General features: G+C 45.9%; 2 protein-coding genes and 1 non-coding gene across 5 annotated transcripts in view; 1 reads left to right on the plus strand and 2 right to left on the minus strand.

The window, feature by feature from the left end:
- The window catches only part of Nsrp1 (nuclear speckle splicing regulatory protein 1), a 32,195-nt gene extending 15,527 nt beyond the window's left edge, over positions 1-16,668 (plus strand). For 2 of the 3 annotated variants that reach the window (XM_041665792.1, XM_041665791.1), the window contains exons 3-7: positions 8,338-8,394; positions 12,415-12,543; positions 13,333-13,540; positions 14,210-14,318; positions 15,416-16,668. In XM_041665792.1, coding sequence (XP_041521726.1) covers positions 8,338-8,394; positions 12,415-12,543; positions 13,333-13,540; positions 14,210-14,318; positions 15,416-16,367 — 1,455 coding nt within the window. In that variant the 3' untranslated portion in view covers positions 16,368-16,668. Of the gene's footprint in view, positions 1-8,337; positions 8,395-12,194; positions 12,229-12,414; positions 12,544-13,332; positions 13,541-14,209; positions 14,319-15,415 lie in introns of those variants that run through there. The other variant, XM_041665793.1, reaches the window with a different exon arrangement.
- On the minus strand, positions 9,988-10,117 carry LOC121457205. Its single transcript, XR_005975704.1, has one exon. It is a non-coding gene; the product is annotated as a small nucleolar RNA SNORA33 (small nucleolar RNA).
- A 9,743-nt stretch (positions 16,669-26,411) lies between the features above and the next one.
- On the minus strand, positions 26,412-59,241 carry Slc6a4 (solute carrier family 6 member 4). Its single transcript, XM_041665059.1, has 14 exons — positions 59,172-59,241; positions 47,570-48,017; positions 44,522-44,656; positions 44,189-44,408; positions 43,273-43,411; positions 42,155-42,289; positions 41,696-41,799; positions 41,045-41,172; positions 39,964-40,076; positions 39,181-39,312; positions 37,742-37,841; positions 35,611-35,711; positions 30,958-31,125; positions 26,412-27,128 (listed from the first exon to the last, which is right to left on the minus strand). Exons 2-14 carry the CDS (start codon positions 47,907-47,909, stop codon positions 27,054-27,056), a joined length of 1,890 nt encoding a protein of 629 aa, XP_041520993.1. The 5' UTR covers positions 47,910-48,017; positions 59,172-59,241; the 3' UTR covers positions 26,412-27,053.
- Between the last annotated feature and the right edge of the window lie 2,468 nt (positions 59,242-61,709).

The raw sequence follows: 61,709 nt of genomic DNA on the forward strand, positions 1-61,709 counted from the left end.
TTATAGTCAGACAAAAAGTAATAATCCCACATCTCACTCTTGGACTTATCAAAGGCACAAAATAAAATAGATCAGATCACTTTCTGAAACAAAATTACTTTATTAGTTTAGTAATAATTTGAGGTTACTTTAAAGATAAGAAGCAGCATTTGGGAGGAGATTCATTTCCTGCCTCCCGGCTTTATCTGCAAGAACTACATCTTTAGTGTCAAGAGACTGTGTATTTATAACAAAACTCTAATAAAGTTTGTCCTGGGCACATTGCACACCTGACTTGGTCATTGCTATCATCTATGGGGTCCCAAACTATTTCTTGTCTTTAAAAAGAGAAATACATTGTCAAGTCTATTTCATTAAAATTGCACTCTCAGAGGGAGGATAATAAGACCTTTGACTCTTCTTCTGAGTGTGCTAGCTGTTGCCAGCATGGTTTATATTGATGCTTTTGAAAATAAGTTTGTGTTTCTAACTGAAAAAACATACAGAATTTTTATCTTATTGGTAAGTTAAAGAAAGGGGGAAGAGATACCATTCTATATACGTATGTTTTCATTAAAATTTTTAAGATACTGGTTGGGAGGGGATGGGTTTCGAGGCAGGGCTTTTCGGTGTAACAGCCCTACCTGGCCTCAAACTCACAGAGATTGCCTGCCTCAGCCTCCCAAGTACTGGGATTAAAGGCGTGTACCACTACCGCCAGCCCCTAAAATACTTGTTTTTCTGTCACTAAATTTGGTTGTTATAACATGAGATATAGAAAATATGTTGAGTTTTTTTTTCCTTTAATCAGGATCTTACACTGTGTGTGTTAGGGAACTGTACTGTTTTCATTATGAGCAATCCAAAACTGACCTTATACATTACCTTTATGCTACTCACACGTTTTAACTTTTTATCTCAGAGAAATTATCATACAAAGCAGGTCAGGTAGTAATTTCAGAACTGCATTCTTCATGACATTAGCACATGCAATATGTAGAGCAGCTATCTGGTTTCTGGAACTATACTATTGCTTCAGCAAAGGCAAGAGCCATTGGACACACAGCAGACTTCTGAGTAGTTGCTAGCAGCTGTCATTTCAAGGCACACTACATCATTAGCCTGCACGTGACTCTGTCCTGCGGGATCTACTAGTTCCCTGTCTACCACATCCTCATCCTCTCTTACTATCCTCTTTAAGCATACCATGATGTGACGAGCTAATATATTATTTTTCTCTAGGTAACTTTTGTTTTGGTTTTTGTTTCTTTTTTTCAAGACAGAGCCTCTCTATGTAGCCCTGAACTCAGAGATTCACCTGCTTCTGCCACCCTAGTACTGGGTTAAAGGCATGTGCCACCATGTCAAGCTGGTAGTCTTTAAATTTCATTTCATTTGTTGTATTAGAGATTAAACCCAGAACCTCATGCATGTTTGGCAAGTCTTCTACCACTTAGCTATATCCCAGACACTATGTGATATTTGAGAGTTTGAGTTAATAGATCTCATCTTTTTTTTTTCAGTTAAGACTGTATCTAACTACACCATATATATTGACTATTTTACCCATTTAAGAGTAAAAACTTAAATCACCTTCAGCTTCCTGCTATTATAATGGTGCTCTAAGTGTGTGGGGGGGGGTGAGAATCATGTAAATTTCCCAGTATAATGTCTACAAAAGTTTCTTTAGGGGTATGTATCCCGGTGTAGGAGCTTCTAATGTTTTCGTTGGGGTTTTTTTGTCTCTTAGTACATAAACTTTAACAAATTAGAGATTTTTTTATATTTAGAATTTACTGACTTTTTTATTTTTTTAAATCTTTTGTATGTGTATGAGTGTTCTGCCTGCGTGCATGTTTGTATACCATGTGCATACAGTGCCTGCAGAGGCCAGAAAATGGCATCAGATCCCCGAGGACTGGAGTCTTAGACAGTTGTGAGCCACTATGTGGATGCTGAGAATTGAATCCAGGTCCTCTAGAGTAACAGCCAGTGATCTTAACTGCTGAGCCATCTTTCAAGCCCATGTCAAAACTTTTTAAAAGATTTTATTTATTTTTTTATTTTGTATATATGGATATTTGCCTATGTGTGTGTTGTGTGTGTGCCTGGTGCCTGAGGAGGCCAGAAGAGAATCAGATACCCAAAATTGGAGTCAATGATGGTTGCGAGCCACCATGTAGACACTAGAAACTAAACCCAGGTCTTATGGAAGAGCAGCAAGTGTGCTTAATTGCTGAGCCATTTCTCCAGTCCCTTTTAGTAATTGATCGCTGACATATTTATTTTGTGTTGTGTGTGTGGGTACATGCAATGCCGTGGTTGTGAAGGTCAGAGAAAAACTTTTAGGAGTCAGTTTTCTCCTACATTGTGGGCCCCAGGAATCAAACTCAGATTGCAAAGCTTGGTGGCAAGTGCCTTAACCTTCAACCTATTGAAGTATCTCGCTATCCCCACACTTTTCTATAAATCAAATAGATATCAAATGCATTCCTGAAACCTATTGAAAGAAAAGTGATGCTATTTTTCTTCTGTTCATGTGATTTTTTTTTAAATATTTATTTATTTATTATGTATACAATAGTCTGTGTGTATGTCTGCAGGCCAGAAGGGGGCACCAGACCTTATTACAGATGGTTGTGAGCCACCATGTGGTTGCCGGGAATTGAACTCAGGACCTTTGGAAGAGCAGGCAATGCTCTTAACCACTGAGCCATCTCTCCAGCCCCTGTTCATGTGATTTTTTAAATTACATATTTAAACACCAAACCACTCATTTCTTACCTAAATCCTATTTGAGGAAGACTTAATTTTTTTTTAATTAATTTTTATTTTTAATTATGTGTCTGCATGTGGATACATGGGGGTATGTGCACATGCGTGCAGGTGCTTTAGTTCAGAAGAGTGTGTAAAACCCCCGGGAGTTGGAGTTCAGGTAGTTTTGAATTACCCAGTGTGGGTTCTAGGGCCTGAACTGGAATCCTTTGTAACACCAGTATGCACTCCTGATATTCCTGAGCTATCTCTGCTGCCCCAAATGGATTATTTTTAATATATGAATAGAATTCATTCCGATACATATATGCACATGCACACATAGGGATTATAATCTCTAAATGTACCTGTGGGTTTTAATTTATAGAGGTCATTGGTGACATGAAGTTGATACTATTGACAGATTATTATTAGTTATATACTAAGAGGTGAGGGCACACCACTCCATGTAGAGCCACATGTGAAAAGGTTGAGTTTATTTATTTTTTTTAAACACACACTTTATTTATTTATTTATTTATTATGTATACAATGTTCTGTTTGTGCGTATGCCTGCAAGCCAGAAGAGGGCACCAGACCTCATTACAGATGGTTGTGAGCCACCATGTGGTTGCTGGGAATTGAACTCAGGACCTTTGGAAGAACAGGCAATGCTCTTAACCGCTGAGCCATCTCTCCAGCCCCTTGAGTTTATTTTTGAGACAAAGTCTTTAGGTTAGTGATTCTCAGTTTTCCTAATGCAACCCTTAATATAGTTCCTCTTGTGGTGACTCCCAACCATACAAATTATTTTCATTACTACTTCATAACTAATTTTTCAGCTGTTATAAAGTATAATGTAAATATTTGATATGCAACTATAGAGAACCACTACTTTAGGTAGTCCGGGTTGACCTTGAAACCAGTGAGTCCCTTCTACATCTGACTGAACCATCAGTTTTGAAAGAGCTAGGAGAAAGTGTGGTCCAGAGTCTTTTGTTTGTTTGATTTGAGACAGGGTTTCTCTGTGTAGCCTTTGCTGTTTTGGATCTGTAACTCTATAGACCAGGCTGACCTTGAACTCACAGAGATCCACCTGCCTCTGCCTCCTGAGTGCTGGGATTAAAGGCAAGTACCACCACTGCACAATAATTGTTCAGAGTCTTTAATTGTGCTTTACTTGAAAAATGCAAGACTGGCTGGTGGAAATAGTCTGCAGCTAGCAAATTTGAACATAGGGGGCTCTGGGCAGTTGGTGTGCTCTATCTAGCTATAGCAATTAGCTCTGGGCAGTTGGTGTGCTCTATCTAGCTATAGCAGTTACTGCTTCCTGGAATATAAGAGCCTGCTGAAGAAGGTGCTTCAGAGTTTGGGTTGTGGTTTGGTAGTTGATACCAAAGATATGCTCATGGGCAATCCTTTACTTTGAGAATTCACTAGCTCTGAGAGGAGCAATCCTCTTAGAACATCAGATATACAGAAAGTAAGAAAATAGAGTTAGCCGGGCGGTGGTGGTGCACGCCTGTAATCCCAGCACTCGGGAGGCAGAGACAGGCGGATCTCTGTGAGTTCGAGGCCAGCCTGGTCTACAAGAGCTAGTTCCAGGACAGGAACCAAAAGCTACGGAGAAACCCTGTCTCGAAAAATCAAAAAAAAAAAAAAAAAGAAAAGAAAAGAAAATAGAGTTAATGCTCTTGGTCCGGGGATGGACTGATGGCGTATAGATGTCGGCCATAAGGAAATGCACTTATCTGTTCTTAGCCCTTTTCTTAGGTTTTAGTTTTTGTTGGTTTTTTGTTTTGTTTTGGGTTTTTGTTTGTTTGTTTGTTTGTTTTTTGTGATCTCACAAAAAGCTAGGTGTTATCCTGCCCCTTGCTTTCTGATATATTTGTGTATGTCTGGCCTGGAAAGAGGCTTGGTGGTTTAGCTGGCTGGCTGTTCTTCACAGATTTCCACACCCACACGGCAGCTCATAGCTGCCTATAATTTCAGCTCCAAGGACATCGGGGCACCAAGCACACTCTAGGTACACAGACATTCCATTCAGACAAACACCCATAAACATAAACTAAAAAACAAATCTAAGAAAAATAGAGAGGGCTGAAGACAAGGCTCGGTCAGTAAAGTGCCTGCTTCAGGTAATATTCAGAAACAGAAACCAGAGCTAAAACATGTAAAGTCAAGTTAATAGGGTGCAAAATCAGAAATGTAATCTACAAATAAAAGGCAAATTATAGTACAGCACCTGAGTCTAAACTTCATGTTATGTCTAGAATAAAGATGTACTGCAGTGTAAGATTGATTTTTAAGAACAGAAAGCAGGTAACCAAAAATAGGTGAATCCAGAGTGTGTAGCCAGAAATAGGTCAAAGTCAAGTTTGTGTACTCAGTGAACAAAAGAAACAGAACTGCACAGGATAGGAGCTCATACAAAACTCCTCTCCGAGAAAGCTGGGTGGCTTTTGTTGTTTCTATTCTTGGCGTCTCGGTGAGAAATGGCCTTAGTCCTATCAAAGCACTCCTGATATATTGTGGGGAAAACGACATATTTTTGTGACAGGGTTTCCTTATATAGTTCTTTTTGGCCTGGGACTCAACGCCATAGGCCAAGCTAGCCCTGAACACACAGAGATCTGCCCGCCAATACCTTTCCAGTGCTAGGCTGGCAACAAAGGTAGGCAGTTTCTGAAATTTTAATTGTATAATTTCTGAAATTTTAATTTATTGGGAGTGACTCATATATATATTCATGATATAAACATTTTCATGATATAAGCATGTTTGAGCAGAGTTTTATTAGGTGTCTCTTTACTGGCACTAGTACGTAGGGTGGTGTCTTCTACACAGCAAAATCCTCAGGTGATGGTTTAAAATAATAAAACCATTTTAAAAATTAAGTTGAAATCTTAATTCTCAACTTCTGAAATATTATAGTATTAAATCAAAGTAAATTTTTGTGCTTGACCTCCTCATGCACTTAAAAGCATGACAATTTTAAGTCCCAATAAGATATTAAGCCAAATTTTTTCCTCTTTTGGTGTTCTGTAGATAAGTACAATTGGTTTTATCTTTAGTCTGAGCTCATAATAAAAATATCACACACTCCTCTGTTAAGCAGGTTTTGTAATTTTTAGATTTTATTTATTATGTATACGATGTTCTGCCTGCATATCCTCCTACAGGCCAGCAGAGGGAACCATGTTTCATTACAGATGGTTGTGAGCTACCATGTGGTTGCTGGGAATTGAACTCAGGACCACTGGAAGAGCAGACGAATGCTCTTAATCGCTAAACCATCTCTCCAGCCCAGGTTTTGCATTTTTAATTAGTATAAATATGAGTAAATTAAGCCCATAACAGATTGCTGCTGAGTTACAGAACCATGAGTAAATGGTCTAAAAATTAAAAGAACAGGGGAAAACAGACATGGTGGTGTACGCCTTTAATCCCACCCAGCACTAGGGAGGCAGAGGTAGGTTAAGGCCAGCCTCGTCTACAGAGCAAGTTCCAGGACAGCCAGAGCTACACAGTGAAACAAAACACACACACACACTAACAAGGAGTTTTGATCTCATAAATTTCCAACACAACAGATCATAGCTATGAGCCATTTGAAAAGAAGCATCGGTTCTTGAACTGTTTTTCTTTAAGAGCTATCTTGGGCAGTGGATAAGTAAACTCTTGTTTCAGAAAAAAAAGGAAATAGATGCCTCTCCCCCCCATACTTAATGATAGGTTAATTTCTATAAAAATGAAAAACATTGGTTCAGTTAAAGATTATGACTAGAAAAAGTTAATATAGTGACCTAGTATCTAAGTTTTTCAGATAGTTCCAGAGCCTCTTAGTGAAGTATGCCAGCAACATTTGCAGAGCTGCTTCTCGTTAATCACCACAGCCCAGGAGGCAGTTCAGCCAAATGGTGCCCAAAAAGTCTCCCGTTTAGGCTAGATCTCACTAAATTCAATGTAGCAAACACTGGGTCGGTTGGAGCATTTTTATTCTCATAGAATAAATGAGGAGTGCAAAGACTCATTTGTGCAATTTACAATGCCCATACTTGACTACATCTTTTATCTTTAACCCTTAGAATTTTGTGAGGGGTACCTGTAGAATAAGTAATAATTTTTTTTTTTTAGTTGAAACTAAAATAGACCGAAACTTACTTACTTAGGTGCTAAGTGTTGGTGAATTAAAACATTTGCAAGGTTTCAGGTTTCGTAGGCTTCTTTCCCTGAAATTTTTTGGCAGAAAATGTATTTTTAAGTATCTTTATGGGTTTTTGTTTTTCACTTTTAGGATGATTCAAATGTTTATATTTTATCTTACTTTAATCAACTAATGAGTATATTTTGTAGTTTTAAGCACATTTATCCAGTCTTTTTCCCCCTTTGAACCAGTCGTGTGTATATTGTGAGGTGGGAATTGTTAAATGGTAGGGATATTGAAGCAGGGGAATTTGACATATTTGTGAAAACTGGAACTCACATCCCTGAGCTGCTTTGTGAACATTATTTTCAACTTCTTCCTTATTATCTAAGGCTAATAATTAAGTGTTGGCAGTAGCTATATATCAAGGTTTTGTTTTCTGTATGTATGTTATTGCTTTCTCTGATTTGTGAAAGGAAGATAAAAATCCATTTAATTTGCACTAATTAGAAGGATAGACATAAAATACATTGGAAGTATATATTGTTCCTATAAATGTTTTAAATTGATAATCTGATAGGATATAGTGTTGCACACCTTAAATCCCAGCACTTAGGAGGCAGAGGCAGGCTGATCTGTATGATTTAAGGCCAGCCTGGTCTACGTGGCAAGATCCAGGACAGCCAGGGCTACAGTCGTGAGACTCTGTTTCATAAGACAAACAAAAATTTTATTGAAAGTACTGCTTACTGGGGAAATTTGGGTTCAGTGACTAATACATTTGACCACACTGATAGTGTTGTAACATGTTGGTTCCATTCTCTGTGACTGAATATCCAATAGTAGGATTACTGGGTTACTTTGTAGTTCTGTTTCTGATTCATTCTGAAACCTCCACCCTGTTTTCCCAAGTGACTACAGGACTCTCTGTTCCCCAGTCCTTGTAGCACTGGTCTTGTTGATAGTAGCTATTTCAACAGGAATGAGGCAGTGTCTTGTAGCTCCAGTTCATTCACACTTTCTTGCTATTTGTGATGCTGAGTGTGCCTTTTCATATGCCTGTTAGCCATTTATTTGCATGTCCTTTGGGGGTGATGTTTATTTATTTATTTGTTTGTTTTTGAGGCAGGGTTTCTCTGTGTAACAGCTCTGGCTGTCCTGAACTTTGTAGACCAGGCTGGCCTCAAACTCCCATATATGTCCATAGCTCATTATTTTGTATTACCCACTTCAGATGTATAGTGTACAAAATTCACAACCTCCTTTTTTTTGTTTTTGTTTTTAGTGCCTTAGAACCTGTTCTGATGCATTACAATGGAAGTTAATTTGTCCCTTAACATAAATTTAATTAATATTACCTTTCTATTTTTAACTCTTAAATAAGGAACCCTTTGCCAACCAGAATACTGGAAAGGAAATTTGAATTAGGTAAACAGTGACATTTTTCTGTCTTGCAGACCTCCGTGAGTGAAAGCCTTCAGAGGGAAGCTGCTAAGAAGCAGGCCATGAAACAGGTAGGGGTGAAAGAGTTTTGGTACCTACTACTGGAAGTTAAACAGAACAAATGTGTGTAATGAAGTCATTTTATCTCTTAAAATGTGTAAAGTGTTTCCCAGTTTATACGATTGCAGACTTTATGAATTCTAAAGGAAGATAGAGTTAGCTCTTTATCCCAGGCTGTAGATTAAGCCACCTTTGCTTCCAACTGACTCAGCAGCCATCTGGTAATGGGTTGTTAGGGTTTGTTTCTTTATTAAATTTTGCTTGGAACTCACTTGTCAGAAGAAAAAAGTCTAGCCACAGCCAAAGTGATTTCACAATTACTTCGAATTCATCTGCCAAGAAGTGGGGAGTAGCCAGGTCCTGTGTAACAGTGATTCTATTGGGAGCACCCTAGTGACGGAAGCACTTCTTCCTGTGCATTCAGTATCTTTTAAAGGTGCACCTGCTCAGCTGCCGTTGCTGTGCCTTCCCATCGGGATCCCTCTGCTTCCTTTGTTCCCCCTTTACCTCTTCTGCTTTAAATCCAAACCAGCTTACCATGAAGTTTGGTTGCATTTATCAAATTGTCAAGCAAATAGGAACTAGGAAATGGATGATCCTTTAATGGTCCTTCTTCTTCCTTGTCCTTATTTATTTGGACATGAATTATCCAGAACTGATGGTGACATTTTTATATTTTACCTGTTTCACTGGAAGAGTACTGTTTGTCATGAGGGAATAGCATTTAGTGTGATTACCCAGATTGGAAATAGTCTAATGCCAAGATGGCTAGCATTTACAGAATGAGCTAGTAATATGTACACTTTGTAAGTTTATTTCTACTCTAAGGCTTGTGTGTGAGTGAGTGAGTGAGTGAGTGAGTGAGTGTTTGTGTGTGTGTGTGTGTGTGTGTGTGTGTGTGAGAGAGAGAGAGAGAGAGAGAGAGAGAGAGAGAGAGAGAGAGAGAATATGCATGTGTGAAGTCAGGAGTCGGTCCTCCCTTGCCTGGTTGGATGGGCTTTCTAGTCATTACTGCTTCTGGCCTGCTTTCCTGTGTCTGCCTCCCACCCTGTTGCAGTAGTGCTGGGATTATAGATGTGTGCCACCACCTCCTGCTCCTGTACACGCTTCCAGGGATTGAACACGAGGGTCAGTTTTGCTCATCAAGTGCTTTTAGCTGCTGAGCCATTTGTCCTGCCCTACGTTGTGTTTGTTTGTTTTAGTGTATTTATTTATATATGGTCTTATCACCTAGACTGGCTAGAATTTGTAATGCTTCTGCCTCCGCCTACCAAGTGTGGGGATAATAGGCTTATATCACTATGCATTGCTTCATGATACTTTTTTTCAGGTTTATTTTGTTTTAATTAGTTTTTTAGTTTAGAAATATTACATTTATTTTTTAAATTGTAGGTGGCTATGAGCCTGTGTGTGAAGGTCTGAGGCTAGCTTCAGGACTGCTCGCTCCTGTCATCGTAGTTACTGAGCCCTCTCACCAGCTCCTATTCAGAGACTTTTTTGCTGGTGTTTTTTTGGAAGTAATTTACCAGCTTTTTAAGTTCTTAGAATTAGTTACAGTGAAATTTTAATTAAAAACCCTACAAAAATGTTTCCCAATGTTACAATATTGTAGCCACTTTAGGGACCTTAATGTCTGGCATTGTCCTAGGGCTTATAATATGGCATTATTACTATTGCCAGCTTTTTCTAAATTTCTACAGAAACTTTGTAAGAGACAAATTAATTGGCTGGCTTTAGTTTTTATTATTTTTAATTATGTGTAACTATGGGTGTCTTTATGTGGATATATGCATATCCTTGGGTATTTACACTAGCCAGGGCCATTGGATCCTCTGGAGCTGGAGTCACAGGTGGTTGTGAGCTGCCAAATGTAGGATCTGGGAACTAAGCTGGGGTCTTCTGCAAGAACAGTGTATACCCTTGACCACTGGGCCATCCGTCCAGCCCTTCCTTCCCCTTAGATTTTTAGATGAGCCCATGAATCTGTTGTTGATGCCCTGTCTGATATTTCTGAAAGCTGCATATTTACCTCAGAGCATTCTTATGTTTTGGTTTTGTCTTCTGAGACAGGATCTCATTCTGGAGCCCTGGCTGGCTTGGAGCTCACTATGTAGCCATCCCTGTTCTTGAACTCCTAATCCTCCTGCCTCTACCTCCCAGGTGCTGTAATTACATGTGCCACCACTTCCAGATGCTTTGTTGTTGGTTTTGGAGATGGCTGTATATTATTTCTTAGATGCATTTTTCTCTCTTTGGATTCTCCCAGCTAGTTGTGGAGGGAGCAGCAGTTTACTGTGATTCATTTTCTGAATATTGAGAAATCCAGAATGTGGGATTCTTGGTATTTTTAACAATATTCCAGTCAAATTTATTCATTTATATGTGCATTATTCTAGACTGTGAAGGTTTAGTTTAGACACCTAGGACAGACTGAGGCTGTAGCTCAGTGGTAGTGGATTTGTTTACCATGTACATGGCCTTGGGTTCAACCCTTAGCACTGCAAAGAAACCTGAAGATAACCAGGTAGATTGTTTTGAATAATCATATCACTTTTCCTTAAAAAGAACCACTCTTCATATCTGTATTAAACAAGTCAGTACAGCAGTTCAAGAAAAAATAAGTATGTATAGCATATTTTATTCATGGAGCAGTAAAAAGGTGATAACATTAAACATAGGCATTCAGAGGCAGATCAAAGTACTGGCTGTTCTTGGAGAAGACCAGGTTCAGGTCCAGCACCCTCATGGCGGCTCACAACCACATTTAATTCTTGTTCCAGGGTATTAGACTCCGTCTTCTGGTCTCCTAGTAACCATATAGTACACAGATATACATGCAGACAAAACACACATAAAATACACATAAAATAAATCTCAAAAGAAAAACATGAATACTGCAGTTTACATGTTTATCAGACTCAAAAGAAATACAGTGTTGGTAGTTAAATTTCTCAGAGATGGCCTCATTTAAGATGCAGGGGTCGTGGTAGCTCTGAAACTCATAGGTAAGTTTTTTCTTTTTAAGATTTATTTTATAGGGGCTGGAGAGATGGCTCAGTGGTTAAGAGCATTGACTGCTCTTCCAGAGGTCCTGAGTTCAATTCCCAGCAACCATATGTGGCTCACAACCACCGGTAATGGGATCTGGTGCCAACTTCTGTCTGCAGGGATACATGCAGGCAGACCTTTGTATACATAATAAATAAATAAATATTTAAAAAAAAGATTTATTTTATAAGTTTTTTTGCCTACTTGTATGTATATGTGCATGTATGTACACCACTTGCATACCTGATGTTCTCAAGCCAGAAGAGAGCATCAGATCTTCTGAACTAGAGTTAATGTATGCTTATGAGCCAGCATGTGGCATATGCTGGGAATCGACCCCAGGTCCTCTGCAAGAGCAGCCAGTGCACTTAACCCCTGAACCATCTTTCCAGCCTCTAGGTAAGATTTTGAAATTTTGTAAGAAGAAAGAACAAAGATAGGAACATGATAAAAGCAGAGGACATTATATAATTGTTAATGTAAAAATTAATAGTAATATGGCTCCCATTTAATGCTGTTTTTGGATTTTTTTTTTAGGAGCTTTAATGTATTTCCTATGATCATACTTTTGAAAACTAAACAATTTATTAGGAAACCTAATTTATTAAATGTAACATAAAAATTAAGCCAAGGCTGCATGTTGCTCATTTGTGCCTTTGACTTTTTAAATTTTTGATGTGGATAATTATGTATAATTCAGAATGTCATAGCTTATTGTAAACACTTACTAGAAGGTAGATATAATAGTCATTTTTTTTTTTAGGTGAGGTGAAATTAAAGCACACAAATTTCTCAAAGTAAGTGGAGCTAGGATTCACCCAGGTGGTCTGCTGTAGAGTTTGTATTCGTGTTTCCTGTCGTGAAATGTGATTGGTATGGTTTTTAAGATATATCTCTAACTTATGAGCCTTTGTGAAAAAGGAAGACTTTCAGTGGTGTCTTTTGACTGGTGCATAGTTTTTAAACATCTGCTTCTTTTAAAGACCAAACTGGAGATTCAGAAAGCTCTTGCAGAAGATTCCACTGTGTATGAGTATGACAGCATTTATGATGAAATGCAGAAAAAAAAGGAAGAAAGTAATCCCAAATTGCTTTTGGGGAAAGATCGAAAGGTTAGTAGCTGAAATACAACTTTTGTTGGTCTTGACCTGTTTGTTTGTTTGGTATTATTTTAAAATGACTTCAGTAAAAATTTAGGTATTAAAATGAATTTTTGATTCTAAACTATAGATTTAATGTTTAGAATCTAGATCCTAGCAGATGTCAAGTGAATTATCCAGAATTTTTGAATTTTTTTTTACCTTGAAACCTTATAATTTTTTGAAAATTTTTCTATACTCATTCTGTATACTAGATTTATACTGCTCCTGGCTTGTTTTCTGATTCATTCATTTGTTGAATTAAGACTGTCATGTAGCCAGGTGCAGTGGCACACCCTTTAGATCCCAGTACTTTAGAGCCAGGCATGGTGATAAGCCATTGGAGACGTAGGTGGGAAGGTCAGAAGATGAGAGCCATCCTTGGATATGTAGCAAGTTCGAGATCAGCTCGGACTGTGTCATATGTTATCTCGGTAAAACAAACTAAAGAGAAAACCAGAAGTGAGGAAGCTGAGGCTGGGCAGGTCTCTCCAGCCATCACCTGCCTTGACCTGGGTATTAGACTGAGCTGGCCTTGAACTTGGTGTGACTAGCCTGCCTTTGACTCCCACAGGCCAGGAGTCCAAGTGTGTGCTACTGCTCCTTCTGCTACACTCAGGTTTCTAGTGGAAATATCTCAGTAGCAGTTTCACTAGCAGATTTATTCTGAGTTTTGAAAAGACAGATTACTTAGACTAAACATTTCTATATTAATGGGTGTAAATTTTTTCCTCTTTCTGAAATAATTTTATTTTTCCCTAGCCAAAATACATTCACAATTTGCTAAAAGCAGTGGAGATCAGAAAAAAGGAACAGGAAAAAAGAATGGAAAAGAAAATACAGAGAGAGCGAGAGATGGAAAAGGGAGAATTTGATGATAAAGAGGCATTCGTGACATCTGCTTATAAAAAAAAACTTGAAGAGAGAGCTGAGGAGGAGGAAAGAGAGAAGAAGGCTGCTGCCCTGGAAGGTGAGGGGTGGGGGAGACCGGTTGTTGCTGTGACTGCAGGGCTGTGTCCGTGTTGGTGGTAGAGGCAGGACTGCGCCTTTAAGTCACTGTTACTCCTGTTGGGCTTTTCATTTAGTCCTTATTTTATTACATTGTCTTAGATACTCGCAATGTAAAAACATTTACAGGGCATAACAACATTACATTTGCCAGAACATAAATAAACTTTAAACTCTAGTAACATTCTGAGATGAGAAAATGTTTAACACCACTCAAGGAACATTAACTGGGCAGTTAGAAAAAGAATATCATTAGTAATCGGCAGCTAAGGAATATCTTAGCCATTGAATTGAGTACTTACCAGTAATTTAATTACAAATGCTCTCCAACTTTAAGTGAACGAAAACTAACTAATCTGTGAAGTTGTATCTGGAGGCTCAGCAGGTAAAGGAGCTTGCCACCGAGCCTGAGTTTGATCCCTCGAACTTACACAGTGGCAGGAGAGAACCAACTACCACAGGTGTGTGCGTGGACAGAAAAATCAATTAAGCACTAAGAGCATACTCCTGACTCCTGGACTAGAGGATGTTTACACATCTTTGTATGATATGTGCTCTGCGTGTGTAAAGTGCAGCTGCACTGTGCTTCGCTGAATCCATATTCTCAGTTTGTCTTTGCTTTCCTTCACAGCACGACTGGATGTGACCAAGCAGAAAGATCTCAGTGGATTTTATAGACACCTGCTAAATCAAGCAGTTGGTGAAGAGGCAGTTCCTAAGTCCAGCTTCCGTGAAGCCAGGTAAGAGGTGGCAAGTGGAATGTTTACTAGAAAGATACCCTTGACAGTCTGTGGTTATGCGATTTAGGAGTCGTTGTAAACTCTTGAGTGGACAGCTCAACCAACACGACCTAATTGAGTGAGTGAGTGGAGTTTACAGTTTCTTAACTTCAAAACCTAAAGATTTTGTTCAGCCTGGTTTTTATTCTACAATTCACAAAACAATTGCTAGTTGATATTAAAACATTTTAGTGTACAAAATTTCTGTTTAAGTGCTCTTTGGGTCTTATGTATGGCCTTAAAGGAGAAACAAAACCAAAGTGTACTCTTTCTTAAAGGAAAAATATTTAAGACCCTGGTGCCTGAGAACAATTACTACAAGAAGAGATTGGCATAGGACTGGGTTGTGCAGCATGTAATTGTACGTGATCATTAGATGGCATTTAATACAAAAATGGTTTATTTTATTGAGCAGAACCCAGCCTCCATAGAGGTCATATTTACAACTCAGAGAGTAAAACAACCCTGTCTGATATCAGCAGGAGTGAGGTGTTGGGTATTCGAGTAACTTAAATCTAAAATTTTAATCTTAGTTACATTTCGGGTACTATGCTGCTATTTTTGGCTGATGACTGCCCTATCAGACAAATATCTATTTGTACAAATATCTATTTGTAGATATTACCATTTCTGTAGACAGTTCCATTACGCATCTCTGATCTGGAAAAGTAAAGGATTGGGAGACTTCAGATAAAATTTTAAGCTATTATAGAATTAGTAAGTAATTATATCATGTGTACAGACTAGCTGAATGTAAAAGGGAGAATCTGAGAGGACACATGGATTTTTTATATATATAATTTATTTATTTTTATTTTATTTGCATTGGTGTTTTACCTGCATGTATGTCTATCTGAGGGTGTCAGATCTTGGAGTTACAGACAGCTGTTTGAAAGTCCTAATTTAAAAGACAAATAGGCATCAGTCTTGTGCATCAGACAGTAAATATGATTTAGTTGTTGTGAGTTTTGTGAGAATTTACATGAGCGTTCCTTTGCTTTCTACAACTAAGAAAGTAGCATTTTGTATTTATATGATGTTTTTAAATTTTATTTTAGGACTGGAATAAAAGAAGAGAAGCCCAGGGGTTACTCTGATGAAATAAATTCAGAGGAGAGACCACAACAGAACTGTGCTCTTCAAACTGGTGAAGAGGAGGCAAACCCAGATGCTGACAGCGATTTTGACACTAAGAGCAGTGATGACGATGAAAGGGGGGGAAATAAAGTAAACTACAGACGGGAAGAAGACACAGAAGCCTCCAAGAAACACCCCAAGAATCACAAGAATCATACCCACTCACGATCATCTAGTGAAGAGAGAGGGCATGGTACCAAGTACCACTCCAGAAGCCCCAAGTCAAGAGGTCATCACCAGGACAGGCAGGCCAAAGAGCAGGAGAGCCGGCACATGGACCACGGCCACCGCAAAGAAAAGAGTTCCCACAGGCACAGAGAAGCCGATCACAAAGATGACTACTACAAGAGGCATGAGCATGAAGATAAACTGAGGAGACGAGAACAGCGAGAGAGAGAGGACAGAGAGTGGAAAAGGGAGACACACTCCTCTAGAGAACTAGAAAGAGACAGACACCGTCATGACCAGGACCGATACAGTGAGAAAGGAAGAAAGGAGAGATATGAGATCAACGGTAGGCACAGAGAGATGGAAAAACAGGAACGAAGTCGAGACAGAAGGGAAAGCAGTCCAAGGTCTAGACCAAAGGACGAATTTCTTGAGCAGGAAAAATCCAGCAGAATAAGAAATGTGGAAAAGGACAAAGGGGATCAAGAGAAGCCCTCTCGTTCTGAAACCTCACCAACAGCAAAGCACAGACTGGCAGAGGAGAGGCAGGAGAAGGGCAGTGAGCAGGAGAAGCCCTCTGAGGCCCTGAGCAAGTTTGCAAAGCGGAGCAGTGAGGAGACTGTGCTGTCAGCTAGAGACAGGTACTTGGCCAGGCAGATGGCGCGGATTAATGCAAAGACTTACATTGAGAAAGAAGATGACTAATGGCTGCCAGGGTCTGGAGTTCCTGAGCATAGAACATTGTGACCCCTGGAACTTGCTTTAAGAAAGCAGACAAGTATGTGAACAGTGACTGGAGGGTATTTTTTAAGGTATATTTTCAAAATTTGTGAAGTCAGAAGTCAGTTCTTTCAGGTTCAGTGCACGGCTGGACTTGTGAGATATTTCCTAGTCTGTAACACTTTGTTGATTGTACTCAAGAATCATAGTGTTAAATCTTCCAGTAGATCCGTTGTGAGGAAAATTGGCTTCCTTAAAACCATTAAAATAAGTCTTTAATAATGTTGCTTTTGAGATTTTTCTTTTGGTTTTGTGTTAACTATTCATTTTACATGAATGGGTGTTTTGCCTTCTTGTAAGAAGTGCACCAAGTGAGTGCCCAGTACCCATAGAGAAGGCCAGAAGAAAGCATTGGATCCCCTGGAACTGAAGTTACGGGTGGTTGTGAGCCACCATGTGAGTTCTGGGAATCAAACCTGGATCTTCTATAAGAGCAGCGAGCACTCTGAAACACTGAGCTGTCTCTCCAGCTTCAAATTTTTAAATTTTATTTTGTTCTGCTTTTAAGGGGCTGAATTTTTCAGGGGGTGAGGTGGGATGGGGTGGGGTGGGGTGGGGAGGGGAGAGGCTGTGTTGTTACTGGGACAAAGTCCTGCTCGTTATCCATGCTTCTGGAACTCCAGTGCTCAGATGATTCTCCTGTCTCAGCCTCCCAAGTGCTAGAACTGCAGGCACGTGACTGACCCATTCCCAGTGTGTCATGTTTCTCTTGTTGCAGAAAATATTTTGTGAATACTGTCTTTCAAGTTAAAATACATAAATTTTAGAAGTAGAAAAAATGGTGTATGTTCTGAAATTTGTGTTAAAGCATAGATAATGTATGTTGTCTAAATAGCGTTTTGATCCACAGCATACTTGACTTAAAGAAAGTGATGTGCTTCTGCATTTGAGCCACCTTTCACTTGTCAACGTAATTACCAGGTTAGGGACAAGGCTTAGTAGAGCTCTTGCCTGACATGCACAAGGCCCTGGGACTGACGGCCAGGATTGAAAAAGGCAGGAATTTCATTCATGTTTAAACCTTGTTGTTTAGAAGATAACATTCTATTTTGTAATTTTGTATTTTGCAAATTACTAAATTGGTCTGTAAGTAAGTCTGTCGGCTGAGAGTGAGAAGATGTTTCATATACTCCAACAGGGAGACAGAAGCCTATTAAAGCCCCGTTTCTTCGTTCAAATAAAACCACACTTTCTGAACTAAGACCCTGAAACCTGACCGTGGCCTTTGCATGCTATGAGTTTATCCGTGGGTACAGAAAGGATGACCACTAGGGAAGATGTTCTCTGGCAAGTTTTCCCATGCCAGGAAGTCCATTTATTTCGTGGTACTTCATCGTGAAGAGTTTACTGTTTCAGAAGGACAAACTTGGTCTAGTGGCAGGTTTACTTAGATGAAAAACTATTGTATATTGAGAGACATACTTAATATTTATTATTTTACCATATTCTTAGGTCCTAAAAAGGAACGTAACAAAGTGAATGTCTAGATCCCTGACTGACCTAGTAAATGAGTTCTTGTAGATTCTTGGCAAGCCCTAAAAAGCCCCGATTTACACAGGGGAAGCAGCCTAAGTGGAAAGATGAGACCTTAGGAGAGCAGGAGTGATCACAAACTTTGAGTCTCAAGAGAGGACATCATTCCTTCCTTAGGATTAGTCCCTGTGCTTGGAAAAGTTAATTTGGTTATGGTGTGCAAGATAGTCTAAGGAGAGAGAGATCATATCAGAGAAATCAGATAGTTTCCCTCTCCCAGAAGTTCAAATACTTTCAGAAAGCACATTGGCTATCAGAAAGCACATTGGCTACTCCAAATAGGAAAAGACACCAATTGATTATGATACACAGGTTTTACCCAGATAAGCAGTTCTCATCTCTCTGTCCTTCATTCTCCTTTTCTGGGAACAGTATCCCGATTTTCCCTTGGGTCGCATCCAGCATCCTTTAATTTTGTTTTCTCTCTGTGTTTGTTTGTGTTCTGTATACTGTGTGTATGAGAGTACCCATGGAGACCAAGAGGGTGTTGGACCCCTGAAGTGGGAGTGACAGTAGCTGAGCCACAGGCTGTGGGTGCTGGAGACCAGCCTCTGCGAGAGCTGCCAGCACACTCAACCACTGGGCCATCCCTCCAGCCACCTTTTCCTTCTTGAGTCTGAGCTTCAGAGAGGACAGAGTGGTCTCAAGGGTGTGACTCAAGCAGGCAGTTGTGAAATTAGATGTTCCCTGCTAGCATTGCTGCCTTGAAAATGGGGCAAGCCTGAAATTCCATGGCTGAGTGCCCAGCTGCCTGCAGCCCACTGGGGCCAAAGCAATGGTGGGAGGTGGGAAGGTCCCCACCTGGTGGCTTTTCAGTCTCTTGGTCTGGGGTAGGAGCTAGTCATTTGTTCTGTAAAATATTTAGGCCAGTACTTTTTCTCTTAAATTAGTTTGAATTAGACGTCTTCCTGTACAACCTGAAAAGATCTTTCTTTCACATTATTTCATTTACAATAATCCCTTGCTAAAACTTAGCTGGAACACTTTTTTTTTCTTTTAAGGAAGGCTCTCAAGCCCTGAGTGCCTGGAGCTTCTGTGTAGACCAGGGTGGCCTTAAACTCTCAAAGATCCATCTAGCTCTGCTGGAATTAAAGGCATGTGCTGCGACACAGACTTTTATTATAACATGTATGGTATGCATGTACAACTTAGCAGATTTACAGAAAATAGATATTTGAGAAAGAACATGGCCTGTTCCGTAGAAGACCTCCCTAGTGCACTCCCTCTGGCTTCTGACACCAGGTCAGGTTTGCTGATCACTGGTATCCATGCATCCTTGGTGGGTCCTGGCTGACTTCTCATTTGCACCTACAAGGTACATGTGTCTGTGCGCATTTCAGTGGTGATTGCCAGGAGTGGAAGTGCTGGTTGACACAAGGTGTCCAACACTCATTAGGAGGTAATACCAAAGTGGCTGTATTAAAATCCATTCCCTGGCTGGGGAAATCACTTAGTGATGGAGCTGTTGTCTAGCATGCTTGGACTCTGGTACCACAAAATGAGCAAACAAAGCATTCCTTCCGTCAGTGGAGATTTCCAACACTTATTAACAGATGGGTAGCTCATTTTTGTAGGGGGATATTCTTATATTTATTTCTGAAAAAGCATGAGTGAAGGTCGGAAGACAGTTTTCAGAAGTCCACTGTCCCCTTCCACTAGGGATCCTAAGGACAGAACTCGTGTCAAGATCAGTGGCAAGTGCCTTGGTCTGCAGGCCAGTTCCTCACCAGCCCAGTGTTTGCCTTGTGACCTTGGCTAGCCTTGTGCTCCTAGTAGTCCTCATGGCTCAGCCTGCGATGCTGAGATTACACACACGCACTGCTACCCCCGGCAAAGGCTCCTTGTGGACAGTTCCTTCTGCCTCCCTGCCCTTAACGCCCGTTTAGGTTCTTCATATATTGTAAAAGTCTTTTGGCTATGGCTTGTCTTCTCTCTTAGTGGGATCTATTGATGAACAGACATCTCTTAATTTTTATAAAGTTAATTAAATTTAACATCTACAGTTACACGAGATAATATTTCAAGTACTCAGTAGCCACATGTAGTTTGTGGTTGCCATGTGAGATGGAGTTTATTGGGCATTTCTGTTGCAGTTCAATACTAGACATTACTCTTCCAAAAACATTGCCCACCTTAGGATCTACAGTACACCTGGAATTAATTTTCACATGCTGTGTAAGGGTTAAGGAGATTTTTTTCAGTAGTGCTGGGAATTGAACCTAGGCCCTTCCATGTGCTAAGCGAGGGAACTACTACTAAGCTACATCCTAGGTCCAAGACTTTTTTTCCATGTATGGATAGCAGACTCAGCAGTGAATGAATGTGTTGAAAGTCATCCAGGGAAGTTGGGGGAAGGAACCTGGAGGCAGGAGCCTGATTGGGGGGTGGGGCTTTGAGGAGTCTGCTTACTGGCTTGATCCTCATACACTCCCAGGAGTTGGTACCCTTAGGTGGTACCACTCACAATGATTGGGGCCCTCCCACATTATCCACCAAGAAAAGGACCACAGGCTTCCAAGAGGCCTATCTGGTGGGGCTTTGTTTCAATTGGAAAAAAAGAAGTTCTAAAATGATTCTAGCTTGTGTCAAGTTGATATAAACTAGCCAGCACAGATATGTAGGAAAAGTAAAAACAAGGAAATGATGGTTGTTAATGTCAAGGCGCCATTTATATCTGGAGAAGTGCCCACAGGACTTCTAGATGCAGGCAGTGTTCTTTCTTAACTTGGGTAGAGATTTCACTGTCAATTTTTTCAACTGGAAACATGTTTATATTTTATACTGTATGCATAATGTGTCCCACAAATATTTTTAAAGTTTATTTCTCATAGTTAAAAGATTTTTGGGGCTGGCGAGATGGCTCAGTGGTTAAGAGCATTGCCTGCTCTTCCAAAGGTCCTGAGTTCAATTCCCAGCAACCACATGGTGGCTCACAACCATCTGTAGTGAGATCATACGCAGACAGAATATTGTATACTTAATAAATAAATAAATATTTTTAAAAAAAGATTTTAGTGTGTGTGCATGTCTGTGTGTTCATGTATCTGTGACATGTGTGTAGCATGCCCATAGATAGAGGGCAGATAACAATTTTCCAGAGTTGGTCCTTCCACCATGGGATCAAAAGATCAAAGTCAGCACACCAGGTTTTCAGGGTAGCATTCTGGCCTACTAAGCCGTCTCACTATTGCTACAAATGTTTTAACCTTAAAAATTTTTAAGTGTAAATTGAAAGAACTGTTGGCCATTCTGAGCATCTAAATGCCGGATTATATTTCATAGGATAAGATAGAAATCTATTTTTTAAAATGAACTGTGGGACTGGAGAGATGGCCCAGCTCCTCCTGAGGCTGAGTTTAGTTCCCTTTGCTTACGTGGCCGCTCACAGCCACCTGTGACTCCACCTCCAGGTCGTCTGACGTCCTCTTCTGATTTCCAAGGGCACCGCGTGCACATGGGGCACAGACATGCATGCAGGTAGAACAACCATACACACAAAAACAAGTTTTAAAAAATAAAGCTGCAATTTTGATTAGTGTTTGTAATCTCCGAAGTCCCCTTATAGATATTAATAAGACAGAAAGAGAAGAGCCTTTCGAAATCTTAGTAAACTAGAAAGACTTAGTGAAGATTGAAGCTGGCATTGACGCTGAGGGGACAAATGAAAAGACCCGTGCTCCATCTGGTAAGATGTGACAGGAACAACATAGCACAGGTCCTGAGATGCCAGCAGAAACAGCGAGGCTTGGCTGTAGGATCAATCAAGTCAGCCCACCAAGTATTAAGTCGATTATCCAAAATAATTGCTCATAATCTCCCAAAGCACCAAGGTCATGAAGGAAGGAAACTTCTCGACTGGAGACAAAAGAGCTCTGACACGAAGTGAAAAGTGTCGTCCGGGTGAATCTATACAGAGTTCATCAACAAAGTCAGGACGAGGTGGCGGAAAGTCGGCGAACTTGTCTGATCTGATGGTTGTGCTGTGGTCAAGGGAATGTCCTTGTTTGCAGGAAGCCTGTCCCTCGCCATCCTTACTTTTTCTAGTTAGGATCTATGTTTTAAGAATTATTATTTTTTTTAATCCAAACCCTTTCAGATCTCAGCATTATCCTCTCCATTTTCTCAATTGAAATGTTAGAAACACCGAATACAGGCAATCATTTTAAGAGCCTTAGAGATCCTTATTGCAGATCCTATTGCAGATGACAGGTCTGGCTTGTGACGTCTCAGAGGAAAAGGAAGACTCCACCAGGATATTTGCATTAAGAATCTGTAGTTCTAGAGCTGGGCAGGGTGGTGCACACCTTTAATCCTAGTACGTGGGAGGCAGAGGCAGGTGGGTCTCTCAGTTCAAGACCAGATTGGTCTGCAGAGAGTTCCAGGACAGCCAGCTGGAGCCACACAGAGAAACCGTGTTTTGAAACGTCCCTCTCTACCCTCCAAAATCTGTGGTTCTGGTTAGCTAGGACTGAAGAATTGTCTGTGATTAAGAAGAGCGCAGTATCACTGAGGTGAAGTCCTCTGGGAAGTGTTTCCTCAGGGTCAGCACACGGAAGCTGTGTTCCAGAAGTGGCCAAGGTTGTATCTCCTGCTGGCAGCTGAACTTGGTAGTGTAAGCGTCACCCAGGTGCTGCTGGTTTTGACGGCATGAAGGGTCATGGAGAGCAGCTGAGGCCTGGCACTGTGTGGCAGGACTGGAGTCTCTGAAAAGAGCCCAGGAGACACTGTTGGTGAAAGTGAGGCCCCGCTGCGGTAGAGGAGCCCAGCATTTTGGAGAAGCCAGTAGCATGGGGTGACCGCCAAGAACTGCAGGAGTGTGGAGTGGAGACGGCTGAGCCTGGAAGACAGCTGTGTGTGCTGCAGAGGGCAGAGCGGAGAAGCAGCCCAAGCCCTTTGGAAGAGGCCAGAATAGTGGGTCCCAGATAATCTGACATTATTTAGTTAGAATTCGGTTTTGCTTTGTTCAAATTGTGACTGTTATTCTTTCCTGAAATAAGGAATTGCTTGCTTTATTTATTTATTTATTTATTTATTTATTTATTTTGGTTTTTTGAGACAGGGTTTCTCTGTAGCTTTGGAGCCTGTCCTGGAACTAGCTCTTGTAGACCAGGCTGGCCTCAAACTCACAGAGATCCGCCTGCCTCTGCCTCTCGAGTGCTGGGATTAAGCGTGCACCACCACCGCCCAGCTATTTTTTGTTTTTATAGGAGCCCACAGTTGAAAGATTTTTTTTTGTTTGTTTGTTTTTTTGTTTTTTCAAGACAGGGTTTCTCTGTAGCTAGCTCTTGTAGACCAGGTGAAAGATTTTTTAAACTGAAAAAAAAAAAAAAAGAAGGTATTTTGGAATTTTACAGAGAATTTGGGTTGTATTTTTAAAGTATTGGAATTGTACTTTTGTAAAAGGCATTATATGCAATGTTTTTATTAATGTGTAACCTTGGCGATGAACAAGAAAGTAAAGGTTGTGGCTTTAAATTGATGTGTTTGTGTGTCAAGGAAAACAAGCCAGTTCTGGGATTCCCAGCTGTATGAACTCAGGAAATCCGCTTCCCCAGCCCCAGGCTCCTCCTGCGCAGACCTGGGAGAGTGTCTGCTACACCAATGGTGACCAAATGAAATGGCTGACGCTGGTCACAGACTACCAGGGATTGTAATGACCCGCTTAGCTTTTCTAAAATGTGTTGTTCATAGTTCAAGGTCTGTTTGTTTGTTTCTCAAGACAGGGTTTCTCTGTGTAGCCCTGGCTGTCCTGGAACTCACCCTTAAGACCAGGCTGTCTCGAACTCACCAAGATCCACCTGCCTCTGCCTCCCAAGGGATTAAAGGAATACCTCACCATTGCCTGAATCAAGGTGGTTTTCATATTAAATATTTGTAAATGATATGCTTGAGGGACTATTTAAATGTTTGACAATATACAGTTAAGATTTTTATCTTAACCTTAAGCGTTTGACTTTTTAAATGAAAGTTTTAATATAAAAAGTCACATCATGATGAATTATTGATAAAGTAATAAAATTTCCTTTTCTGGAATCAATCAGCCTTTGCAGTCTTTCCTATTCTGATTTATCTTGTTATTCTCCTCCTCTCCCGGGGTTTCTATTACTTTCCTGTCCAAGATTGCATTGACAAGATTCTTTCCTGCACTCTGAAGGCTGCATGGTTCAAGTTTGTAAATATACCCTTTTTATGACTTTTCTTGTTGCTCTTACCAAGTAGCTTACAAAGCACCTTAAAGGAGGGAGGCTTTATTTTGGCTTGTAGTGTGAAAGTGCAGTCCTATGTAGTGAGAGAGGCCCGGCAGAGGGGCTGGGGGGAGCAGTCCCTCAGAGCGGGGGAGGCGTGGCCAGAGGGGGAGGGCGTGGCCAGAGAGAGCAGTCCATCAGAGCAGGGGAGGCGTGGCCAGAGAGAGCAAACCATCACAGCAGGGGAGGCGTGGCCAGAGAGCAGTCCTTCAGAGACGAGGCTTGGCGGTGCCAACAGCTTCTGAAGTGAAGGAACGATGAGATAGACAGGCTCTCTCCTTTTTATTCAGTCTGACTCCCAAGCGAAAGGAACGGTGCTGCCCATGCTGAGAGTGGCTCTTCCTCACTGCCACTGCCAAGTGTTTGTCTCCATGACTATTCTAAATCTTATCCAGTTGAGCCGCGCCGTGACTAGTGTTCGGGTACTGTTCCCTTCGACACATCCTCTCAATGTGAGATATGAAGTTCGTTTTCCGATTTTACTTTTTTTCCCCCCAATATCAAAACTTACCTTGTTTTATTCACAAAATTAAATGTCATTTTGGCTGGATACAGGATTCTAGGCCGAAAGCCTTTCTTTGCTGAGTGTCGTGTTTCTCTGTGTCCCTTAAAATCAGGATGGCGTATGGGAATACCTGAATTTGTACATGAGAGGTTTTTAGGATCTCCATTCCATGTTGCTAGCGATTTCGAGAGAGAAGCCAGGTTAGGGTGGGCACTTCAGTGTCTGTTTTTTCTTCCTCCTGTGTTCCGTGTTCCTTTTTTCTTCCTCCTGTGTTCCGTGTTCCTTCTGTCGCTTTGCCAACTTTTTCTTCTCAGAGTCACAAACCAAATAACTAGAGGGAATTTCTTTAAATTCATGTAAGGTCACCTTATTCTTAGTCTGAGAAATAGCCTCTCCCGTTCTACCTCTTCCCCCATCTCCCTCCTCCCCCACTTCTGTGCCCTCCTCCCCCTTCTTTCTTTCTCTTTTTCTTCCTTCCTCCCCTCTTCCTCCTGCCTCTCCTTCCACTAACTCAGAATTCACTACCAAATCAATCAGTCTTCAAGCCATGCCTGGTTATTTCTGTTTCCTGCTTTGTGTCTTCCACAGTAAGAGGCTGAGAAGCTGAGTCCTGTTTCATGTAACACTGAGACTCCCTTCCCCCCTCTCCCTCTTTCCCATAGATCTCTCTGTCCTCCTGCCTATTTTCCTCACTTCATCTTGAACTATCTGAGATTTCTTTTTTTTTCTTTTTTTCTTTCTTTTCTTTTCTTTTTTTTTTTTTTTTATTTTCGCGACAGGGTTTCTCCGTAGCTTTTTTGGTTCCTGTCCTGGCACTAGCTCTTGTAGACCAGGCTGGCCTCGAACTCACAGAGATCCGCCTGCCTCTGCCTCCCGAGTGCTGGGATTAAAGGCCTGCGCCACCACCGCCTGGCCTATCTGAGATTTCTTATCCTTGTCCTTGAATTTTCTTTTCCTCCCTCCTCTAGCTCTGAGACCCTTTGGTCCTCTAACTTGGTGGCTTCTTTTTCTTCCATCTAAAAGATAACTTAATTCCTTACTTAATCTCCGAGTTCTTCACTTCTAGCCCAGCAATTACCTTCCAGGAATAGGAAGCTCAAGTCATCATATTTTGGTTCCTCCAGGTTGATGTTTGAGTCTGAGTTTTACTTTTTCTTGAATCCCATTTTTTCTTCTTGCTTGATTTGCCGTTTCATTCTATGGGGAGCGTCTCTTTGTAATTATTTATAATGTGTGTGTGTGTATGATGGGAAAGCCATGTGTGCAGTGCATGTGAGGAGGTCAGAGGACAAGTTGGTGGCATTGGTTCTCTCCTCCCACCTTTATGCAGGTCTCAGGGATTGAGCTCAAGTCACCAGGCTTATGTACCATGTGACTCCCTGCTGAGCCATCCCACTGTCTTCTTCATAATGGTTTAATGAAGAGGTTTGGATGCGGTTTCCTGAGGCTTTTAAAGCTAACTCAGATTCTCCAGTTGTTCCTGGACAGGCCAGGATTGTCCACGGAACGTTAGCCTTAATGTTTAACCGTGTGTGTGTGTGTGTGTGTGTGTGTGTGTGTGTGTATGCGTGTGTAGGAGATGGTGAAAAGACCAGGTGGCCAAACACTGGATTGTCACTGGAGAAGATGGTAGCAGAACACGCTTCTAAAAACACATACACAACGGTACACATAAAGTAGGTAGAATTTGTTTAATGTAAGAAAAATTAGAGAAGGCGGATATAGTTTGTAATGAGCCCGGGTGTCGGGTGTAAGCACACAGACACAACAGTGTACAGGCACAACAGTTCACACATATACATCCTTTGTTCAGTCAGCATCCTTCCATCTCCTTCCTTGGTTTCACAGCAGCACGTGGGTCAGAAGGTTCTAGTAGAGTCCAGCTATAGCATTCTACGCTACTGAGAAAATATGGCTAACACGATACCCTGTATTCTCTTAGATGGTTTCTGCATTCCTGGACAATGAAGGCTTGAGAAGCACACAGATGTGAGATAATAGGATCTTACCGAAAGAAATGATACAGGAGACTTTCACAGACTCAATTCTAAACCTAACACTAACTGAAGACTTCATCACCTCCTACGCTCCCTCACATGTCCCAGAGAGGCCAGTTCAGCTGGGTCGCGTCCATGAGGCGGTATGTCCAAGAGATTTCATGGAAAGAAGTGGCTGGAATCCACAAGAGTCTGGGCACCGTAGTCTTTAAGACTGTGTCTCCAGGAAGAAAGATCTTACATCATCAGGCTTGGCTGAGAGGGGAGAAGTCGAGGTGGGGTTTGTCAGAGCTGAGGGAGGTGACTGGGAAGCCATTTCCTCTCTGGTGTGTTACACAGCATTCAAGCGGATGTCCCCACAGGGAATTTCCGTTGGTGTCTCAGGAGTGATACTTTTAATAATGCGCTGTTGGGAAGGAAATGCAAGGGTTATAAAATCTTGTTTGAAAAGATATTCCAGCATTAATATTAAAACAATGAATAGTATTTTAATGACATTTCATAGTAAGTTGGAATAGCATCACTGGCCTTTAAAAGAGAAATTCCCAACTTCTCTAACGCGGATAAAAATGGCAAAGTGGAGCCGGGCGATGGTGGCGCACGCCTTTAATCCCAGCACTCGGGAGGCAGAGGCAGGCGGATCTCTGTGAGTTCGAGACCAGCCTGGTCTACAGAGCTAGTTCCAGGACAGGCTCCACAACCACAGAGAAACCCTGTCTCGAAAAACCAAAAAAAAAAAAAAAAAAATGGCAAAGTGGAGAACTTTGCATGTGTAGTGCCAGCAGAAAGATCATCACCGTGATGCTAACGGGAGGAAATAATCCTTCAGTAGCACCTGGCTGGCCATAGCGCCACAGACTTTAAAGAGACGAGACTTGTCAGAACCACACTGAGCTTGGGGACAGACAGACTGGATTTCAGTTCACTGTCCTCTTGGCCATAATGCCCAGGGCCATGAGCCACGGAAACCCACCCCTTACCTTGTTGTAAGCTATTGTTGACTAGATAAAAATATAATTAGGATTAGTCTTAAGTGGAGTTATGATACACAGGAAAGAGTTAATTAAAGGGTGTGTGAGAGGCAAGCCCAGCAAATGACACTATAAAGAAAACTGGCTCGTTTGCCCCACCCCTTTGCTCTGTGGACGGCCACTCTTTCGGCTGACTCCCCCACGTCACCAGGCTTAGATACTACTTAGTTGTGTGTAACTGTGTGTAGGCGCATGTACGCCAGGGCGTACGTGGAAGTCGGAAGATGACTTCCAGACATCAGTTCCCGGCTGTGGAGGCTCCTCCAGTTGAACTCGTCTACCTTGGTGGTAAGAGCCAGACCACCAGACTATTATTGATCTCAAACTTTGCCAGACCCCAGCCTTCTGCAAAATGGTAACCAGCTAACCTAAGAATGGAGCATTGCTGACATCTTCATAACATATGCTCATTAGAGACCACCTCCCGTTACCATGGTGTCACCTCCCGTTACCATGGTGTCACCTCCCATTACCATGGTGTCACCTCCCGTTGCCATGGTGTGGCCAAAGGCTTTCTCCAACGATGACTTTAGTCAGTGAATGACCCCAGCCTTGAGCCTTCCTGGCTACTAGTGCCTGTGATGTTTTCCCAAATCAGCCCAGTAAATAGAGCTGCTTCCACTCTATTTTACTATTCTACAGGTGGTCCCCAGCTGACGGTGGGTCACTACAGGTGGTCCCCAGCTGACGGTGGGTCACTACAGGCGGTCCCCAGCTGACGGTGGGTCACTACAAACCATTTTTCCTTTATGATGATGCAAAAGGGATATCCATTCAGGAGACACTCTGGTCCGAATTCTGATCTTTTCTGAAGCTAGTGACATTGCTCTCTCCTGATGCCAGGTAGTGGCAGCCAGCCACAGCTCCCTGCCAGCCAAGTGGTCATGAGAGAAACAGTACTGTGCTGTGTTGCTAGGTTATGATGTTCAGGAGGTTAGGCATATTCATTGTATTTTTCACTTAATGATATTTTCAATTTCTGATGGGTTTATCAGGATCTAATCTCATAATGCCCGGAGCATCTGGATGTGACCAGCAGAGTTCAGACATTTACTTTTCTCATGAATTTACCTGTTGGTCTTTTTTTTTTTTAACCAAACCAAAATTTTATACAGAAACTCCCTTCCTCCCAGAATGCTTCTGACTGTCAAATCTGGCAATTAACAAATAATTACTTAAAAACTCCTACATAGGTAGGTATGGTGGCTAGCCTGAGCTACATAGTAAGATTTTGTTTTAAAATAAAAATCCTCCCTCTTAAGAATAAAAGCAGATTTCTATTTTCCTAGGGGTACTTGGGAAAACAATCATGGCATGCTTGACCACTTGCATTAAGCACACACAAGGACAGAAAAGGTGTCAGAGATGGCCCATGTAAAGGAGAGCGATGTGTTCTCTAGTTTTTCTGCCCAGCGGGGGTCACTGTTGCTGCTCCATGGACTCCCTCCCCTCAGAACACACGTTCTGCTGCTGGGAAGCCAATGCCCGGAGGGGAGTGCTTTCATGGCTGACTAAATCCTCTCCTTAGCATTCCTCGGCCTTTCTCAGCTGCTTCCTGGAAACCTACTGTCTCCCATCTGGTGGTGAAGATGGCCCTGTCATCTCACCTACTGCCAAGGGGGTTGAGCTCCATCACACATTTTGGGTGACATTTCCTTGTAACTGAAAATTGGCAAAAAAGACAGCCAGGATTTGGGGTGCAGCCTGTGACAAAATACTGACATTTGTTAGCCTGGAGCTCCTGCTGCTGACCCAGGCCTCCGTGTGAAGCAACAGAGGTCTTGGATCTTCTAAAGAGTCGCCTGGAGGAAGGAACTTAGTGACTGCGGACGGGAATGGAGCACAGGAAGCAACTGTCTGGTCCTCTCTGGGAGGGAAGGTCATGGGGGGCTTTGGTTTCCATTGTAGAAATTTGCAAAAACTGAGTTTTCTTCACTTTGAGTTTAGTTTTCCTACTTAGAAGAAGAAAGGAATCGGTTGTTCTCAGAAAAAGATGTCTGTCTTGTGCTCTCTCATGAAATGTCTGAGCGTGCTGCTGTGATGGCCGATTCAGTAGAGAAGTTTTGCTCATCAGAACCCACAGTCTAGTTCACCTGGGTTCTCAAGAGCCTCCCGCTTTCCCCTGGTGGGTCCCCTTCACCTCTGAGCTCTGCCCCTGCAAACACAACAGTGGACCTAAGGCTCTCCTGGTGTGACACTCGTCCCTGTGTACAATAAATACACAGTATTCTGTGGCAGACACACAGCTGAACAAATAACATCTCAGACATTTGAGTTCTGAGGAAGTGAAGACACACTGCCATAAATCTTAGTAGTTGACCACTAACGCCGGCAGCGTGGCGTGAGAACGGCCACTATTCTGTCCCTAACCTTTAACACTGATTTCTACACTAGCAAACGGTCTGCTCAGAAAAAAGAAACTGCACCTAAAAATACAAAAAACACTGGCCAAAGAGTCAGAAGATCTGGAGAGTCCCTGAGCTGCGTTGTCTTCGGACAAGTCACCGAAACAATGGCTTAGACAAGGTTATTCCCACCGTCGCTGTTCTCCTCCGTCTATAGCACCTGTGCCCGTCTGCCTCCCAAGGTCTCTGGAGAGCAAAATGAGACGACCTATAGGCAGACACTTAGGCAAGTTTGCATCTTATAGAAATTGTTAGGTACTTGATATTCAGACAGAAATAATCATTTCTAATATGGTGGAAAATGGCTCCAATGGCCTGAGCCACAACTTTGATATTCAACTTCATTGGGGGGGGGTGACAGTTTTTTAGGCTAAAATTGTTACTGTAACATTCTTATTTTGTGATGTTCTTCAAAATAGTACTTGGCACACTGATGTGAGAAAAATGGCTATGGCACCAGGCATGGTGGCCACACCTTCAATCCCAACACTCAGGAGGCAGAGGCAGGCAGATCTGTGAAGTTGAGGCCAGCTGGTCTACAAGAGTTAGTTCCAGGACAGTTCCAAAGCTACAGAGAGACAGGGGCTCACTATGTAGGCCCGGTGAAACTTTATAAATATATAAGACAAAGAGCCTTTGGTAAGTTTTATCTTTTGAATAAGACAGAACAAGAAAATTCCTTTCTTCCCAATTATCCTGCTAAACACACACACACACACACACACACACACACACACACACATACATACACACACACACACACACACACACACACACACACACATTAGTGGGGACATACCTCCTTCAGCGTCCCCGGAGTGCTGACCAGCCGATAAATGATGTACGTAGGGATGCAGATAATAGAAGACGTCCCTAAGCAGTAGCCCAAGACGATGCTCCAATGAGGGTAATTGTATTGGAAAAGCCGCAGCTGGGGTGGACTCATCAAAAAGCTGCAAAGGATGAACTAAGACAAATTCCAAGAGACAGTGAAAATCCTGAGACCACAAACACCAAAGACCAAATCTGACCTTCTACTGGGGGTATATCCTAGATTGAATTTCTCCCCACTAAACAGAAAAACAGGTATCCTCCTTGCTTGGGTTTCTTCACCTCAGGGGCTACTGTGGAAATTACAGCATCCCTACAGTTATCCCCGAAGTCAGGGAGATGGAGCGTCTCCTTCTGCCGAGGAGAAGAGCCTGGCACCCACTGGCACTGGACAGCAAAGAGACAGACAACCTGGGCAGCCTCTCTGCTTGTCTCTGCATTGTTGCTGCAGCTGACATTTGCTGACTGTTTTAGGTCAGAGGGCAGTGTCTTCTGTCTGGGAGAGAGAACCAAGGCGTGCTCTGCTCAGGGCCATGCTCCTTCCCACCTTAGCTCTCTGTGCGGCTCTGCAGCCTGGGGTTTCAGTAAGAATGAATCAGCAAGGATTCGTCCGGACACTAGCGACCATCCGCTACAGGCCCTCCTTGAAAGGAGCAGTGGAAGTGGGAGAGCAGCTTCATACATTTTTCACTTGAGAAAAATTTGAAATTTTTGATGAGAATTTCAAATCTCCTTTAACACCCAACTTATAATTTTTGTATTTTCAGTTTGGTTTCCAGAGCGAGCATCAGTGTTGGCTTTTACCTAGAAACCGCTGTGCTGAAATCACTATTGTTCTTGATTTAATTTTATTTTAGTGCTTCAAGCTCATAAAGAAGACACTAATGTAAATTACTCGTGTGGTTAAACATCTATTTATATCTGTTTTTCCTTTGTCTGCAGGTAATAAAATGGGAAATTGTAAAGCACACATCCTTCTGCGGAGCCTGTGTACAGGAGGAGGGCTTCAAAAACAGAGCCCCCTCAATCACAAACCTAACACAGGCTCCTCAGCCCCGGCCCTGGCTACTGAGGAAAGTAACTGGGGACTGGGGAGGAGACAATCCATTCAGGAGCCATCTTTGACAGAACTGGGCTATCTTGCCGTCAGGTTTGTGAATCGAGCTCACCAGGGCCCAAGCTCGTTATTTGGCTCCCTCATTAACCCAACTTCTTTTCTCAAGCAATCTACTCTTTCTTTCTTCCTTCCTTCCTTCCTTCCTTCCTTTCCTTCTTTCTTTCTTTTTTTCTTTCCTTTCTTCCTTTTATTCTTTCTTTTTTTTTGTAACTTGGTTTCAGTGAAAAAAAGAATGTTTTACTAAATTTGCTTGTTTACCTAAAGCATCTCTATAAAGCTCTGAGCAGGAGACCTGTTTATTCCACATAGACTTGGAAGGCAGATTTGCCACCTCTCCCTGGGGCACGAAGGCACCAACCTTTGGAGGAGAGACATGAACATCCCTGAGTTGGTGCAGTATGCCTGCCCTGGTCTCTACATGAGTGCTGACCATGAGCCTCCAGAAACAAACAAACCCAAGGTCTCTAGACCCAGACAAGAATGAAGCAGATGAAGAGACCTCATATCTAAGGGGGAGCCCAAATATTTTAATGTAATCTGTCAGATACACGACCCAGTGGGGACAGGCTGGGATTAGGCGAGTGAGGTGAGTCACACAGGCTCAGGGACCGGGGCCAGAGTCTGATAAAATATTTTTATACAGATTTTCTGCATTAATGTGGCATTGCATTGAAATAGTATTTATCTTGCATACTGATTGTTTTATGTTCCCTGGTGTGTCTCACTCGCCTCACCCCAGGCTGGGCCTGGGCACTGCTTCCTTGTTGGGTGGGGAATAAGAAGGCACATAAGAAAAAATGTCTCTGCCCTATGACATTCATCTAACGTGACTTCTTCCTCTGAGAAACAAATGAAAGAGTTTAAGTAGATTATCAAGAAGCAAAGGTATTAATTCAGGCTAATTATGTATGTCAGGGCCGTAGCTTCTGCTCACAGTGAACCCAGAGACTCAGTCCAAACCTCTTCCTAGAAAAGCAACTGAAACTTTGCCAGGTGTATGAGCACTTGCCTTCAACCCCAGCACTGCAGAGGCAGGGGGATTGATGTGAGTTTGAGGCTAACCTGGGTCTGCATGATGAGTTCCAGGCCAGCTAGGACTAGAAAGTGAGACCCTGTGCATACAAACAAAGACAGATGGATTTAAAGGAACGGACAGACAGCCTGGTGGTGCACAGCTGCAGCCCCCACGACTTGAAAAGCTGAGGCGAGAGGATTTCCTGGGCTAAGTTCAAGACCAGCAAACTTTGTTTAAAAAAAAAATAAAGTTTTGATTTGGGCTAAAAGCATCAAATGAGCAAAGAGCTGACAAAGTAATATGGGACCAAAACCTAAGAAAGTGCACAAGCCAGGGTCGGCACAAGGGTCTCCGCGTGTCTGCTCTAGAGCGTGGGCCGGCACTGGAGCCGCTGGGCTGGGAAGTTTGCTGCTAGGGACGAATGTTTATGGAAACTCGTGGAATCTAGAGCAGTCAGGAAGGCTTCTGGGAACAGAGACACATGCAGTGCCACAGAAGCAAAGCAAAGATAGCAACAACTGGACCATCATACAAAACTTAATCCTGCCAGGCACGGTGGTGCACACCTTAAATCCCAGTACTTGGGAGACAGGCAGGCCTGGTCTACAAAGCAAGATCCAGGATAGTCAGGACTGTTACACAGAGAAACTCTGTCTAGAAAACAACAAAAACAACAACAACAACAAAACAAAACAAACAAAAAAAACCCCTCTTAGTCCTGAGATGTGTTAGCGGTTGGGAGCAGCAAAGACTCTTTCTCAAGAATGTCAGCACAGAGAGATGAAGAGAGGCTGTGTGCTGAAGGCCCGAGACCTCTGGGATGGCCCGGATGCCCTCTGGGATGGCCCGGATGCCCTCTGGGATGGCCCGGATGCCCTCAATGAGCTGAGCTGGTTAATGGAATCATATAACCTTGTTTTTTTTTTTCTCCAAAGAATTAAAAAAATGACCCCTCCCAATAAAGTTATATATAAATGAAAAAACTGAGAAGCAGTCCCCAGTGATTTAGCCCAGGCTGCCTCACTCAGCATGCACCTGGGAGGTTACTAGGGGATGATCTATCTCTGAGCAGTAGAGACACTTGGAGAGGAGGTGGCGAGGACACATAACAAGGTGCAGTGACAATTAAACACGTCACGAGCCACCCTTAGAACTCAACTTTCTATTCCAGGTCCTTCGGCAACAAATGAATTCTACTTTTTTTTCTTTTTTTTTTTAAATCACTTTTTTTTTAAGATTTATTTATTTATTATGTATACAACATTTCTTCCCTGTATGCTTGCATGCCAGAAGAGGGCACCAGATCTCATTATAGATGGCTGTGAGCCACCATGTGGTTGCTGGGAATTGAACTCAGGACCTCTGGAAGAGCAGTCAGTGCTCTTATCCTCTGAGCCATCTCACCAGCCCAGGAATTCTACTTTTGACTCGTCCTGAACTTGGGGACCTTTATGTGTGCCCCCTTCAAGGTGCATATAAAATTGGTATGAAATTGCTAGCAACCCCTCTCAGGGCTTTTCTGAGCAATAAATACAGTATGTCTTTCCATGGTCTTGAATAATGCTTGTCACCTGACTTTAATGACATTAAGCCTCAATTTCCTTAAATGCTGATCAGAAGCAACAAGCCAGTGGCTCATGCCTGTGGTAGCAGCTCTTGAGAAGCAGGAGGAGCTCACATATGAGGCCAGCCTAGCCTATGTATAGAGTTCCAGGCCAAATCAATCTACATTTGATTTGGAGGCTGTCTTTAAAAACAAACAAAATACCCCAACGCCTTTCAGAGTGATCATAAAGATTCAAAGGGCAGCCGCTGTAAGTCTGGTGCAGTTGGCCTACCGCTCAGTAAATGCTGTCCTTCTTGTTAGATCCTGCTGCACGGCTTGATCCCTCGTGGTCAAACGTCAAGCAGGTGAGCAGGGGTGGGCACGACCCCTGGGAGACCCCCCACAGAGGGGCTTCTTGGGGTACTAGTTTATTTTTGTCTCTCGGTAGGATTTTGTCCTCAAAGAAGTACTGGGTTTATAAAACTCTGAGGTGCAAAACCTCAGTCAGTACGCCCTCCTCGGCCAGTACGCCCTCCTCGGTCAGTTCGCCCTCCTCGGTCAGTTCGCCCTCCTCGGTCAGTACGCTCTCCTCGGTCAGTTCGCCCTCCTCGGTCAGTACGCCCTCCTCGGTCAGTACGCCCTCCTCGGTCAGTACGCCCTCCTCGGTCAGTATGCCCTCCTCAGCCAGGTCGCCCTCCTCGGTCAGTTCGCCCTCCTCGGCCAGTACGCCCTCCTGTCTCTGTGTTACATTTCAGCACTTTTTATTTTGTTTTTCAAGGTGGGGTTTCTCTGTAGTCCTTGCTGTCCTAGAGACCAGGCTGGCCTCGAACTCAGAGATGCTCCTGCCTCCCGAGTGCTGGAATTAAACACGTGCACCATCTTTGCCTGGCCTTATTTCTTATAAATAAATATATGGAACCACAAGGCAGAAGTGACAACTCACCAGGAGAAACAGAGGACTGATGGCTACCCAGCAGATCCTCCAGAACCATCCCGGGCTGAAGCCAAGCATTTCCTTCACGTCGCTGCAGAACTGACTGATACCTAGAACCGCCCAAAGGAGAATGTGACTGAGGCCAGATCAGCACTGGCGACGGCAAGAATGGGAGTGGGGTTCCCCCTGAGCTGGTGGAGTTGCTCTGCACTTCTCCACAGGAGGGGCTCCAGGGAGATGGAACAGTGGGAGGAGGGGTGCATTACAAAGCTGAATAATTTTTATAGCAAGCAAAATTCACAGAACCAGGAAGTTGATGGGCACCTAGGAAGAGAGCCAAGATCCCCACTGGTGCCCATACTGCCCTTCTAAGATCTCAGCCTGGATTTGATTGTAGTGTTAATTGTAGGAAGGAAGACATTTTATTTAGGAATGATAAGCCTGCCTTGCAGGGACCAACTTGAACTATCCATTGGCAACTTTCAAGGAGATTTTTTTTTTTAAGATTTATTTTAGGTGTATGCATGTTTGCCCCCACCCCCATATGTCTGTGCACCATTGTGTATGTATGGTGTCCACAGAAGAGGGTGTCTGGTCCCCTGGAATTGGAGTTAACAATTGTGAGCCACCATGTGGGTGCTGGGAATCAAATCCAGGTCCTCTGTGAGAGCAACCAGGGCTCTTAACCAATAAGCCATCTCTCCAGCTCTTCAAGGGAATGTTTTAATTACGGTATTGCTCATTAGTAGGCCAGGTCAAGATCCAGGTTCTTCTGTAAGAGATTACTGGCACTAATGACAACGCCCGCTGACGGCTGAAGCATGAGGCGGGCGAGTGCTTCCAGCTGCTCTCTCCAGAAGTCTCTGGTTCCTAGGGCAGGTCTACACCATGACTTTGAACTCTGTCCTCTGAATTAGCCCTGAATTCAGTCCCCAGAACCCACAACAGGTGACTCACAACCTCCTACAAGTTCACCTTCAGGGAATCCAATACTCCTGCTGCCTCTGCAGGCTGCTGTACGCACGCACACACACACATATGCACACACACATATGCACACGCACGCACACACACACACATATGCACACGCACACACACATACGCACACACACATATGCACACACACACATATGCACACGCACACACATACGCACACACACACACATGCACACACATGCACATGCACGCACACACACACGCACGCACACACACATATGCACACACACATATGCACATGCACGCACACACACACGCACGCACACACACACGCACACACACACATTTGCACACACACACATATGCACGCGCACGCATATGCACACGCACGCACACACACACACGCACACACACACATATGCACATGCACGCACTTAAATGCTTTGTGTGCTAGCCCCTCTTCCTCTAAATGTGCCTGATGACTATAGCAATAAAGCCATTGATCTTAGAAATTGGAAGGCAAACTATTTCTTTTTTTGCTTCTTGATCATACAGACACATGAAGAACTTGTGTTCTTCAGGTCAGTTGCCTGTACCCTCCCCTACCCCTATGTCAGCACTGATGGAATCTCTGCCAACAGACCTCAGCTCACTTCCTGCACCTCCTCTCTCCCTCATCAAAGTTTCTTCCAGGACCAGAGGGAGTGAGCTGGGGATTTACCAATGCAGAGGCAGCAAGAACATTCTTGCCTGGTTAGGGGACAAGGGCCGAAGCTCGCTCTGTCTCCGTGCTCTGGAAAGGGGTCTCTCTTGGGAAACTGAAATCTGGGCACTCACAGCAATGCACTGTACATCAGGCCTTCAATTGCCACTGTGGGCGAACTGACTGACTCTAGCTTCTCTCTTCTGGGTAAATGTTAAAAGAAAAAAATCAGGGTAGTAGCCATGTTCTCCCTCAAGGGTATGAAAACTGTGGTACAGGGTAGTAGCCATGTTCTCCCTCAAGGGCTTGAAAACTGTGGTACAGCACGGGAGTGCGGGGGAGACCATGGGCTGCTCTAGAAAGCCCTCCCTGAGATTAGTTTACACTCAGGAGCTCACACCTGCCAGCTGCCCCTCCCTGTCCTCCTCTGATGAAATCGCTGCCCTCTCCCTGCAGACTGAGGGAAATAGCAAAGAATTCTCCCTGGAAGGGCCCTCTTACCGTAGAACCAAGACACGGCAATGGCTTCTATGAGTGCCACAGTGAGCACGGCGGGCCCGGTGGCGTACTCCTCCAACAGGGTCACCACGTATGCCCCTCCCTGGGGACGAGATTGTACATGTGGTTAACAGTCTTCTGAGGTACAACCGCTCATTACAACAGCCTGCAGCAACTTCTGAATAGAGATGATGAGTGGGTGATTCTCCCCCTTTGCTCCGTCTAAGAACCCCAGGGCTGTCAGGTGGAGTGGCCTTGGAATGTGTGCCTATCTGACACCTACATACCGCGGAGCACAAAACGGAACCCACAGCCTGGGGCATGCTAGGCTCTACCACTGAGCCTCCAGCCCCCTAGCTCATCCTTGTTTTCCCCACCACACTGTAAGAGACAAACTCTAAAGGGCCTCTCTATCCACTTTCAACTTACCGAATACTTTCTAGACTCGACCTTGGAGAACCCACAACTGTAAAGACTGAACCTGGAAGCTGGGCATGGTGGTGCTCACCCTTAATCATAACACTTGGGAGGCTGAGAAAGCCTGGTCTAGAGAGAGAGAGAGAGAGAGAGAGAGAGAGAGAGAGAGAGAGAGAGAGAGAAAGTCTGATCTAGAGAGAGAGAGAGAGAGAGAGAGAGAGAGAGAGAGAGAGAGAGAGGAAGAGGGGGGAGGGAGAGAGGGAGAAAGAGAAAGTCTGGTCTAGAGACACACACACACAGAGAGAGAGAGAGAGAGAGAGAGAGAGAGAGAGAGAGAGAGGAAGAGAGGGGAGGGAGAGAGGGAGAAAGAGAAAGTCTGGTCTAGACACACAGAGAGAGAGAGAGAGAGAGAGAGAGAGAGAGAGAGAGAGAGGAAGAGGGAGGAGGGAGAGAGGGAGAAAGAGAAAGTCTGGCGGTGGTGGCACACACCTTTAATCCTAGCACCTGGGAAGCAGAAGCAGGTGGATCTCTGACTTCAAGACCAGCCTGGTCTAACTTCTGACCCCTCTGAAATCTCTACAGCCCCTTAACCTGACCTGGCAAATGCTGGAATCATTGAAGTCCTGGCTTAAGCCAGGAGGATACAAGTCCATGATGTCACATTATCTGATGTGCACTTTACTATATTAGTCTTGGCTGCCAAGTCCTAACTTCTATTTTTGCCCAGCCTGAAACACAGTTGGATCTGTTGTGAAACATTAAGTCCGGCTCCAAGCCACCCCCAAAGCTATACACAGATCTCCCAACAGGTAACACAGAAATAGTTTGTTGGTGACAAATTTTCTGAGGCTGAAAATTGAACCCAGGGCATCACAATATTCTAGGCAAGCAGCCTAACACTAAGCCTCATCCTCAGCCCATGATAAGATTTTAATAAATAGTGCTAGCAACACCCCTGGAGGCCGGGAAATGGAAGGAAAGAATTCGTTCTGCTTGTGGAGCAAGCCAGAGGCCCTGGTACTCACAGAAGTTAGCGTGAGCAGGGATCCCAAGACACAAATAATGACCACGATGAGCACAAACCACTCCCGGCGCTTGGCCCAGATGTGTGGAAACTCATCCAGCACCGCTGTTATCACGCCTTCCAGGCCTGCAAACTAAAAGATGCATGCAGATGGTCACAGTGGTGGCTTGGGACAAGCCTGTGCCTTAAGGACAGAGGACAGGAAGAGAGAGAAGACTACCAAGTGAACATTCAAGCCCATCAAGACTAGTTCACCCGCTCACTGGCCCGTGAACATGGTCCGTGAAGCCCATTTCCATCCGATACCGGTACCAGAACCCATCATTTAGGATGTGCAGGCAAGGAAACGCAGCATCTGGAACTTCAGCATTTGGTGTGTCTGGGAGAGACTGGTTGTCCTAAGGTCAGCTCAACGCCCATACCCTCTTGACACTAACAGTTAAGTGTCAAGTCTCTGAGCTGAGCCTTTAGGTGCCATCAGTAGAGAGGAAAACAAATAAGGAATTTACACACGCTGAGCACTTTGTGCCAGGCGCTTTCCCTACATTACGCCAATTATAACTCTACTGTACGTACTGCAAAAGGTGCCATTGAGAGGAGTGGACGGGGGGGGGGCAGAATGGGGAGGAGCGGAGGAGGAAGAAGGGAAGAGGAGCGGGAGAGGGAATTACCAGGAGGCAGCAAACAGTAGCATGGAGGGTTTGGGTGGGAGGAAGTGAGTCTAGCCACTTCCTGCTCCCTTTTCCTCTCGTCCGCCCAGAGCACTTTTTCTGTTTCTACTCACCGTGCTGTCCAAACCCAGTGTGATCAGCATGAGGAAGAAGATGATGGCGAAGAAGGTGGCTGCTGGCATGTTGGCTATGGCCTCCGCGTACGTGATGAAGAGGAGGCTGGGGCCTGAAACAGGGAGACAGGAGGAGGTGACGCTGAGACCCAGCCTACCAAGCTATTGCCAAGTAGAACTGGGCTAAGGCCGACGGTTACCGTTCTCACACTCCCCAGTGAATACAGTGAATCGGGTTTTTTCAGTACCAAAGGCTTCTTCACCCACTGCGCCTGACAGTTTGCAAAGCCAGGGGGAAGATTATCCACCTTGAAAACTGGGTGTCTTCAATTCGGGAGATAGAAGGGGCTTAAGACTGGGACTACTCAAACTCCAGCCTGTGACAATTCTGTGTTTTATTGTCAGGGCCAGGGCTGTTACATCCAAGGTACCTTGTGATGTCCTCAGCTCCAGAATAGCAGGAGAGGGAATAAGGACCTCCCAATATTTTTAACTCACCCTTCTTTTTCCATTTGGGGGTGCTACTCCAGCATCTGAACACCATAGGCAAGTGCTATACCACGGACCTACATATTCCCGGCCCTTAAATTCCTTTTGACAGTGTGGCAGACATGTTCTTAAACCCTCATGGTTAGCCAGGGAGGCTGTCATTTGGTCAAAGCACTGCATTGGGCCAAAATACAAACATTTCTCAAGGCCCTGGTGCTCTACCTACTTGGTCTCATTGCCTTAAATGTCTGCTAAGTTATTTCCAATGAAAACAAACATCATGGCCCCATCAGTTAAGTCTTATCACTCCACAAGGGAAGTCTTAAGGACCAGTCGATTTCTGCCTACAAGACAGGACCGTACCACGAGAACATGCCAGTGCCCACACCCACTGGCTTTAAAGCTCTCATACAAGCCACGGTTTTAAGCCCCCCCCATGCACTGGGCACCGAGAGAAGTGACTGCATGGCTGAGCTGAAACCACCGACGCAATTAAGTTTCTTTCAAATCTCTGAAAAGTTTCTCTGAAAAGTTTGCTTATGTCTAGAGTTTCCAAGTGTATTGGAGCCATAAACAGAACCCTGGATCCTACCTGCATCTTTGGCCACCTCGGACACCTCTTCATTCCTCATTTCGGCCATGTAGCCAAGCACCGTGAAGATGACAAAACCAGAGACGAAGCTTGTCATGCAGTTTACCACACTGGTCACCAGGGCGTCTCTGGAATGAAAACCCCAGGCTGCCTGTGCCTCTTCCGTTGCGACAGGCCTCCGCGCCCAACCTACCCCCACATCTCCCAGTGCCCTATCTGCAGATACCATGGCAACCACATGCAGCGTGGGGAAGGCATGTCAAAGATGTCTTAAGACACGGCCATAAACTGGGTACTGTAGCACAAGCCTTAATTCCATCCTGTGGAGGGCTGAGTAAGGCAGGAACAGAGCTATAAGCTACAGAGCAAGGTGGCGAGGGGGAGAGCCTGACCTGCTGTGAGGCATCACAGCATAGACTTCTCCACTTCAACAGAAGTACCCTGGAGACTCTCTCAGCCTCTGACTAGCCTGGGTGAAGATACAGCAGGAGTGGGCACTATGGTTATGGATGAATGGCCAAGGCCTTGTGATGCCCCTGAGGGGCAATGCCCTCATGGTGTGGGTCCAGACAGGCTTGAGACCATTGCCTCCCCTGGACTGTCTGTCCATCACTCCATCCCTAAGCTCGGCTCAGCATCCCACGTACTCACTGGTAGCAGTTGTTACTGAACTTGTTGTAGCTAGCAAAAGCCAGGAGAACCCCAAAGCCCGGGCCGAGAGAGAAGAAGATTTGAGCAGCAGCATCCACCCATACCTGAAACACAGCAGGTGAGGGCCCAGGGTGAGGGTGAGACCTGGGCTACTGCCAAGCAAACATCACCCGCTCAGGCCTCCGTGTGGCTATGCACTGGGCAGAAGCCAGCGTTTCCGGGTCTGTCATGGGGATAGCCACTTCTCTGGTGACCTACATGTGATTTTTCTTCCTATCATTTAAATTTAGCGACTTGAGGCCACTGAACGGGAACGTGTTATTAGTGCTTGCATTTCTGATCTAGAGTATCATTGCAGGCTTGCACATTCAATTTGAGTTGTCCCTATTGTCCTACTTGAGAGAATTGGCTTTCCCTAGTGAAAACCTGGCGAGTGCACACTTTCCCTCCATTTCTCACCCCCGTCTCCAAGAGTTTCTGCCAGTTGGGTTTCAGGTAGAAGACGACCCCTCTCCAGGCTCCAGGAAGGGTGGCCCCCCTCACCAGCAGGACAGACAGGACGATGTAAGGGAAGGTGGCTGTCACCCACACCACCTGGAATGAACAACAGAGAAGCACAGGTTACTACCACACTGTCCCAGAGACAGCAAGGAAGGGAGACAAGTCATGGTGTCTTTTACTAATGAAGACCTCTGGGGGGAGGGGGCATTTTTCTGTCACTTTAAGAGGCAGCAAGGCCTGGCAGAAGGATCAGTATCTTCAAGCCCAAAGCTGGGTGTAACATACTACTGTAATTCTGCCGTTTGAGACGCTGAGGTAGGAGGGTTCCTATGAGTTCCTGGCCAACATGAGCTGCGTAGTGAGATGCTGTTCTAAGAAGCAAACAGACAGCAGCAGCAGCAATAGCAAAACCCCGCTGACTTCAGAGTTGGCCGACAGCAATTTGACTGCTTGCCAGGACTCCCTACCCCTAAGCCTGCTCCACATCTGTCCAGTAGGGACAGAAGCAAACAGTAGGTTTAGCCACAAATATGTGCGGAGGCCCGAGGTTGACACTGGATGCCTTTCTCAGTTGGTCTCCATCTGACTTTTTGAGCTCTCACTGAACCTGAAGCTCACCCATTGGGTTAAACTGACTGGCCAGCAAGTCCAGGGGTCCTCCTAACTCTGCCTCCTGACCCCACCCCCACCCCTCCGCCATGCTGGGATTACAGCCACACACTCGTGTACTGCTATGCACAGCTCTTTACACAAGTGTTGGTGACACACACTCAAGTCGCCATGCTTCTGTGGGAAGAACATCACCTACTGAGCCCCCTCTCCACAGCCCCTATGTATTTCCCAATATAAAGGGCTGAATTCTGCCTCCATTTAATTAGATGAGCTTACATGTAAATGATACTGGCTAATTTCTAGAACCTTCTAACAGATGTGATGAAGAAAGTGTCATAGAATGTTTTTGGACTTCCTCCTGCTCAGTAGCTGTCCGGGGTAATGCTCTTGAGTCTTGGTGACACTGGGGAGGAGGGGGCGGGTCCTGGGCAGTCCAGGACAAGCAGCAGCAGGGTCCTCCTCACCTTGCCAGATGATTTGACTCCTTTCCAGATGCTAAAGTAGATAACAGTGAAGATGAGTAGGATGCAGAGAGCAAGCTGCCAGCTGATGGTCCCCAGGTCCTGGAGGCCCTTAGACTGGTGGATCTGCAGGACGTGGCGCCTGGAGTGACAGAAGGAGCCTGTGAGAGTCCCCTGAGCACATGATCATGACTCTTCCAGAGAATTGCGGACACCAGCAGGAGCCTCGCAGGGGAGGGGGGGGCTGGAATGGGCCTTGATCATCCGGAAAGAGCCCTGGGTGGCAGGAGCATTCAGCCCACTGCTAGACCTCCTGTCTCTCCACTTCACTGTCTATAACCAGAACCTCCCAACTGGCATGAGCAGGCGGTCAGCGTTTGCTGGGATAAGACATTTTCTTCAATGGTGTAGCACTTGCAAGTTGCTCATTCTTCTCACAGCAACATTCATTAAACTCATTTGTCACCAGAAAGAATAAAGAAAAAACATGGCCGTAGAAGGGGAGCAAGGCAGAAAGGGGATAAGTGTGAGTTAATAACGATACGGACAAATATAATCAAAATGCATTCTATCCACGTGTGCAAATGTCACAATGGAACCTGTTCTGTATGATTAATACATGCTAATGAAGCACTTTAAAAGGAGTCTGAGCCGGGCGGTGGTGGCGCACGCCTTTAATCCCAGCACTTGGGAGGCAGAGGCAGGTGGATCTTTGTGAGTTCGAGACCAGCCTGGTCTACAAGAGCTAGTTCCAGGACAGGCTCCAAAACCACAGAGAAACCCTGTCTCGAAAAACCAAGAAAAAAAAAAAAAGGAGTCTGCCAAGAGAGGGGTGAAGAGTTTCTGGCCCCTAAGATGCCAAGCTCCAGGGAAATATGGCTGTCCTTAACAGACCATGCCCTCCCTCCCAGGTACCTACAGGTAAAACTCCTCAGCAGGTGACGTGGAATGGAGTGTCCAGGTGACATTGTCCTGGGAGAAGTAGTCGGTGCAGTTGCCAGTGTTCCAGGAGTTCTTGCAGCTGGTCCAGGGCAGCTGGTCCGTGAAGGAGGAGATGAGGTAGTAGAGCGCCCAGGCGATGATGGTGTTGTAGTAGGAGGCGATATAGAAGGCTATGATGCAGATGGCATAGCCAATCCCTGGACAGCGGGCGAGAAAGGCCAGGCTCACAGGGCAGCTCAGACCCAAGTCCCAGGCCCCAGTCCTTTAGGTGCCTTCTCCAGCACCTCCCCCATCCCCGCCCCTCAGTTACCTTTGAAAATGGGGCAGATTTTCCTCCATACAGAAATGCACCCGTTTCGGTGGTACTGGCCCAGCGCAAGCTCCATGTAAAAGAGTGGGATCCCCCCAAAGATGGCCATGATGGTGTAAGGAAGGAGGAAGGCCCCTGAGGCAGAAGGGAGACAGTTTTACTTCCTGCCCACAGCTGTCCCCAGATCAGCCCACGGATGTGGAGATGTGCTCACAGTAGGCTGCCTGGTCTTAGTGCTTTGTGAGAGGAGACAGCTGACAGAGTCGTGGGGTACCATCCAGTGTGAGCCTGTCCGGGTTGGTGAGCATGATTATTGACATTGTAGAGTCACCTGGGACGGGAGTCTTTCATTTGCTTTGTTTTGAGTTTTGTTTTTTGAGACAAGGTTTCTCTGTGTAGCAGCCCTGGCTGTCCTGGAACTCACATAGTAGCCCAGGCTAGCCTCAAACTCACAGAAATCTTCCGGCCTCTCCTTCACGAGTGCTGGGATTAAAGACCTGGGCCACCACACCAGGAAGTCTTGATTGGGTTGACCTTGAGACACTTTCTTAACGGAGGTTACAGAGGTCAGAAGCCCCACCCTGAAGGTAGGCAGCACCGCTTTGCTTCAAGGGTTGCGCCCTGGACTGAGGAGACACTTGAGCCAGCCAGCACACAAGCTCCTGACTAGCTGCTTCAAGTTCCTGCCATCTAGAAGTCTCAGCGGTAATGGACCGTAACCTGGCACCTTGAGCCAAACAGACCCTTTCTCTTTAAACTGTCTTTTTCTTGGTGTTTCACTGAAGCAACAAGAAATGAAACTCAGATACTGTCTCAGGGTAAATCGAAGCAAAAACAAGCCAGCAAAAGACAAACCAAGCAAACAATACAGAAAGAGGAGCCCGGGAGAGTAAGTGGAAAGAGGCTGGCTGGAGTCAACGGAGCAGGTGCCAGGAGTGTTGTGGGTTTGGGGCCCGTTTAGAGAGTCACCAATCTGACTCAAGTGTGGGTTTTAGTAAATTAGAGGCTTTCTATTAAAAAGAATCTGACCAGGATCAAACCAGAGAGAGTTCTCCAGGTAAGACCACAGCTACTGTTAGCCAAAGAATTATAAAGGCAAAACCTACACAGTTATAATTTTGGGGAGCCAAATTAGCTCATATCCTGTTTGGGTGCTGGCAAGGCTTGGTTTTATAACAAACATCCAAGCAGTTGCCTTAGCTATCCAAGCAAGCAAGCGTTTCATACAAGGCAGAACTTAGTAGTTAGCCTGTTCAATTTTGTGACCCATTACGTTATAAGAATAGCAGAGGGAGGAAGTGAAATATTTTGCAACAATCAGCAATTTTTTTTTTTTAATAGCTTAACTGCACCAGAAATCAGTCCATCTCGGGGCCAGCTGACAGGGTACTTTCAAGGTATGAACAACGTACTCATGGCGTATACAAGTTAAAAACAGCCTAGATTTTTACCAGCCTAGCACAGTAAATGTATCCGCTAGACATAACGTTTACCATGGCAAGGGCCACCTCCATTTTTGTCTGAGCTCTGATTTCCTCTCCCATCAGATAATGGTGCCATCAGAGTCACACATCAGAGTCACGGGGGCCTCTGGAAACTGACCTCCAAATTCGAGGATCCACCCCAGGTCCCGATGTGGGGACAGTGCTGAACTGCCCAGTGATCCACACGGATGCAACCGTCTATGACTCGAGGAACCAGATCCTTTACCAGTATCACCTATGACTCCAGACTCTTGACCCCTGATATTTTGACTGCATGTCCCTAATTCCACGGAGCCAGACTAACTCCTCGCAAACCATCACTGTTTGAGAGCCTGGCTGAAAACAGTTGTTTCTCATGGGACAATAAGGTCGCTCATCTGCAGCTCGAGATTTAGCCTGATAACCTTCCCGTCTAAAGAGTGCTTCACCTCTAAAAAGCTAAAGTCAGCGTGACTCAGAAAGGTCCGTGTAATTACAGTCACTTTGACAAACCCATCTTGAGGATCAAAACCACGTTGTGTTTTTATGGTGGCCCTCGACTCATCCAAAGGATTTACCCAGTTGGCCTTACAGTAGGAAATGCCACCAAGGATCCAGCTCTCATATAAGGTTCAGGCTAAAGATCCTGCCAAACGGGGGAGAAGGAGAATATGACTTCCAGTCCTCCAGGCAAGAGCTCTGCAACCTCCCACTGCCCGAGGAACTGCCTTCGTAGCCACAGATGAAGAAGCTTCGTGTTAGGTCCCAGAAGTCTGGGTGACATAGATGACCCACCTCCAGATCTCACTGTACTTGCCTCTCAAACAGCTTGTCAAAACATGTCCACTGATTTGACACTATTTCTTTTTGCCCAGTACCTGCTCACCCATCCCCCCAGTCTGCTCTGCGCTCTCTCAGGCTCCCCAGCTCACGCATACAGTCACCAATGAAACTACTCTTAGCGTCTTAGGCTCACTAAGACGGGCAGGACAAGGCATCTACGACACACAGGAGACGTAACTGTAGCTGCTCACACTCTAGGTTGGCAGTATTGCCATACTGAGTCTGGGCTCAGCCTTGGATCACATCAAGTCTGATAACTTAAGACTTTGGACCTAAACTAGTGCCGTTCTCTGATTTCATGCAAACCCAAAGTCCCAGCAGGTCTGGAGCCTTACAGCCACTCCCCATGTTTCCTCCCATAGGCCTTACACCTTCAGACTCTGCCAGCAGGACTTGAGCACACAGTGCACTGAGTGTTCTCTTGCTTCTGACTCCCTAACAGGAGCTTGACTAACACAGGATGAGAATGAAAGCCCTTCAACAAGTGAAGCCCAGTGATGCTATAAACCCAAGGCCATGTGGGAGAGCTCAGGTCCGGCTTCACCACCTGACGGCCCCACACAAGCTACCACAGGCTTTTGGCTGACTGGAGACTTGACCAGCATGAAAGCCTAGGTTTCACATTCCCAGACTCCTGGCAGTCACACAGGACAGTAAAGACACGACTTGTCTTACAGCCTCCCCTGAGGACCAACAACCTACCCCTGGGTCGGAGCCTCTGCTGGTGGTCCATGGTACTAACCTCCGCCATTCTGGTAGCATATGTAGGGAAAACGCCAGATGTTGCCCAGGTCTACAGCATAGCCGATGACAGACAGGAGAAAATCCATCTTCTTGCCCCAGGTCTCCCGTTCCCCTTGGCGAATCTCCGCCACCAGGGTGGTGGTGGCTGTTGGGATAGAGTGTGTAGCTTCATCTGCACTGGTGCTGGGATCTGCAGAGTGCCCATTGGACATTTGGCCAGGCTCTGGCCTGTCCCCCGGGGTGGGGACACCCTTTTGGAGAACACCGTTTCCTTGGCAGTCCTCTCTGTCTTTGCATGCTGACAGGACTTTCTGAGAATTCAAGGGTGTGGTCTCCATCCTGTTGGTCAGTAAATGATACCGATGCCCATCTGCCAAGGGCCCAGACTAGTTCTCGTGCTTGGCTTCGGATCTCCTTCCAGTGTTATGGTGACAAAATTGAGAGCTCTGTTGGAAAAACATACGGAGAAAGGAGAGAGAAATTCGGATTTATTTGTTTGGGGTATTAACCATTCATGGTTTTATTTTTGTTGGTTAAGAAAGGTCTCACTCTGTAGGCCAGGTCGGCCTTGAACTTGCAGCCTCCTCTCTCAGCTTCCTGAGTGCTGGGATTACAGGCTTGAGCCATCACAACAGTTCTATGTATAGCTTAAATGATCTTAGTTACAGGGTTACACATGCTCTTATCTGTAAGCCAGCCCATTCACTCAGAGCAATAAAATCTTCTAAACTTTTCGACAAATGGAGGGTGTCAGAACACCATCAAGCAATTTGAAAAGGAAACAAAACAAAAATAGCAAATCACCAAGATTACGCACGGGCTTTACTTAAGATCCAGCGCTTGCGTCATCTAGAGGGACGCAGACGCCCCCTGTAGTTTATCAGTAACCCGGAGGAATGTCAGGAGCGGTTTCCTGCAGAGCCAGAGAGCCCTGTCCTGGGTGCCATGCCTAGAAACAGCAGCACAGCCACAGCTTCTGTCTGTCTACCTGCCAGAGGACACAGCCCTCGCCATTTAAACTGGGCACCTGAGGTTAGATTTTACATGTGCTACCAACGTGGCTCAAAAAGGGAGAGAGTCAAAGTACCAGTGCCCAGAGCTCCATATATCTGGGCCCTTTCTCACCCTTTCCGACTGGCTCCAGGAAGATTCCAGCTGCCTGCAGCTGTGTCCGCCCGTGCTCCACTTTTCAACCTTCCCATTGAGCCTCTGCAGGTCCCAGTGGGCCATGTCTGTCACTGCTCCTCACCGTTCATGCTTCCTGCCACTTGCCAGCAGCTTCTGGGGCTAAAGCCACTTGTCACTGCAGACATTAGCACGCCTGCCGGTGTGCTCCTCCAGAGGGTCAAAGAGAAAAGTGTGGGGGCCGCTGACCTCAGACTTGCCTGTAGAAGGCTGGACCCCGGTAACTGCACCTTTATCTCACTGCTATGCTGGGGTGCAAGGAAGGAGCTGGGTGCTCTTCTCTTCTGGACTGAGGATGAGATTTCTACACGTGGAGTAGAAATCTGAGCCCTTTTGGACTTTAAACCTCCTGCCTGCTATAAACTTAGTAGCTGCCAAGACCTTCCATTCCTTCCAAGCCCTTGACAGTTTGGGAGTTAGACTATGCCTCTGCTTCGTTAGGATCATGTCACACCTTTCTAGAAATGGACTCTTAGCACTGCTCACAATGGCAGAGATCCCATGTCAGCCTCAAAGTCCAAGGACAGGAGGCGAGCAAGTGCTCAGCTCCTTCCGACCAGGGTTTCCTGGAAACCTGATATTTTTCCCTTTCTTTCCCTTGGTTTCCTCGACAGGGGATCAAAAAGCCCAGGTTGGAACTGGAATTTACCACGTAGGTAAGGATGACCTTGAATTTGTCTGACTCACCTGTGTGCACCACTGTGCCTCGGTTTAGCTACACTGGGGACAGAACGCAGCCCTCTGCACACTGGGCAAGCACTCTAGCAACTGAGCTACAGCATAACTCCATACAGCCCATACCCTCCATACAGACAGATGTGAAGACAAAAACACCGTGAGGGCCGAGGCATATATCTAAGTAGTAGAGCATTCACTGAGCATACCCAGCGTTCCCACACACAAGCACAGAATGAAAAACCTGGACACACTGCAGATATAAATATTGGCAAAGATTAGAGCAAACACCAGGACATGAGAGTACTTAGAATGGAGGGTGGATCAATTCAGAGGACAGACCCTGGGGAGGGAAGAGGCAGCCACGGCCTCAAGAACCAAGCAGTGTGTTCTAGGTACCCTGTTTTTGTTTTCTCCCTTGGGCATCTTACAGCAAGGATGGAAACAAGTGGGTGTGTGCTTTCGGGAGGCTGTGTGTACTTCCCAGGGTGCCAGGGGCTCAGCCCCTAGGCCACGGTCTTCCTTTATTGGCAGCTATGATGAGCAGCTCCTGGAAGGACCATATCCTACTCTTTATTTTTATCTCAGCCATCAGAAAGCTCCAGTTTCCTGAAATATCTGCCCAGTGCTTTCTAACTTGATAAAAATAAAATAAACCTGGTCTGAGCATCCATCCGGCAACAAGAGACGCCAGGTTGCTTCTCCACAGGGGTCAGTCTCTAACCATCAACTCTACTCTCTAGGGTTTAGTATACCGCACGCGTTTGATCGCAGCACCTGGGATACACAAAACAACTCCCGTCAACTCATTTCACAGTTAGAGGAAAAATCCTTCCAGCTTTACCAGTCTGGCTCCAGAGGGCAGCTGGTCTGGGCTCCCCCGTGGTGGTCAGGGCTCCCTTCTGACCTCACTGGTTGTCCAGAGCCCCCCCACTCTGACTTTCCTGACACCTGCCTCCCATAACAACGGTTGAGAGCAGGCAGTCCCCGGGGCGGAGACTACAGGTTAAGAAGGTTAGTTTCTAAGAATTCTCTTCTGAAAGCTTTTCTAAAAGATATTTTTATCCTGCAGAGTAGGAAGCCAGGAAAGGAGGTCAGTATTACAGTGCAGCCTCCCCCCTGGCAGGCTTTGAATCCATCCGTGGACAGGAAGCGCCCTGGAAGCTGCCCTCAGCACATCGGCACTGTTATCCCAGGCTGAGCAGAGAGCGGGTTGTGGGGGCACCGAGCACCCAACTGCGCTGTGAAGCTACAGTCTGCTCCCACCTCCCATCTCCCACTCCCCACCCCGGGGGCAGCTTGGCCGCTGTCTGATGGTTCACTTTCTGTTCGCATTCCTGTTTCCAACTAATTCTCTCAATTTGTCCCTAGTTAGTTTAAAAGAAAAGTGTCTCTGGGCTGGGGGTCATTCTAAGTGGCAGTGTGTTTGTCTGGTCTGAGCCTCGAGGCTCTGGTTCCATCCCCAGAACTGAAAGAAGCTGGGGGAGTCTGGAGGAGGCGACAGAACCTGTCTCTATGTAAACTTCTGGTCAAACCTCCCATTTTTCTGCTCCCAAACTGTCTCTGTAGCCAGGGGAACTGGTGTCTGAACAAGCAAGTAATTATAACAATTAGTCATAAAATCCCCAACCCTCTGGAAGTGGGCATGACTGTTACGTTTAAGGCCCATCAGCACGTTCTGAGTAAAATATTCTGAGAGTTTTGCACTCTGATTTTACCTGTCGAGATCAAAGCGAGCTCACTTCTCAGGATACTCCATTTCCACCTTCAAAACCAAAACAAACCTTCAGCATGAATTATGGGTTGAACACTGAGATAAGATTAATTACAGGTCATCAAGCCAAGCGGCAATTTGCATTCTCAGTGCCGGAGGGAGGAGGCGCTCACAGAGGCTGGCGGAACTGTGTGGCTCTAGCAGCAATAAACACTGAACTTGCTCCAGAGAGGCATGGACTCTGCCCAGCAGTCCAGTCCTACCGTCCCCCAAAATGTAGGGCCGTGTTCCGAGGGAAGCTGGCACTTCCTGGAGAAGCCACGGAGCCCGGGGATCCTGCCCACTGACCACATGAATGGCATGAGGCTGTCCCTCATGCAAACTCGAAGTCACTCAGGAGTTTGTGCCACAGGACCTTGACTTTTTTGACTTCTCGGGCTCTGCAGAAGAAAGTGCTGGCCTGCATTGGTATCTACTGAGGGGCTGTGGCGTATGCTAAGGTGGGTAGCATCACCTGGGGGCCATAAGAACCCCAGCTTCCTCCTCAAGTGAAAAAAAGAGATGGGGGCATAAACAAAATCTAGTTAAATATGACCTCCACAGTCACTGACATCCATTACGCAAAGGAGTCCTCTTCTGAGAGATGCCTTTGCTGTCTGGAATGGAATGAATAGGGGACATTCCTTAGAGTGGCTTGGGACAGTTACTGGGAAGAAATAAAAAAAGTTCTGTATGGCAACAGAAAAGGGACATCCCAGTTTCTCCACACAGTGTACGGTTTAGAGGAGGAGATACCAGGATGGATCCAGATGTGCCCAAGGGCAGCCAAAAATATAATGGGTTATGATACATTTAAAAAAAAAAAAAAGGTATGGGTTTGGCATGAACAGGCAAGCATAGTCTCGGTGAGTGTGAGCAGCCGTGCCCAGACAGCCACCCTCTCCAGTCACTTAGCAGTTGTGGCCCAGGGTGTTTCTTTCTGTCTCACGCATCCATGTTGACAACCCAGAGCCATCCCTTACTGGCTGTGTGACTTTGACCAGGCCACTTGACATCTCTGAGCCTCTTGCTATTTCCTCCAGTTTAGAAGCAGAACAGGAAAAGGAAAAGCCTCTTGTGGGAATGGCATATGACAAATGCTGGATTTAGCGCTAACAGCACACAGGCAACCAGGAATGACGATGGGCGTTTCCGGGTCACCGCACACGGGACACCCATTCTGTTTTCTACTTCACATTCTAGGTAGCGCACAGGGCTTGTGACTTGGGGAACTGGAGGTTCACTGGCTGTGTGCCTCTCCATTGAGACAGATGGTTATCTGGGAAACTCGGGAACAGATACTTGGGCTGTGCTCCAGAAATGTGTGTTGGAAGGCACATTAACAAGCACCCCAAATTATTCCAGGGTGAGCCCTGGAACATGCCCATACATCTCCCCGCTGTATCCTGGGAGGCCTGGCGAGAGACACTTGGCCTCCTCCACGAGGGTTCCTCTTTGCACCCTAGCCCAAGACAAGCCCTGAATAATTGCTCTCTTGTCCTTGACCATGTGTGTTTGCTTTAGGCCTCTCTGGAAGCAGGGGCTTTGGCTTTAGGTCTCTGCTTCAGCAACTGCTTACTGGAGCAAAGCTCACCACCTGGAGGGCCTGTCTCAGGGTCCCATGACGGCTGTGCTGTCTTGTAGCCCTAATGGAGCCCAAAGACAAGCTCTTCTTGCTCCAAGACAACTTACAGGGGCCCAGGGGCCCCCTACCCCCATAGAGTAGACCCACTGTACATCCCTAGGTGGAGGAGGGGACATCACAGCAACAGTTCCAAGATTGCAACAGATGTGGGGCTGAAGAGTCAGGATTAAAGAGGAGCCTGGAGGCTCTGGCTTTTTGAGACAAGCACAGGCAAGTAAAGAAAGTCTTCCCTGCCTGTGCTCAGAATGCCCGCTTGCCAGTTGGCTGTTTGAAATGGGGAGTGTATTTCCTACCCACAGGAGTAAATGAACAACCCCGTAAAACACAGTGTGCGGCTGCTGGACCCCACCTGAAATCAATTGCTGATTTAATGCTCTTTCTGTTTCTCAAAAGAAACTAAAAGCAGATAAGGCCGTTGCCTCCCATGCAGGCCTGGGGAGGTGTCTTCTAGGCCCCTGAAGGCCTTTCAAAGTAGCCAGGTGGAATTCTTTCTTCCATTTAACCTACTTTCAAACCAGCCTTGGTGGCTTACGCATGTAATCCTAGCACCTTGGAGACTGAGGCAGGAAGAGCGGCTGGAACAAAGGGCTAGCCTGGGCTAGGGGGAGACCTAGCTTTAAAGAACGAGAGGAAGATGGGATGTACTCACTCATATTTGGTTTTTAGCCATAAACAAAGGACATTGAGCCTATAATTAGTGATCCTAGAGAAACTAAATAAGGAGAACCCAAAGAAAAACATATAGGCATCTTCCTGAATATTAACCTTCATCAGGCGATGAAAGGAGACAGAGACAGAGACCCACATTGGAACACCGGACAGAAATCTCAAGGTCCAAATCAGGAGCAGAAGGAGAGAGAGCACGAGCAAGGAACTCAGGACCGCGAGGGATGCACCCACATACTGAGACAATGGGGCTGTTCTACCGGGAACTCACCAAGGCCAGCTGGCCTGGATCTGAAAAAGCCTGGGATAAAACCGGACTCGCTGAACATAGCGGACAATGAGGACTACTGAGAACTCAAGAACAATGGCAATGGTTTTTTTTTTTTTTTTTTTTTTTTTTTTTTTTTTTTTTTTGGTTTTTCGAGACAGGGTTTCTCTGTGGCTTTGGAGCCTGTCCTGGAACTCGCTCTGTAGACCAGGCTGGTCTCGAACTCATAGAGATCCACCTGCCTCTGCCTCCCGAGTGCTGGGATTAAAGGCGTGCGCCACCACCGCCTGGCTGGCAATGGGTTTTTGATCCTACTGCATGTACTGGCTTTGTGGGAGCCTAGGCAGTTTGGATGCTCACCTTACTAGACCTGGATGGAGGTGGGTGGTCCTTGGACTTCCCACAGGGCAGGGAACCCTGATTGCTCTTTGGGCTGAAGAGGGAGGGGGACTTGATTGGGGGAGGGGGAGGAAAATGGGAGGCGGTGGTGGGGAAGAGGCAGAAATCTTTAATAAATAAATAAATTAATAAAAAAAGAACGAGAGGAAGATAAGATTTTCTTCACAACGCACAAAATTTAGCAGAAGACAAAACTGTCTGTGCTTGCTTGCTGCTGTGTATTTAAAGGTGCACAAGGACAAACAAAGTCAGGGGAGGCAGGAACATCACTTTAAACACTTTAAATCGGGCTCTTTTCCAGTGCTGGAGATGAACCTTGCACAGGCCAGCCAAGCGCTTTATCACCGAGCCTCACCCTGCCCAGAAATCAGGATAAAAGAGGGATGTCTCCACCGCAGCTTTGCATTTCTTCCGTATGAGCATATTAAAGACACTCTCGTGTGGCACGGACACCATTAAATGTAGAACAAACGAGGGGAGGGAGACAGAAGACGACCGACTGAGCAAGAGGCTAGGGAAAAGGCTCAGAGGGTGAAGTGCTTTCTGTGCCAACATGGGGTCCCCAGCACATGCAGAAAAGGGTGGCAGTCTGTAACTCCAGCACTGAGCTGGCGGGAGTGGGGAGGCGTGGATACAGGAAAAACTCCGGGACCCTCCGGACCAGTCAGTCTAGTGGAAGTTTCAGGTTCAGTGAGAGACTATCTGAAAGCATAAAGTTAAGGGACTGAGGAAGACACCCTCCTCAGCCTCTGACACGTGTGCCCACATAAGCAAGCACACTCGCACACACTCATGCACACACCTGCGTGCAGAAGAAAGAGAAAGCAAGACATGTGACGCTCCTCCCCCAGACAAGTAGTTTACAATCAAAGAGTGACCCCACCCACTAAAGAGGACAGAGAGACAGATACTACCATCCTGCGGAGACTCCTCCTATAGCTGACAGAGACGGGCGCTCACGGAGGTGGGCTTCGTTCTTCAGAAAAGCACACTGAAATACTCAGGGGTGAAGCATTTGGGCTTCCACAGACTCAAAGGTTCAACCAAAAGCATTATCTTTGATACATAACTTGTAGAATCACGTTAATGATCTTATTATAACCAACGTCACATTCTATCTGTTGGACACGTGACTAAAGGGAGCATGCTTGGCCAAAAGGATAACTTTCGATTGCTTTCGATTGTTTTTGTCTGAGATAGGGTCTCACTATGGCACCCAAGTTAGCTTCAAACTCCTAATCCTCCTGCCTCTGCTTTTCCAGGCCTGGGGTTGCAGATGTGGTTGAAATCTGTGAGAAGAAACTTAATTCCAGCCTTAGACCAGGGCTGGGGACAGGGACTGCCCAGAATGGCTAAGCCACCTCGGCTCGGCTGTTCTCTCCTTTTCCTCCGCCCAGCTCTGTTCCTTAGAAACAAGGCGACAGCAAATATGGTCAATGAGACACTTGGACAGGGGACAAGTTCTAGGACTGGAGGGGTCCTGTCTGCCGTGACGTAGGTGGCTTCTCTCTAGGGTCACTGTGGCTGCTCCGCTCCCTCTTTTTAGGGTCTTTCCTTGGGGGTGGGGGAGAATTTAGTTGAAGAATTCGGTTTACTCCTGTTTTATTCCACAAATCAGAAACAAAGGAAATAAACTGCTTTGACTTTCCCCATTGAACATGCAAAAACATGAAATGTTAATAGCCCCTGGCTCCATCCTTCTACCTGGGCTCCAGATTCTCTCAGAGCCCCCAGCTGTTTTCTGAGCAAGCTATGAAGCTGACCTACGTGGTCCTTCTCCCTGCTGCAACCCCGTCAGGTGGAACTGAGCCTTGGGACCCCAGGCCTCCTCGCTTGTCAGTGCCTGGGAACCTGGGACACCTCCTCCACAAATCCACGTGGCTTCGTGGGCTTTGCACGTTCGTGGGATTTGTCGAGTTGTGGAGTTTAACAACCTATGACTTCAGATCTAATAAGTCTCCCGAGTCCAGCAGGATTGGGTGCGTGCTTCGGAGCTGCTGCCAGCCTCTAAGGGGAAGCCAAGAAGAGAGTGAAATGACATCAGGTGACATTCCGAAGCCTCACAGCAGCCGTCTCTGCTGGTATTGTCACCCTGTTAGACACAGACTGAGGAAAGGCATTTGCTGCCTTGTGCTGTTAACGTTCAGTAAACACACACACACACACACACCACTCCAGGCTGGAAGAGCTGACCCCAACGAGGTGTTATTCACAGATTAGCACTTTTTGAAAGTGGACCAATGTCACTGCCAAGAGTTTCACCTGGAAATTTAAGTGGCTGTGTCTGCCCGTGGTGGGTCCCATGTCCACCCTTAGCAATGCGCTGCCGCTCTGTGCTCTGGGACAACCAGGCATGCCAGGTTTCTTTTTAAAGACTAACTTGATCTATTTTTCCACCTGGGTCTCTCCTAGGAAGATGTATTTTCTTTAGGATGCAGTTTTGTCTGAGAAGGAAGCTGCTTTCTTGAAGCGAGCCCAGAGACAAGCTGCAGATGTACCACTTCCTCAAGCAGGAATAAGCAGGTATTCTGTCAAACGTGGGTCTCCTACCCATCCATGCCTGTTTGGCTGGGCACTGAAAACCTCAGAGGGTGGAGCCCAACCTCGAGACTAGCAGAGAAGTCAGCCTGTCTGTGCACCTGGGAGTCATCTAGCAGGGATCACTAAAGAAGTCAGGGAACGCCATCCGCTAGCTGGGTGTGGTTTAGGCACAGAACTTAACTTACAGGAGTCTGAGCAGTCAGAGCCTCTGCCCTTGCTGAAACACAAGATCCCGGGAGGACTCCAGCTCATAGCGCTGTCCTGGTAGGGTCTCAGTCCTGGGGCACTTAGCACCACGATTGCAATTTGTGCTTTCTTCAAGAAGGACGGTTAGGACCTCAGCCACAGGAGCCTGAACATCGTGTTTCCCAGGTCCCTTACTCCCTCTTACTCAAAGCCTTGGTTCACGAGCCCCAAAGGACCGTCAATGTTGCTGAAAACAACTAAAGCCCTATTCGTCTTCCCAACATGAAATGACTGCGTAATTTCCCATCTGGCCATTGGCATCTTAAGTTAAGAGTTAAGTCATAACCACATCCTGCTAATGCAGTAATCCAAAGTAAAATTTAGGCAGCCTGTGCACCCAAATGATATCAGTCCAAGCATGGTGAAGGGCCTGCTGTGCTCACGCTTCACTTCCGGAATTACCTGAGTTCCTCTCGGCTGGGGGCACCCAGGCTATTTTGCAAGCCTGCCACGGACAGTGCCCAGCACAGCTACCTAACCCCTGTGGCTCACTCAGCACCCTCATCCCACAGTCACCCCCATCTGGGAAACTCTTCTACGTGCCCTGTCCCCCCACCCCAAGTTTCATCAAAATGCTCACATGATTCTAAAAATCATCCCCCTAAGAGGACTTTCTGAGATCTTGGCTTCCTGGATTCCACCAAGCGGCCAACATAGTCCATCTGCCCTCCTCACCACGTGAAACCCCTTTCTTTCCATAGGGCGCCAAAGACCCTGGGTTCAAGCCTCGCAGCTGTGAAACCGCACAGGCTGCGGGTTTCCACTCTGGAATATCGCGGGAGGGTCCCCAGAGTGTAGCAGAGCCCGGACTTGTGGTGAAGTTTCACTCTGCTCTTGCTCAGGCTTAGGAAGGAAAGTTCCACACCAACTGAGCAAGCCACTTGGGGTGTAGGACTTTGTTTTGTTTTTGAGGCAAGTCTCCTGTAGCCAAGGTTAGCCTTGAATTAGCCAAGTAGGGGGAGATGACCTTGAACTCCTGATTGCTATAAATGTGCTCCATCACACCAGACAGAGCCAGTCTTCCTTCTGTCTACTTTACCATGCAAAGTCCCCACAATGCTAGGACATTTCAGAGATTAACTGCCAGGCTAAACATGTAAAAGCCCCTTCTTTCCGAGCACCGTAGAGGTAGGATGCCTGCTCAGGGTGTGAAAGACCCTGGGTTCAAGCCTCACAGCTACCCCAAATAATTGAGTAATATTGCCTGCACTGCAGAAGAACCCACCCATCAGCTGTGGCTGGAACAGTTAGTCACTCTTACCAGGGGGACCAGACTGGGGAGAAGCCAGATGTGCCTTCAGGTGTCAGCAAGCCACACAAAGGTGAAGGGACACCGTCTGAGCTCTTTCTCCCTCCCCTCCTGCCCACCAACCACTACTGCTACCCCGGCTCTCGACTACATTTAAACAGACCCCAGTGTTATCTTCTTAGACATTTTTCCTATGTAACTGAAAACACATTAAATATTTGATCTCCTTTTACTACGATGAGAGTTAGCAGGTCCATAAATAATCCATTGACCTGGTTCATTTTTCTGGACAAAACTGATCATAAGAATACATACACACAGGGGTTTGTGTTGCCTGACTCTTAGAAATTATACCCTTCACATTTCTGAGCACTTTGAACTGAAAAAGAACAATTCAATATGGACTCCCTCCCCCCGCCCCGTGTGAAAAAAAGAAAATCTCCTTTGTGGGCACCAGGTTTTTAGAAACAATTTGAAGGTACACCCCAGCCCCCACCAACTGCTGGTTACACACTTCGATGGTGTGATACAGCCCACTGGCATTTCCATAAATTCTGAATGGCCTGTGAGCTGTCTGAGATGGCACGCGCTCTTCAGCAAGGCCATCCGAGCGTATTGAGGCTTGGCCCTCTTAAGTATCACTCAAAGATTTCTCTGGTTATTTGAGCATTCGTGTCTGCCAGCGTCTTTGCATAAAGCTGCCAGCCTGTGTCCCAAAAGTAAAGCCCAAGCACGCACCACCGCTGGAAACTACAGCAACTTTTGCAGAAAAGCGAGGCTGCGTCAGGCTAGCGCCAGGTCCCCCAGGTTTCCATCGAGTCCCTAGCAGGGACCTTGCACAGTGAAGACAAAGGCGCCCTAAGCCTGGAGAGTCAAGCTCAGGATCGAGAGCTTCTGGAAAGAAGCGTGGGTTAGAGACGAAGAAGAAAAAAAAAATACATATATGTATTTTTTAAAAGGGAAAGCGACCCACCTGCGGGCGGCGCGGCGGCGGGTCCGGGGTTGCGGAGGCGGCGCGACCCTCGCGCCCTCGAGGCACCGGCGCTGCCGCTGGAGTGGCGCCGCCCGCCGCGCTATTTGTACTCGCGGCCCCTCACATGGTCTGATCTCTAGATAGCCGCCGCCAAAGAGCTCCGCAAGAATTTTTGCGTCACTTTGAGATCGAAGAACTTTGTTTCTCGGCGGCCGCAGCTCAGCTCTAGCTGGAGACAGGGGAGGGGCGGGGGTCCACGGGCCCTGGCCGGTGGGAGGGGGACAGAACCCCCTACTCATTCACTCATCTATGCTCACACACTCGTCCACACTAACACACTCATCCACATTCGCCAGCCAGGTCCGGGACAGGGCTAAGCAGGACGAAGGATCTGGTTCTTCTATTCTTGGACTTGTGTGGCAGGCAGGAGGATGCTACACTAACCGAAATTACTTTCTTCCCTTACCAAATCTGCCTTAAATTGTGTTTAGGTACTGTTCTGTGTCACTTCCTAAGAGCGCTCCGCTCGTTCTTGACCACAGCCAGACACCTCCCAACAGAGCCGGACGGTCTTTTCCAAGGACTAACTTGGAAATGGGACTTTGTTCTGGGTTCTCTAGGTGGGACGAGAGTTCAGCCGGGATCCTCCCATGCTGGGAGCCACCCGCAACCGCTTACAACAAGTACCCCTGGGAGGAACCGAGGAGGAACCGAGGGTGCTGCGGTCTTGCTACCTAGCCACAGATGAAAACATTTTGCAGAAAGCATCGGTTCTGGTCCGCCGACCCTCCCGTGCCCGTGGGCAGCACTCGACAAATTACCAGCCTTTGAAGGCGCTCAGCGTTTCATCGGGACTACATTGTTTTCAAGTGTGTGTGGATTGTTTTGTTCACACACAGAGGCTTAAACATTAATCTAATGTTATTACATTCTTTTTTTTTACCAAAATTACGGTAACTTTTTTATTTTTTCTTTCTTTCTTTTCTTTTCTTTCTTTTCTTTTCTTTCTTTCTTTTTTTTTTTTTTTTTTTAGGAGCAGATGCAGGGCTTGTTTGAGGCAGAGCACCAGGACCTGGGCTGGCCAGCCCTTTTTCTCCTCATCTGACCAGAGCAGGGAGAGCAACATCAAAGCTTAGGAGGGAGATAGTAATGGAGAGTCTGTGGCTGCGAGAAAGCTTCGGTCCCGTTGTTCCAGAGGGTCTTGAATCTAGACATCGGAACCCCCAGCTGGGCTGAGCTGACTCCGGGAAAGGTTGGACCGCTCTGTCCGCAGGTGTGGGCGGCTCCCGGCCGCAGGGATCATCAGTACGAGGCTTTGGTGCCACCTAGGCGCCAGGGCGGGGGACTGCAAGGAGAGGCGGAAGCCTTAGCTCTGGGAAGAGTGGACTGGAGAAGCCACCCCCGGGGTATGCTTGGCCACTCCATAATCTAGACAGATCTCAGAGTCGCATGGACTTCACCAGGCTCATCCTTTCGAATGAACACAGTGTCTGTCTGCTGACCGCCCCCCCCCCCAACTGGTGTTTTCTTTGCAGACGCAGGCTGCCCAAGAATAAGATCGTTTTGAGGGTTCTAGGCAGACAGTGGATCGTGGGTGACTTCAGCAGGAGCTAAGGATCTTGTCTTCACTCTGGCTGTCCCCATGTGGATTCATTCTGAGAGTTCACACCTGACCTCCTAGGCCTTGCTTGCCTCCTTCTGCCAGGCTGCTTCCTCCTTCTTGGTCCTGCCACCTTGTGTGTGCTGGGTATTGGTGACATTCCTCTGAACAGAATGAGACAGGGGACTGCAAACCCTCTACCGTTTGTGGGCTGGGTCAGCCACTCAGCCACAGAGTGCCAGGCAGGCCTTGTCTTGGAAAATGATAGCAATGTTGGTTCAGTCAGGCTGTGGGGAATGGAGGGGCTCTCCACTTGGGGATGCCCAGTTCTCCTCCCTTATGCTGAGACTAAGCCCAGGTGGTCTCACATCTGACTCCCTGGCTAAGCGCTGTAAGAAAAGTAAGGCTGCTCGGACGGTGTCCATCCCTCACTCCCACACCGGCCTGCACATATACCCTCTCTCCAAGTGCTTTCTTTCCTCTTAACCTGGAGGTCACCCTGCAGGGGCCACTGTCCAGCAGTTCTTCAGCAGATCTGGCTCCCTCCCTGCAGAGCTCTGTTCGGCTATGGTGCCCTGCCTGCCTGCCTCCCCCACCAAGAGCCCTGCTTCTGACATTTGCTGGGGACACAGAGAGGAAATGCAAGCCCAAAACCCACAGAGGCGGTGCACTGGGTTGGTACATGGGGAGAGAGCTGTAGAAAGGACCAAAGGGCTGAGGAGACTTTGATGGAGCTGGCTCTCTAGTTCTGTCCCAGAGACGAGACACGGGGCTCAGCTGCTAGGGGCAGCCACCTTCCAGAGCGACGGACACACATTAGCTGCACGTGCAACACACACTGCCATAACCAGGAGGACGAGGGAGGGTCCCGAAGCCCAGCAACGATGCACTGAGGAGATGACCAGGACAAAGCCCTGTGAATGCCAACCGCTCCCTCC

The sequence above is a fragment of the Microtus oregoni genome, unplaced genomic scaffold, assembly GCF_018167655.1.
Source record: "Microtus oregoni isolate MIOR12 unplaced genomic scaffold, Mior012 000015F_ref0000493, whole genome shotgun sequence".
NCBI classification, from domain to species: domain Eukaryota; kingdom Metazoa; phylum Chordata; class Mammalia; order Rodentia; family Cricetidae; genus Microtus; species Microtus oregoni.

Bases quoted from the DNA above. Each gene is read 5' to 3' on its own strand.
- Slc6a4 (XM_041665059.1), bottom strand. From the start codon at position 47,909: ATGGAGACCACACCCTTGAATTCTCAGAAAGTCCTGTCAGCATGCAAA. The intron at 39,313-39,963 runs GTGAGTAGAAAC...TGCATCTTTTAG, and splicing joins CACTGGGTTTGGACAGCACG to TTTGCAGGCCTGGAAGGCGT. The intron at 31,126-35,610 runs GTGAGTTGTCAC...AATTTGTCTTAG, and splicing joins TCAGTCCTCTGTTTCTCCTG to TTCATCCTTTGCAGCTTTTT.